At 37.3% G+C, this 72089-nt stretch overlaps 4 protein-coding genes, 1 long non-coding RNA gene and 1 pseudogene across 6 annotated transcripts; 4 read left to right on the top strand and 2 right to left on the bottom strand.

Moving 5' to 3' along the window:
• Window positions 1–33044: 33044 nt before the first annotated feature.
• Window positions 33045–36357, bottom strand: LOC145140808 (uncharacterized). 2 transcript variants are annotated; one of them, XR_013722292.1, is made up of 4 exons: window positions 36267–36357; window positions 34304–34394; window positions 33582–34210; window positions 33045–33506 (listed from the first exon to the last, which is right to left on the bottom strand). It is a non-coding gene; the product is annotated as an uncharacterized LOC145140808 (long non-coding RNA). The 2 variants fall into 2 exon arrangements; XR_013722293.1 differs by having other exon boundaries at window positions 33582–34195.
• Window positions 36358–36470: 113 nt separating this feature from the next.
• LOC145140807 (BTB/POZ domain-containing protein) lies at window positions 36471–41159 on the top strand. The gene is made up of 12 exons (XM_079074194.1): window positions 36471–36604; window positions 37213–38059; window positions 38146–38478; window positions 38549–38782; window positions 39143–39304; window positions 39471–39683; window positions 39754–39860; window positions 39950–40076; window positions 40198–40272; window positions 40369–40449; window positions 40572–40640; window positions 40746–41159. The coding sequence occupies exons 2-12, from the start codon at window positions 37259–37261 to the stop codon at window positions 40962–40964; spliced, it is 2421 nt and encodes an 806-aa protein (XP_078930320.1). The 5' UTR covers window positions 36471–36604; window positions 37213–37258; the 3' UTR covers window positions 40965–41159.
• A 3887-nt stretch (window positions 41160–45046) lies between these two features.
• DPMS1 (Nucleotide-diphospho-sugar transferases superfamily protein) lies at window positions 45047–47421 on the top strand. The gene is made up of 8 exons (XM_079074343.1): window positions 45047–45350; window positions 46037–46136; window positions 46217–46250; window positions 46331–46407; window positions 46513–46538; window positions 46619–46783; window positions 46881–46995; window positions 47075–47421. The coding sequence occupies exons 1-8, from the start codon at window positions 45247–45249 to the stop codon at window positions 47177–47179; spliced, it is 726 nt and encodes a 241-aa protein (XP_078930469.1). The 5' UTR covers window positions 45047–45246; the 3' UTR covers window positions 47180–47421.
• Window positions 47422–50095: 2674 nt separating this feature from the next.
• On the top strand, window positions 50096–51608 carry LOC145140975 (epi-neemfruitin B 7-O-acetyltransferse L7AT-like). Its single transcript, XM_079074342.1, has one exon. It carries the CDS (start codon window positions 50122–50124, stop codon window positions 51448–51450), a length of 1329 nt encoding a protein of 442 aa, XP_078930468.1. The 5' UTR covers window positions 50096–50121; the 3' UTR covers window positions 51451–51608.
• Window positions 51609–52198: 590 nt separating this feature from the next.
• Window positions 52199–53669, top strand: LOC145137780 (epi-neemfruitin B 7-O-acetyltransferse L7AT pseudogene; annotated as a pseudogene).
• A 48-nt stretch (window positions 53670–53717) lies between these two features.
• Window positions 53718–56526, bottom strand: LOC145137779 (uncharacterized). The gene is made up of 5 exons (XM_079071918.1): window positions 54687–56526; window positions 54457–54609; window positions 54308–54379; window positions 54037–54231; window positions 53718–53949 (listed from the first exon to the last, which is right to left on the bottom strand). Exons 1-4 carry the CDS (start codon window positions 56439–56441, stop codon window positions 54121–54123), a joined length of 2091 nt encoding a protein of 696 aa, XP_078928044.1. The 5' UTR covers window positions 56442–56526; the 3' UTR covers window positions 53718–53949; window positions 54037–54120.
• Between the last annotated feature and the right edge of the window lie 15563 nt (window positions 56527–72089).

The following is a 72089-nucleotide window of genomic DNA, read 5'->3' as shown; positions in this document are numbered from 1 at the left end:
ATGACGCGCTTTGGCCTATAGGTTTGGGAACTCTCGCCTTTGGTCCCCAGATAAGCAAACTGGTCCCTCGGTTGATTGGGATGTATACGAATGCTTACCTAGTCAGGACTTTCGGGCTACCGGCACCTCCCCCTTCCAGTTACTACGCGTCCATTACTATGATCCATCCAACTAGAGTGGATGACTTTGAATTTCCTATGAGCTCTAAGGAATACATATATGTATATACATTTTGTTAAACAACTTGAGTATGTGTGTGATTTTCAGAGAAAGTGGAGAATATTCACAAGTGTATGCATACATATAAGTGTCAGGGGTAATACGTATGCACATAAGGGAGCAATTAACACACAAAGGTATTCCTAGGATTTTCTAAGTGCGAATTGCATGCAGTTGTGTGTGCATTTTATAAACTAGCATACGAGAGGACCCTAGAGGCTATAGACTAGGTCAAGGCAATTAACCTAGTTCCCTATAGTCAAGGGCTCTGATACCAATCTGTCACACCCCGATCCTTGTCGGAATCGATCGAGGCGTGATATATTGTTCAAAGTCTCATGACAACTATGTTATAATATGATTAGATTCAATTAAGTACTAAGTATGCAAACAAGATCCACAACATACAAATACAAATCCAAATATGAACAACATTTATTACATCAAATTTAAATAGTCTTGTGGATTTCTAAGGCACAACCTATTTTTCATCATTCTTCATTCTTCAAATCTGCATCATGGGTAAAAACAGGTCAACTACGAGAGTTGGTGAGTAATCAAATTTTAGTAGAGAAAATTGTGAAGTTGAAACATTTATAATTTGAAATATGTTTTCTTTTGAAGTCGCCAAACAATTGTACTTGAGATAACGGTTTATAAATCAAAAATTGATTAACAATTGATAACAACAACAATAAGTCCTCACCCTATATATATACATATGTATATATATATATATATAAATATATATAGGATGGAGCATCTAATCATCATACACACTCAACCACGTGCAATCAATCACCTTAGCGTCCCAAGGCGGGGTGGTCAACCCAATAGCGCTATTATTATCCATAACGTACCTCAAGAATACGGGCATAGTCATGGAGATTAGACTAAAAATGGTAATGCACTACAAGTACATGTAGCGTAAACAAACAATAGTTATACAATTAATGACTCACGTATAAATGTCGCAACAATGTCTCAATTGTGATAAAACAATAAAATGAAGTTGGAATATATTAGAACCACATGATACACCCCAAAAGTATTGAAAATTATAAAGTATGGGGTAGATTACTCACATTAGTCCCAAAACGAAATGCGTGTGTCGTACGATAGACGATTCGGGTCAAAATGGCGTAGAACCTAATATAATTAATAGTTTTGGTTTAGGAACTGCTAAACGAGAATGGAGTATTAATACAAATAATTAGACACATATTCTTATATTAGATGAATTAACAATAATTCATTTTGATTATAATATTAAGATATTTATTTGTTAAATAAATTTAAAATTGAATTACTTACTTGCATAATTAATTTATATTTTCAATTTAGGCCAGATTTTAATAATTTCTTATTAAAATAATAACTTGCCCAATTATAATTATTTACAGATTTTAACAATTATTTATATGAAATAATCATTAAAATGCATTTTTACATGCTTAAATACTTAGGAAAATAGTTTTAAATAGTAAACAGTATTGAAAAATTATGAAATTTTTAGGAAATCATTATTTCATACAATATGAATTACTGTAAAATTTGTATATTTTTCTGAACTGTTTTAGTATTTATTTAATATTTTAATGATTAAACAACACAAAATTCGGGAAAAATAGTAAATGATTCTCAAAAAATCTGTAAAATTAACCATAGTTTTATAACATGATGTAGAGCTCAGTGTATAAGTTTCAGATATTTGTGACTATGGGAAGTATTTTTTATATATTTCATTATTAATTAATCAATAAAATCATAAATAATAGTAAAAAGTAATATAAATGCATGAAACTTCATATATCATGTTTAATCAGTATACAGGTCATCCCAGAATTTTCTCAGAATTTATTGAATGCAAAAAGTATTTTATGTGAATTATTGCCCTACTTTATTGCAATAATTATAGTAATTCAATAAAAATAAATTATTTTCTGAAAATTTCCAGAACTTCTTATTTTATTGATGAGATTCTGAGAAAAATCAGGTTTATGCATAAAATGAGTTTTAGATATTTTGGTGGATTTAATTTGTTTCTTGTATGAATATGAAACTTTTAACAACATACCTTGATGAATGTTTCAAGAGGGATGAAGATTTGAGTATAATAGATTGTTCTTGGATGGAATATGAGTATTCTTGGAGGAAATTTCGAGATTGAGAGTGAGAGAAAGAATAGAGAAGGTTTAAGTGGTGAAGAGAATAATGTGTTGGGAGAAAAATGAAAGGAAAGTGGATGGGAGGTGTGAGTGGGAGACCATGGGAATAATCTTTTTGCTTTTGGTGGTCTTCATAATTTCCCACTAACACAAGCATCTTTTACATAATTAATATAAGAGTTTTATAAAATTTAATGTAAAGTTTATAAAAATAGAGTTTTATAAAATTTAATGTAAAGTTTATAAAAATGAAGTTTTATAAAAGATGAGTTATTATTTGATTATAACAATCTACTTTGATTTGAAGTTTAATTATAGCATTCAAGTTTGATTCTTTTAAATTTAATTAGAGCATTATACTTTGATTTGATTTTAATATGGTATCATAATTTAATTTGATTATAGTTATAACGTTGTACTATACTATGTTGCTATTAACGTCAATTTATATCGTAGTGTATGAGTTTTGATCCTATTAGCGTCAAGTAATCTTGAGTAGGGTTTGAATGAGATTGCGAGAGGTTTCGTTTGTGATCTTTTTGAGTGTCCGGCTTCGCAACGCAAGGTCCATAGACCCCGTTAAGCCATGATTTAGTGTCCTACACAATCCCGATGATTGTGCAATAGTGTTTTATCGCTTTAGTTCATTGTTTAGCACTGTTAAGGCTAAGGAAAATCAAACACATGAACTTTCCAAATGATGTTTTCTCATTAAAATAGCGAATTGTACAGTGATTACATAACGTAAACCCTATCATACAAGGGTTAATGGAGTTGACCGGTTTGACTAGTTGACTTTGTTTGACTTTGACTTGACCGAAATTTGATGGTTGTCACAGTTTATGCTTTTGATCTGTATCGGAACATGACATCCCGAGGTTTTGATATATATATATGGGAAATATATACCTTCTTAAAGAAGGGTTTTGATAAACATTATCATGTTTTATATTGGGGACCTATTCCGTAATATCTTTTGAAAAGATTTCTCTGATTTTATTTTAAAAAGCATAAATTAAATCGGTCTTTTCTGGCCGAGAAATTAGGGGATGTCACAGTTGGTATCAGAGCATTAGGTTAAGCGAACTAAGAAATTGTAGAATTTCTAGACTTGAACTTAGAATGCTAAGTGATGATTGTGAGGTGAGTGTCTACCATATTTTAGACATGAGCACTAGTTTATTTTAGGAAAGGTGCCTAAAATGCCTTTATGTGCTAAATGCTATATGTTGCCATATATGCCATTATTTGTTCGGATCTATGGTCTGTTGCCGACCGGATCTGGAAACCTTATGTGTGTAGGATTCTAAGCGTATGATTACGAGATTAGAACTAACATGTAAACGTTTCAGAGTGATAAGGGAATTGACATGTCTAACAAGGATAAAGACCTAAATTCGCCTTATTCAGTATATAGATTGTAATGGCAAGAACTCGAAGTGGAACGAGAAATGCAAACAGAAACCAACAACCTCAACCTCAAGTGGTGGAACAGGTGCCTATAGTAGGAGCTGCACCCGAACCCATCACCATGGCTGGAGTATGAGATGTGATTCAGACCATGATGGCTGAACAGAGGGAGGAGTTGAGGCAAATGTTGTTGAACAACAGGGATGAACCTTCAGTTCCTGTTGAACAACGTGAACTAAATGACGATCGATCTGAAGAAGGGAACAACAGTAGATCGGTTGGTCATAGTGAACCACTTGTGGTTGGGAGGAATAACCACGAGGGTAGAGTGGAGAGAAATGGGTGCAAGTATAAGGACTTTATGACTTGCAAGCCATCGACCTTCACTGGAAAAGAAGATCCTGTCGGAGTTATGGACTGGATCTCGGAAATGGAGTTGGCTTTCATGACTTGTGATTGCCAAGGCAAGTTACAAACTACCTTTGCAGTACGTCAGTTCAGGGGTAGTGCTGCTCGTTGGTGGAACACATTGGGGAAAACCCTAAGCCCTAATGAGCCATTGCAAATGACTTGGGCAGAGTTCTTGGTGCACTTTAAGCGCAAGTTCTGCTCGGCCCAAAACGTACTTGAGTTAGAAAACCAATTTCTAACGTTGAAGAAGGAGAGTATGACCGTTGACGAGTATACGAATAACTTCACAAACAAAATGGAGTTTGCTTTGCGTATTGTCCTAGATGAGCTAGCGAAAATTGACAGGTACGCAAAGGGACTTCCATGGGAGTATGCGGTGCCAGTACGTTAGGCACTTACTTTGGAGGCAGCTCTATGGGCTGCCAAGTCTGTTGAAGATATGATCAAGGGGAGAGCCGCCAACAAGTTTGAAGTTGGCGAAAAGAGAAAGTTTGAAGGAACGTCAGGTTCCAACAAAAAAAAACAAATTCTCGAAGTTTGGTTCGAGAAAATTCGGAGGAGGAGCCGAAGCCAAGTGGTGTGACAGGTGCAAGAAGAAACATGCTGGGAAGTGCAGCGTGGGAGTCACTTGTTACAAGTGTGGAAAGCCAGGGCATTATGCCAATGAATGCACCTTCACTAATAACGTCTGTCATGGGTGCCATGAAGAAGGGCATATTTTGAGGGATTGCCCGAAGAAGAAAGACGCAGCAAAACCTAATCTTCCACCAAAGCCGAAGGCGAGAGCCTTTCAGATGACACTCGAAGCTGCGAAAGAAGAAGCCGATGTCGCTTCAGGTACCTTTCTCGTAAACGAATTGCCTGCCCAAATCTTGTTTGATTCTGGAGCCAATTACTCCTTTATATCGCATGAATTTGGTAGAAAACTAGCTTTGCCTGTTGATAGACTAGTTAATGCTTTATTAGTCGAAATTGCTAGTGGCAAGTTTGTACCTGTTAGCCATTGTATGAAAAACATCGTCATTGACTTGGATGGGAATAAGTTCCACGAGGAATTATTGCCTATCGAGTTAAATGGTTTCGACATAGTTTTAGGAATGGATTGGCTTAGCGCCAATGATGCCGAAATAATATGTAGAAAGAAGATAGTTAAAGTAAACCCGCCAGGGAAAGAGTCATTTATGGTGTACGGAGACAAACGCAGAGTAAACTCTGGAATCATTTCCCTAATGAAAGCCAGAAAGTGTTTGGCCAAGGGGTGTACATCATATCTAGCGTTCGTGATTGATGCTCAGAAGGAAAAGAAGGAGGTGCAGAATATTCCAGTGGTGTGTGATTATCCGGAAGTCTTTCCCGAAGATCTTTCCGGATTGCCCCCTGATCGACAAGGGGAGTTTTGTATCGACTTGTTACCAGGAACGACGCCAATAGCCAAAGCACCATATCGATTAGCACCAACCGAAATGAAAGAACTTATGACACAACTTCAGGAGTTATTGGACAAAGGTTTCATTCGACCTAGTTCATCACCCTGGGGAGCCCCTGTGTTATTTGAAAAGAAGAAAGTGTTGGGTTATTAGCATTCTAACACTCCTAAGTGTACATGCAACCCTAAATACCTTGGATCTATGTTTTCTCTATTATACATACAATTATGAACATCCAAGGTATTATCCTAATCTAGCATACAAAATAATAAATATAACAAGATAGAATACATACCTCTTTGATGTAGAATGTCTTCATGAAGCTTGAGTGCCAAGTGCCCCAAGTGTGACACCTCAAATGGTTCACACAACACCAAATACACTTGGAATAACTTGAGAGCAACTTGAACACTCCTTGAAATCGTCTAGCCCTCACACTCACACATTAGTGCACGATTTCTTGAGCCATGGGATTCTTTTATATGGTGGCTATTAGGGTTACACCATGTAACTCATAACTTTACCCATTCCTTATGCTCCATGGATTTTAACCTCCATGGAGTATCCATGGGTCACCCCATGGACTTAGTCCAACATAAGGAATCTTGGATCACAAGCCCACATATATAAGAATGAATGATTTACACAATCAACCCATATATTTAATTAGTCTCCTTTTGATCACTTAATTAATTCCAAATTAATTCTTGATCAATACTAATTAAATAACCTTATTAATATATTAGAACTTATAATATATTAACCAACCTTAAGTGTTATTTCTCTCATTATAGTCTATCCAAATGCATGATGCCATGCAACCCAAATGGACCATGTCGGGTCGGGTCAAGTCTTACCAATTATAGTTATGGACTTAGACATTAATCCAACAGTCTCCCACTTGGATAAGTCTAAAACTATTATTGCGTATGACTTCAGGAACCGATCAGCAATCGTAGCTCTCAAAAGCTTCTGTCGAACTCTGACCTTGTCGATGAACTCTGACCTTTGTCAATGACTTGTCCATTAGATAAGGGATCATATATTCCTCCATTCTAGATATCATATGGACTGAGACATGGATTATCAATCATTCTCTCTGTCCATTTGTTGTTTCCCAATTTCCGATTCATGATGACTGACTGATTGAACAAATCAAATCAGTCCTGGCTTGGCCAAGCACTCACATGTATCATCTTTAAATCATCGAGGGGCCCACAGATATCGCTTTTATCCCGAAGGTAAAAGGAATGGATAAACTTCGACTCATATGGCTTGTTCTACTACTTGTTGAATCATACACAAAGGCACGTTTTATAACATCGAGTTACCAATGCGTTTTCGTGCAATCAATGTATAACCAACTTATAGTAACAACTCATATCTCTAGGTTTTAAGAATATAAGATATTATCGTCTCATGTTCACTCGTGATAAAATCCATGAAGTGATTCAAATGAGCGCGGGTTGAATCCAATACTCAGAACTTATGAGCACTCATGAGTGTTGTAGCACCACTTTGTCCACCAACTTGGACCTCTACAAACCAACCCATGACAGTCTTGATTCATATCTACTTCCAACATATGACCGACTGTGGATGGTTTGAATAACTTAATCATTCAGGAAGAGCGACTTAGTTATTCTGGAAGTCAAAACATGCAAAGTGAAACACAAGAATAAATAAATCAAATATGGTATCAAACCCTATGAATATAAATAAACACTTTTATTTATCACCATACTGATTACTCATTATTCATTGTTTCGGTTTTATCAACTTTATACTTGAATTTAAAACAATAGTTGTCCCATGCTCCAAGCATGTACACTATGTTTTCTAAACACTAGTCATGCCATAGACCAAGTATGCATACTATGTTTGTCTATGATCTTTACTTTGTAAAATAGATCAATTGAACATCACTCCAATGATCCTCTTTTCACAGTCCCAAATCCTTACTGCAAATGCAAGAATTCCAAATTCATGCCATTTACTGAAATCTGTTAGATTATAAACTTATATGCATTGATCCTCTTAATGATTATGCGCGAAGTCAGAAAGACTTGACAACAATCATTACAGAGCATTCCAAAGGAGATCAGCTCCTTGGAAACATCCTTCTTTCATTAAGTTTCCTAATCTTACACAGATTGAATAATTTCTAACTTTGAAACATTTCCATATTCCATTTTGACTATCACTCCTGAACAAGAGTTGCCTCCTTACAGATTATGTCAATATGGTCCTTCCAGAATTAACATTATACTTCCAACTGTCCTTGAGTAACCAATCTTTGGTAAATCTTAGATTGTCCTCGACAATTGCTTAATCATTTTAGTCATATCCAATTCTAGACCTTTTCCCTTCATAATGCCCCAGGCATTTGGAAAATTTTAGAAAGGATGAATATAGCACATGTAATCGATCCTATATCCGAAGCATATGGGACACGATTCATGATGTCTCACATAAAGACTAAACCAGTCTTTTGCTATAATATTTCCATTTTAATTTGCCAAGTTCTCAAAATTCAGATTATGAAAAGGGATGTCGTAATCATAATCGAATTTTAGAACGCAAATAATGGACCCATATATAGAATTTCCTTATGTTGAGCCATTCCAACATGAAATTCATATATATATATATATATATATATATATATATATATCCTTGATTAAATACGATTAAAATCTCAATCTAAGCTTTTTGAATTGAAATGAAGTATAATTTCCTCTCCCTTAATTATAGCAAAACAACTTTTTCAACCCCTGCAACCTCACGAATTGAAACTTTTTTTTTTCTATAATTAACATTGCTAACTTGCAACCTTTGTCATAATTATCATGCTCCCACTAACATGATGATTATTAGCATAACACTTATGCTCCCACTAGCTTTGACATGTACTCAAAAATCAGCTGACTTTCTTACCAAAGTTCAGATTTCTGATACTAGATTGTTTTGATAAAACTTTATCAAAATCATACACCTCTCTTAGATAGCTCACATGTGTGTCTAAACAATTTTAGAACTATGAAAAGGGATGTCGTAATCATAGTCTCAATTGTTTAGACCTTTGCCACTTCTCACAAGTCCATGTTAGTGTGCCGGTAAACCACACACACTCCACTAACGACTTTGAGAATGCAAATATCACAATTGTATCTAGCTAAAATCTACTTAGTGAAAGTGTTTCCTCACCATCATTTTCATGAATCGGAGAGAAACCTTATGACACTTAGATTTAATAGTGTATGTGTTCTTATCCATGTGAATTTGTCAAAACCATAATCACAAGACAAGGTTAGTGACAAATCCAAACTCATATTGATTAAACTTGTGCAATCTTAAATTCTTGCCATTTGGCAGCTCAGGTGCCTGCCATTGCTTCCAAGTAGTTGTGCAACCAATTGAGAACTCTCAGAACTCCTATGCAAAGCCAACTTGAATAGGCACAAAAATTTCAACACGATAGGTTATAAACCTCAAGTCGTGTGCTAGTGAAGGACTTTAGGTTTTATTCTTGATTAAGTCTTGAAACTTTCAAGAGCTTTAAGACTCCCACTGTCCTCTTGACATATAAGACTCCCTTGTCAAATATTCAAGAGATAGTGCGGATTCTTTATCAAGACTAACACTTTACACAATTGGCCTAAGTTGGTCTCTGTTTTATCCAAAACATCACAACTTACCAATTTCAAATGTACAAGAGTAGATAACCTTTTACTCTTACATTTGACTAGTGTTAACAAACCCTCTTTAAGATATGTCACTCAAGTTACAATCTTGGAGTATGACTCTAAGAATTGTTTTGGAACGAAGTATGACTCATCTTTTTGATTTAACCATTTCAACAATTCATGACTCCTCTTCTTAGTCATAAGAATGCACTAAGATGACTTTAGAGGACCAATTGTGATATGGTATCTTAATCATTAAGATGATCATAAACATGATACTAAAGTACTCTCCCATCTTTTCAGATTTGAGAAACTTTTATCTTTCTGCCATACTTTGATTCTTCTTATTCGTTCTGTCTCACATTGAAACTTCTTCAATGCTACAGACTTATACTTAAACTTATAAGTATAACCATATTTACTGAACTTAAGTAAATCATGACGAATAGTCTTCTTGATCTTTTGTGGTGGACTTGACCAGTGCACAAGAATGTGTACTCGATCCCTTAGTCCTTTCCTTATTCACATAAGGAATTAGTCTTAATTTTCCAAGCTGAAAGTTCTCATTCATCATACTATACAACTTGCATGATTCCAAGTTTCGGTCCAATTGAACCTTGGGTGATGAGAATCTTTCCTTATTTGGTAATATTAGACACTACCACAACCGAAAGAATCAAATCCATTTTTCCAATATTGCTATCAATGGAATCTTATAAGCAACAACTTTTCACAAATGCCATTGTAAGGATACTTAAAATAAATAAAATCAAAACCTTTTTCTTTTATTTTAAAACTTTGCGGAAAAACTTATCCTTACAATCCATATGAAAACCTTGTTGTTATCTATTCCTAAGCAATATAAATATCATAACTCTTAAGTAATAGCCCAAAATTCTGATCACCGAACCATGCGATTGAAATCCATCTTCGCGATCAGAATCAGCATGTACTTAATAGAGTTAGACAATGGACTTTACCTGAAGTAGAGCCAAACTTATTGACTTTAACATCCTTAGGTAAATTTGGCAGCTTCGTAACCAATGCCCCTTCCTTTGGCAATAGTTACCTATGGACCCTTGATAATGGGACTATCTCAGACTTCGCCTCTCTCTTTACCATTGGGTCAACCGAGTTGACTATGGCCGATCCCTTTCCATTGGGAAGAGAGAGCTTTACTGGATATCCAATGTCATCATTGTCAATGTCCATAGCGTTTTAGGAAGTTGATCTTAGCAAATAGATAAGATTATTAAGGGTCTTGTCTTAGTCTGTTTCATAGGATTCCCAAAAGAACTCACTATGTGACTTAGAAAGTAGTTGAGCCACCAACTTTCTCAAGACTTTGACACCCAACTCTCCCGGCTTGTCAATAAGATGTGATCACACCTAGACCTTGCCTTGCCAATAGGGCTTGAGTGACCTTAAACTTTTTAGGAACTTGTGGGTTAGGGAGAATAATTGGAGGAGGTGAAAGAAGTATGATATCCATGGGACATCATCTTCATTTAGGAAAGCTTGTTTCAAGAGATTTGGGAAGATCATAAATGTCTAGACCAGACATCTTTTTGGGAGATATTCAAGATAGTTGATTTAAAGTCCTTAATATGACACCCAATATGAAATATTAAGGCTAGGACCCAACAAACTATTTTATAACTTAGAAGAGGGATGCCGTAATCCAAGCTATAAAATATTTGAAGGTAGGTGAATGACGATTCACCAATTTCCACCATGAAAAACGAAATAATTTATTAGGTTTTAATTGGATTTGAAAGTCCTAGATCTTTGAGATTCATTGAACTGTTCAAAGGCATGTTTCAATCTCGAGTGTGCCCTTTAGGTTTTGTGACTGGGATGCCGAGGATCACAAAACAAGGTGTGAATAACCATGCAAATATATTTGGTACCCTTAATATTTACCCCTTAATCAGTGTGTCGGTTAACCACACACGCTCCACCGATACTATGATAAATATTAAGTTACCCTTTGCCTACCTTGTTAAGTCCAGGTTAGTGTGCCGGTTAACCACACACGCTCCACTAACGACTTAAGCAAAGTGCAAAGTGTAATTTCATGGGTTAGCACCAAATTCACATTTTCCTAAGTAACTAAGATTGGGTATTAGTAAGAGTTTAGTTACTTAGTATTTATCATTAATACTTTTAATGAAAGGAGAATTATAGTCCTTGTCCTACCCGTTCGGCTAACGACCCTCCACCAGTCAAGGAAGCGGTGGGTGAGAGTGGACACCCATTAAACTGCCATTTTATAGGCAGTAAGTAACCTTATACCCCCCTTATAGACCGGCTTCGTGAATGAGGCCTACTAACGGTAAGACTGACTTTACTCTTATACATATATATATAAATATTATTAACTTATAATATTATAAAGTATAAGGGTTGAATTTTAACTTTTAAAATTCTAAGGGCTAACTTGGAATTAAAGTATTCATAAGTGAAAACTTTTCAAATACCAAAACTTGAGGGCAAGTTTTGAAACTATTCAAAACTAATTAATTCCATAACTTATGAGTTTAAAGTAGTTTTAATTAAAAAAAAAAAAAAAAAAAAAAAAAACTCTTCAAGTTCCATAACTTGAGGACAAGTTATGGAAGACTTTAAACTAATTAATAAAAAAAAAACCTTTTTTTATTGTAACTTATGAAACTAATTAACGTTACACTTTTTTTTAATTTAATGAAGAGACTCTTGAACCTCCATAACTTGAGGACAAGTTATGGAGTCATCAAACCATTTAATTAGAACTAGACTCTTCATTTTGTAACCTTTGCCAACTTTTATGAGTTTTATGATTCTTAAATGTGACTTTTCATATAACTTGAGGACAAGTTACAAAAACACACTTTGGAATCAACTCTTAGATTAAAATGGATTGAAAACAACTATTTCACACAACTTTTCTATTAATCTAAGAACCTCATAAGAACAAGATAATTCAAATCATCAATCTTCAAGAAATTAGCATGAACATACAAACTAATACAAATCTTGAAATTATGACAATTATCTTAGAAATTAGATTAGCATGAACATTACCACATCAAAAACAAGTTTATAAGTCCAAAAACATCTTAGGGTAATGTTCCTAGTCCAATTCCAGCCAAAACAATCGAATATATGCATCCAACTCGATTTTTCAGCTACTTTTGCAAGTATAACAAGAAAACGAACCTAGGCTCTGATACCACTGTTGGGTTATGAGCATTCCAACACTCCTAAGTGTACATGCAACCCTAAATACCTTGGATCTATGTTTTCTCTATTATACATACAATTATGAACATCCAAGGTATTATCCTAATCTAGCATACAAAATAATAAATATAACAAGATAGAATACATACCTCTTTGATGTAGAATGTCTTCATGAAGCTTGAGTGCCAAGTGCCCCAAGTGTGACACCTCAAATGGTTCACACAACACCAAATACACTTGGAATAACTTGAGAGAAACTTGAAGACTCCTTGAGATCGTCTAGCCCTCACACTCACACATTAGTGCACGATTTCTTGAGCCATGGGATTCTTTTATATGGTGGCTATTAGGGTTACACCATTTAACTCATAACTTTACCCATTCCTTATGCTCCATGGATTTTAACCTCCATGGAGTATCCATGGGTCACCCCATGGACTTAGTCCAACATAAGGAATCTTGGATCACAAGCCCACATATATAAGAATGAATGATTTACACAATCAACCCATATATTTAATTAGTCTCCTTTTGATCACTTAATTAATTCCAAATTAATTCTTGATCAATACTAATTAAATAACCTTATTAATATATTAGAACTTATAATATATTAACCAACCTTAAGTGTTATTTCTCTCATTATAGTCTATCCAAATGCATGATGCCATGCAACCCAAATGGACCATGCTGGGTCGGGTCAAGTCTTACCAATTATAGTTATGGACTTAGACATTAATCCAACAGAAAGACGGGAGCATGAGAATGTGCATCGATTACAGAGAGCTGAATAAAGCGACGATAAAGAACAAGTACCCGTTGCCGAGGATCGATGACTTGTTCGATCAGTTGCAAGGATCGAGCTATTTTTCGAAGATCGATCTTAGGTCGGGGTACCATCAACTAAAGGTGAGGGAGCAGGATATCGAGAAGACCGCGTTCAGAACAAGATATGGACACTATGAATTTTTGGTTATGTCGTTCGGATTAACCAATGCCCCAGCAGCTTTCATGGATTTGATGAACAGGGTTTGTAAACCATACCTTGATAAATCCGTGATAGTATTCATAGACGATATCTTGATCTATTCAAAAAGCAAGCAGGAGCATTAGAAGCATCTGCGTGAAGTGCTAGAAGTTCTGAAAAAGGAGAAGCTGTACGCAAAGTTCTCCAAATGTGAATTTTGGATTCAAGAAGTCCAATTTTTGGGTCATGTGGTTAACCAAGATGGAATAATGGTTGACCCAGCAAAGATTGAAGCTGTGATGAAGTGGGAACAACCAAAAAGTCCCACGGAGATTCGAAGCTTTTTAGGATTAGCCGGATATTATCGCCGATTCATCCAAGGCTTTTCTTCGATCGCTACTCCATTAACAGCTTTGACCCACAAAGGAGCTACTTATGCTTGGAATGAGAAGCGTAAGGAAGCCTTTGAGAAGTTAAAGAAGAGATTGTGTGAAGCACCGATTCTTTCGTTACCTGAAGGAGTTGATGACTTCGCAGTCTATAGTGATGCCTCTGGAGTTGGGTTAGGATGTGTTCTGACCCAAAGGGATAAAGTGATAGCGTATGCATCGAGGCAGTTGAAAGAACATGAAAAGAACTACCCCACTCATGATCTGGAGTTGGCAGCGGTAGTATTCTCCTTAAAGATATGGAGGCATTATCTTTATGGTACTAAGTGTAAACTTTTCACTGATCATAAGAGTCTTCAATATCTCTTTAATCAGAAGGAATTGAACATGAGGCAGCGGCGCTGGCTGGAACTACTCAAGGACTACGACTGTGAGATACTTTACCACCCTGGTAAAGCAAATGTTGTTGCTGATGCTCTCAGTCGAAAGGTAAATCTTGAAAAGAGAAGGCCAAGAGCGCTGAAGATTGAAGTTGTCTCTACAATTGTGGAAAGTATAAAGAAAGCTCAGGAGGAAGCTTTGGAGAAAAATGACCGGAAGGAGGAACGTTTGGGTAAAACGTTGGTGTTTGATACAAACGGTCAAGGATTGAAGGTATTCAAAGATAGGATTTGGGTACCTAAGACGGGAGGAGTAAGAGGTCTTCTGATGGAAGAATCTCACAAAACCATGTACTCGATTCATCCCAGCAGTACGAAAATGTATAGGGACCTAAAACCCTATTACTGGTGGCCGACGATGAAGCTCGATGTTGCTAAGTATGTGGCTGAGTGTGTAACTTGTGCTAGGGTTAAGGCACAACATCAGAAACTGTATGGGAGTTTAGAACCTTTACCAGTACCCATGGGTAAATGGGAGGACATTACCATGGATTTTGTGACTAAACTGCCCAGAACAAGGAACGGTCACGACATGATTTGGGTGGTCTACAAGAGGAATTGGGTACCAAGTTGTGTTTGAGTACAGCTTACCATCCACAAACCGATGGTCAGAGCGAACGAACGATTCAAACATTGGAGGATATGCTGAGAGCATGTAGCCTAGAATTCCAAGGTAACTGGGATGAACACTTACCTCTAGTAGAATTTTCCTATAATAATAGTTTCCACTCAAGCATTAAGATGGTACCTTATCACGCTTTGTATGGGGAAAAGTGTCGAACGCCATCATGTTGGCTGGAAGCTGGGGAAAAACAGTTTATGGGACCTGAAATAGTCCATCAGACTGCTGAAAAGTTGAAAGTGATAAGGGAGAGGATGTTAGCTGCTCAAGATCGACAAAAGAGCTATGCTGACAAGAAAAGACAACCGATATCCTTCGAAGTTGGAGATTCGGTTTTACTTAAAGTCTCACAGTGGAAGGGACTTATAAGATTTGGTAAAAGGGGAAAGTTGAGTCCAAGGTTTATTGGACCATTTAAAGTTCTTCAGAGGATCGGGAATCAAGCTTACAAGCTAGAATTACCGGAAGAACTGGAGGGTATTCATAACACATTTCATGTGTGTTATTTGAGGAAGTTCACGGGAGATGTGCCCGACATAATTCCGATTTCTGAGTTAAGGTTGGATGAAAACAAGAGGTTGATCGAAGAACCTGAGGCAATCATTGACCGTAAGACTATGAAGTTGCGACGCAAGATGGTTGATTTAGTGCTTGTGCGCTGGAAACATACAAATGGACCAAATCTCACCTGGGAAACGGAGAGTGACATGATGAGTCGCTACCCGCAGTTGTTTGGTGATGTGTGATTCCGGGGACGGAATCATCCTAAGGGGGAGAGAATTGTAACACTCGTGTTTCTAGCCTAGGCATTAATATTAAGGTGATAGTCTAGGTTAACCTTTGTAACTCATTTTGAAGAAATGAAAAAGGAATTATGTGAATTCTATGTGTTTTATGTGTTTTATGCTTAATTACTAGGAGTTAATTAATTAAGAATAAAAAAAAGCGTCAAAATTAAATTTTAGATAAAGCCGATATCTATTAAGAAAGTTGTAGTGGTCGTGACAAGGATTACGGATATATAAAGAATGTCGAAATCCGAGATATAACGAAGAAGTTATGACCTGTCGAAGTTTCACGACAAAACCGGCTCGGTGCTGAATGTCGTAAAAAGTGATTTTCGATAAACTACTTTTTAGCCTTAGTGATCTAAACGAAACTTGTAGTGTACATTAAACTGAGAAGTTCGATAAAAAGAACGCCCAAATCTGACTTCGTATGAGGAAGTTATGATTTTTCGAAGTTTCAGCTTAGCAGTAGACAGCTAAAAACTCGAATTTTAGATCGAGTGATTTTTAGCCGACACAACCTAAACGAGAATCGAAGGTCTCATCATTAGTAGCACAACGGTAAAAAGTCTGACGAAAACGGACGTCAGATGAAGAAGTTATGAATTTTTAACGGATTTCCTGTCCCGGTCTGTTAAAAATAATAATATAAAAATTAAGGTCAAAATTAGCCGACGAAGTCTAAACGGAAGTTGTAGAGCGTAATTTTACCTACGCGTGCATATAAAGAACGTCAAAAACGGAGCTCATATGCGAAAGTTATGGATTTTAGAAGTTTTTGCACAAAACCCGAGAAAATTCGCATAGTCACGATTTCCCACGTCATCCTCGCATGAACAGTACCCGTGGTCCACTAAGAATCCGACGCGTTCCCTTGGTGTGTGTCCGAACCCTCGCCTGCATGCCACGATCCCCCTACTTCGGACTAGACCTCGGTCCAATCAGGAGAGGACAGCGAGGCCTTCGCACGTGCAGCCACCTGCGCACCCTCGCCTGCGGACCCCACCACCAGAACCGACTTCGGACCGAGGCTTCGGTCCAATCACAAGAAGCCAGCAGCCACTTCGCACGTGCAACCCTCGTGCGAGCCATCACCTGCGAGCTTTGGATCTGCGACGCGTGGCTTCTTCTCAGCGGTTGGATCAGGAGGCTCGCCCCTATAAATAGAAGGGTGCGAGACCTCCCGGGGGTATTTTGAAAACTTGTCATTTTTAGCCCCTTTCTCCATATTTCTTTCATATTATCATCCCCCGAAGCCCCGGTATCAATTATAAGCCCCGGAATACGCCAAGAAGTGCCTGTGAAGCCCGGAAAATTTATCTTTTCGGTTTCGAAGCCCGACTTTTGCAGAGCCCGGTTTCTCAATAAAACTCCCGGTTTTATTAGAAACGAACGTTTTAGGAAACGAATTGCTGCCCGATTATCATCAAATCATGTGAGTGTGTAGTTACTTTCAATTTACACATAGATATGAAGTATTTACCTTAAAATACGTGTTATGTGTAAATATGTTAATTGTTTATTTGAGGTGACTGTTGAATTGATGTTTTATACAAGTTTTAAACTGTATATGTATTTTATCTACAAATATGTTGGGTAAAACATGGGTAGACAAAATAGTCGATGGGTGTTAAAAATGATGAGAGGCCTCAGTGTCGGTGTTGTTGTTGGTGTTATCGTTGTAGTCGTCTAGCGGAGTATAGATGACGATCACGGACCTTTCTAGACAGTCCAGTGGTACACTAGCAAGTTCGCAACTTGTAGGTGTTGATGAACTAAATGTTCATTGGTGTACTCCAATCCCCCTCATGGTTGCCTTTAGGACATGTATGGCTGAGGAGTCCCCTTAGCAGTAGTGTCCAACCCGATGATATTCCTTAGGTTAAGTCCCTTGTGTTAGGTGTTTAGGGACGTAAAGTGAGGACAACGGGAATGGGTAATCAGGGTTATTCTTGATTGGTGAACTTAATATGTTATTATTATTGTGGGTTGAAAACCCTATATACTCACCAGGCTCCCAAGCCTCACCCACTCAGTTTTTTTATGATTACAGGTAGTGGACCCCGAGCATAGTCGGAGGACGATGAGAGATTTTTTGATTATAGGCCAGTAGTTGTAAATAACTGTTGAAAGGCTTATAATGTCTTGTTTATGCTTTTGATCTGTATCGGAACATGACATCCCGAGGTTTTGATATATATATGGGAAATATATACCTTCTTAAAGAAGGGTTTTGATAAACATTATCATGTTTTATATTGGGGACCTATTCCGCAATATCTTTTGAAAAGATTTCTCTGATTTTATTTTAAAAAGCATAAATTAAATCGGTCTTTTCTGGCCAAGAAATTAGGGGATGTCACAACCTCCTAGTTGCTTTCCAAAATCCACCGAGACCCCCTGCCCCCAACTCGTCTGCCAATTATCTGAAATACCGGGTTCCTGCTCGGTTGATGAGCCAAAAGACCCCCAAACAGACTTCCGAAAGAAAGCCTCACAGACAATAACTACCCAAACCATCTCATCATCAACCCAAAACTAGGTTGGACGCTACAGACCAACTGTAGTCTTACCTCATACCCGGTCTCCCACGACCTACCATATCCTGACTCCAAACATGTTGTGGCCTTCCCACAGCCTTGCAACTGACCCACCCTGGCCTAAACCATCCGAAGAAAACCGCGAGCAAATCATAAATTTTCCACACCCTCACCGATATACAGGGTCCAGTGAATGATACAGGCCACCCTACAGTCTTACAACATTTCCACACCAACTGACCACTAGTGAATGCTACGAGCCACCCCGCAGTCTTACAACACTTCCACTTACCAAAATCGCAGCCCAATGCCTTACCGCCAATCTATTGATTTGAACACATACAAATTCGAGCACACACTCGACCCAACACCTGAGCTGAACTCGAGTCATGACTGGAACCCCAACCTGGGTCTCCCAAAACCTGCCATCAAATACCAAGAAGATGCGAACCCAATGTTGGGAAGTTTCCCGAACTCCCAACTCACACAATCCTCAATCCATACAACCATTTAGTTCTCCCCCACTTGGACTCGACGAATCTCTCTCTCACCTCATAAACCCTATGGATTCTGACCCATCTCCCTCAACTAGCATGATCCGCTTATACTGTCACAAACCGAAAATTTCTATCTTGTAAGGTCAAACACATCAACTTAAGGTCAAACTTATAGGTTTCGAGACCCAGTATACGTAAGGGTTGCGTGTTAGGAAGTGAACCACGTAAGAACCAAGACCCTAGAACAACATTTGAGCCATAAAACCTCAACAAGTGAGGTTCACGGCCAAGGACCATGTTCACGACCGTGAACCCTTCTTAGGCCGTGAACTCATGATATATATGAGTTTTAGCCACTTTTCCTTCACTTCTTCTTCTCTTGGCCGCAATCATCCCATTCTCTCTCAAGTATCATAGTTCAAGAACACCATCTTTCACTCTTAAAACACCCCTTTCCCTTGCTACTCCATAGAAGCTTACTAGGATCTTCAAACACTTGCCAAAACACCAAAATCTCCAAGATCTTCAAATGTTCTTCACCTTTGGGCCGTGAACCATTCAAGGGGGTCGTGAACCCTTCATCATTTGGGTCGTGAACCATCAAGCTTGAGCCGTGAACACCCCATAGGGCCGTGAACACCTCAAGCCCAGCCGTGAACACCCTTTTAGCCTCCTAACTTGCTTCTAGCAATCTTTTGGTGAGTTATTCTTGCATCCTAGGTTGTTTCCCAATCACCTTTATAGTTAGATTCACTAATTACATGCCAATATGTATCATTATATGTCATTTAGGACTCGTTTGTGCCTCGGGACTTCATTCGTGGAACTTATCATCCTTATTCGAATCTTCAATTGAATCACCCATATAAGGTGAGTTCATACCCCTATAATCTATCTTTTAAATATTTTTAAATGCTTTTAAGGGGGGGAATACAAGTTGAACACAATATTATTGTGTTAATATTTAGCTGTGATAACCATCACATTAAAGGATTTCTTATGCTTTTGTAAGTGATCAAATCAATTGAAAAACTCTTTTAAATGATGTTAGATTATTGTTTATAAAACTCCGTTTTTAAAGTACATGCTTAACTCAGTAGATAATTGAGTTTTTTTCTACAAGTCAGTAACAGTTCAAACAAACATACAAGTAAACTATAATAGGTATGGTTTAGGGGGTTACTACTTACTACTTCTAGATCAGTGAAACTTACATGAGTCAGTTCATACATACTATAACTAGAACAGAAAGGAACATACATACTATAACAGGAACAGAAAATAACATATATTCAATAACAAGAACAAGATAACAATAATGTGAGCCACTATTTCATGGCACAACAATATACTTGTTGCGTCACGTTTTGTAACCAGAGTCTCCTGGAGGGAGAGCGTGAGTTTGTGTATGGATCTATACGGGATTGACCGTCCTACACCTTGCTGCTAGCTACAGTGGGACCTGCAGGTCTATGGGTGACAAATGTCATACCATTTTCGACGCCTGAAGAACGTCGTGTGTTATACTAATCAATCAAGCATGGTTATAACCTCATCACATTTTACCTTAATTAAACAAATTGGTTTTAAAGGTAGTTAGTACTTCAGTAGTTATTTTATACAACACTACTGTACATCTTCCCATTACGTTCGTATAGTGATATTCTCACATCAAGAAATGCAAACTATTTTCTAGTAAAGATAGTCATAAACTTGGGAAAACATACATTCTTACGAGAGGACAAACAAACAAAACAGTCGGGTCTTGGTACATTCAGTTAGAAGGGGGCCTATAATGCTAACTTTATGATTCCTTGATGGATACATTAGGGATATATATTAATCGGATCCGACAGGCAGTAGGATGTGTGCTTTCCGCTTCATTTCCTGTTCCTTGTTTGGTTGTGGGCTTAGAACAGATTCACACAGTCTACTATCTATTCGATCTTAGTTATATATATATATATCATGTATACACCAAGTAATCATAAGGAGTAACAGGTATGGGTCAGGTCACATCATACAAATTCAGTATACCACTTTCTAGTACAAAAACATACTTTTCGGGTAGAACATCAAGTAGGTGAAACTAGAAACTTATCTGTAAAAGGTTTGATACGCATTATTAAACCAGTATAACTTAAAGGACCTTAAATGCTTAATTCTATAATACCTTAGTTTATACATCAGGGTTATATATAATTAATATCCGATAGGCAGTGGAATGTGTGCTTTCCGCCTTACTTCCTATTCCTTGTTTGGTTGTGGGCTTAGGGCAGATTCACACATTTAACTGTCCGTTCGATATTAGATTATAGATAACTAGTATAAATTGAGTGATTATAGAAGGAACTATTGTGGTTACCATTTTACTAAAGGAAATATATGATTTTCTTAAAGAGTGTTTTCTTCAAATATAATAGAGCTATTACAGTTAACTCCGTAAGTACCCAATGAATATGCCAGGGTTATATACAATGAAGATCTAACAAACAATGGGATGTGTGACTTCCGCCTCATTTCATGTTCCTTGTTTGTTTGTGGGCTTAGGGCAGATTCACACAATTGATTGTCTGTTTAATCTGGATTGTATATAACTTGTATTCATTTAGTACTCATAGAAGGAATTGTAGAGTCATTTTTACTTATCATTCATCACATCAGAAAATATAGGATTTTCTGGAGGAACAGGCGAACTTTTCTAAAGAACTTATAATATACTTTTTATCACTAAAATACTTATGAACTCACCAGCTTAAATGATGATCTACTCTTTCAAAATAACTTGTATTCTCAGGAAACTAGTATACAGGTACGCCCTCAGGGATTCAGAAGATGGAGCATAGTAGCTTCATGTCTTGTTTTGTTATTTACTTTGGAGTCAATCTTTTGTGAATCTAATACATTGTAAACACTTTAATATTAATGCAATGGTTGTTTGTTACTTTGATTACTATGATGCATGTGTTGTGATACTAAGCATGCCGTCCTCCGCCCCCGAACGTTTCTGCCGTTCCGGTTTGGGGGTGTGACATATACCCTGCGCTAAACAATACTAGCGTTCCATTGCTAGCCAACTCCATGATCAACCAACTCCTGAAGTCCCGGAGGATACTCTTGAAACCTTAACCAACTTGATAATCCAGATCACCTCCCATGACCACCATTCCTGAGTTCTTATGTTGGCGACTAAAACTATAACCCTTGCCCTGAATCTGGGAATCTTTACCCCGACTTTCATTCAAAGAATTATTGATATCTAACTGACTACTACCCATGCGAATACAAAACTCCCCTGACATTTCCGATGACCAAAACAACTCATGCACTGACACTACCATCATCCTGCTACCGCTCTCCTCCTAGCAACAACAGTTGTTGAACCCAATAGTTCTTCCTGTTGGATTAATGTCTAAGTCCATAACTATAATTGGTAAGACTTGACCCGACCCGGCATGGTCCATTTGGGTTGCATGGCATCATGCATTTGGATAGACTATAATGAGAGAAATAACACTTAAGGTTGGTTAATATATTATAAGTTCTAATATATTAATAAGGTTATTTAATTAGTATTGATCAAGAATTAATTTGGAATTAATTAAGTGATCAAAAGGAGACTAATTAAATATATGGGTTGATTGTGTAAATCATTCATTCTTATATATGTGGGCTTGTGATCCAAGATTCCTTATGTTGGACTAAGTCCATGGGGTGACCCATGGATACTCCATGGAGGTTAAAATCCATGGAGCATAAGGAATGGTAAAGTTATGAGTTACATGGTGTAACCCTAATAGCCACCATATAAAAGACTCCCATGGCTCAAGAAATCGTGCACTAATGTGTGAATATGAGGGCTAGACGATTTCAAGGAGTGTTCCATTTCTCTCAAGTCATTCCATGTGCATTTGGTGTTGTGTGAACCATTTGAGGTGTCACACTTGGGGCACTAGGCATTCAAGCTTCATGAAGACATTCTACATCAAAGAGGTATGTATTCTATCTTGTTATATTTATTATTTTGTATGCTAGATTAGGATAATACCTTGGATGTTCATAATTGTATGTATAATAGAGAAAACATAGATCCAAGGTATTTAGGGTTGCATGTACACTTAGGAGTGTTAGAATGCTCATAACCCAACAGTGGTATCAGAGCCTGGTTTGTTTTCTTGTTATACTTGCAAAATTAGCTGAAAAATCGAATTGTATTAGTTTAAAAGTTATGCTAATTACTTGAAAAAAATTTGATGTGAATTATCTTTGTTCATATGAGTTTATTAGATTAATAGAAAAGTTAATTGATTATGTGTTTTCAATCCATTTTAATCTAAGAGTTGATTCTAAAATGTGTTTTTGTAACTTGTCCTCAAGTTATATGAAAAGTCACATTTAAGTTTCATAAAACTCATAAAAAGTTGGCAATGGTTACAAAAATGAAGAGTCTTGTCCTCATTAAATGGTTTTATGACTCCATAACTTGTCCTCAAGTTATGGAGGTTCAAGAGTCACTTCATTAAATGATAAAATGTGTAACCTTAATTAGTTCCATAAGTTACAAAAATAAAGAAAAGTTACATTCTTTTATTAGTTTAAAGTCTTCCATAACTTGTTCTCAAGTTATGGAACTTGAAGAGTTTTTTTTTAATTAAAACTACTTTAAACACATAAGTTATGGAATTAATTAGTTTTGAATATTTTCAAAACTTGCCCTCAAGTTTTGGAATTTGTAAAGTTTTCCCCATGAATACTTTAATTCCAAGTTAGCCCTTAGAATTTTAAAAGTTAAAATTCAACCCTTATACTTTATAGTATTATAAGTTAATAATAAATATATGTATAAGAGCAAGTCAGTCTTACCGTTAGTAGGCCTCATTCACGAAGCCGGTCTATAAGGGGGGTATAAGGTTACTGCCTATAAAATGGCAGTTTAATGGGTGTCCACTCTCACCCACCGCTTCCTTGACTGTTGGAGGGTCGTTAGCCGAACGGGTAGGACAAGGACTATAATTCTCCCTTCATTAAAAGTATTAATGATAAATACTAAGTAACTAAACTTTTTATAAATTCCCAATCTTAGTTACTTAGGAAAATATGAATAAGGTGCTAATCCATGAAATTACACTTTGCACTTTGTTTAAACCGTTAGTGGAGCGTGTGTGGTTAACCGACACACTAACCTGGATTTAACAAAGTAGGCAAAGGGTAACTTAATATTTATCATAGTATCGGTGGAGCTCGTGTGGTTAACCGACACATCGATTGAGGGGTAAATATTAAGGGTACCAAGTTTATTTGCATGGTTACTTCACACCTTGTTTTGTGATCCTCGGCATCCCAGTCACAAAACCTGAAGGGCACACTCGAGATTGAAACATGCCTTTGAAAAGTTCAATGAATCTCAAAAGAATCTAGGAGTTTCAAAACCAATTAAAACCTAATAATACATTTCGTTTATCTTGGTGGAAATTGGTGAATCGTCATTCACCTACCTTCAAATATTTTATAGCTTGGATTACGACATCCCTCTTCCAAGTTATAAAATAGTTTGTTGGGTCCTAGCCTTAATATTTCATATTGGGTGTTATATTAAGGACTTTAGATCAACTATCTTGAATATCTCCCAAAAAGATGTCTGTTTCAGACATCTATGATCCTCCTAAATCTCTTGGAACTTCACTTCCTCCACCTCCTCCAATTATTCTCCCTAACCCACAAGTTCAAGGTCACTCAAGCCCTAATGGCAAGGCAAGGTCTAGGTGTGATCACATCTTGGAGATGTAGTCACATATTGACAAGCCGGGAGAGTTGGGTGTCAAAGTCTTGAGAAAGTTGGTGGCTCAACTACTTTCTAAGTCACATAGTGAGTTCTTTTGGGAATCCTATGAAACAGACTAAGACAAGACCCTTAATGATCTTATCTATTTGCTAAGATCAACTTCCTAAAACGCTATGGACATTGACAATGATGACATTGGATATCCAGTAAAGCTCTCTCTTCCCAATGGAAAGGGATCGGCCATAGTCAACTCGGTTGACCCAATGGTAAAGAGAGAGGCGAAGTCTGAGATAGTCCCATTATCAAGGGTCCATAGGTAACTATTGCCAAAGGAAGGGGCATTGGTTACGAAGCTGCCAAATTTACCTAAGGATGTTAAAGTCAATAAGTTTGGCTCTACTTCAGGTAAAGTCCATTGTCTAACTCTATTAAGTACATGCTGATTCTGATCGCGAAGATGGATTTCAATCGCATGGTTCGGTGATCAGAATTTTGGGCTATTACTTAAGAGTTATGATATTTATATTGCTTAGGAATAGATAACAACAAGGTTTTCATATGGATTGTAAGGATAAGTTTTTCCGCAAAGTTTTAAAATAAAAGAAAAAGGTTTTGATTTTATTTATTTTAAGTATCCTTACAATGGCATTTGTGAAAAGTTGTTGCTTATAAGATTCCACTGATAGCAATATTGGAAAAATGGATTTGATTCTTTCGGTTGTGGTAGTGTCTAATATTACCAAATAAGGAAAGATTCTCATCACCCAAGGTTCAATTGGACCGAAACTTGGAATCATGCAAGTTGTATAGTATGATGAATGAGAACTTTCAGCTTGGAAAATTAAGACTAATTCCTTATGTGAATAAGGAAAGGACTAAGGGATCGAGTACACATTCTTGTGCACTGGTCAAGTCCACCACAAAAGATCAAGAAGACTATTCGTCATGATTTACTTAAGTTCAGTAAATATGGTTATACTTATAAGTTTAAGTATAAGTCTGTAGCATTGGAGAAGTTTCAATGTGAGACAGAACGAATAAGAAGAATCAAAGTATGGCAGAAAGATAAGAGTTTCTCAAATCTGAAAAGATGGGAGAGTACTTTAGTATCATGTTTATGATCATCTTAATGATTAAGATACCATATCACAATTGGTCCTCTAAAGTCATCTCTTATGACTAAGAAGAGGAGTCATGAATTGTTGAAATGGTTAAATCAAAAAGATGAGTCATACTTCGTTCCAAAACAATTCTTAGAGTCATACTCCAAGATTGTAACTTGAGTGATATATCTTAAAGAGGGTTTGTTAACACTAGTCAAATGTAAGAGTAAAAGGTTATCTACTCTTGTACATTTGAAATTGGTAAGTTGTGATGTTTTGGATAAAACAGAGACCAACTAAGGCCAATTGTGTGAAGTGTTTGTCTTGATAAAGAATCTGCACTATCTCTTGAATATTTGGCAAGATAGTCTTATATGTCAAGAGGATAGTGGGAGTCTTAAAGATCCTAAAAAGAATTTCAAGAACTAATCAAGAATAAAACCTGAGGTTCTTCACTAGCACACGACTTGAGGTTTATAACCTATCGTGTTGACATATTCTGTGCCCATTCCAGTTAAAGTTGGCTTTGCATAGGAGTTCTGAAAGTTCTCAATTGGTTGCATAACAACTTGGAAGCAATGGCAGGCCCTGTACTGCCAGGTGGCAAGAAGTTAAGATTGCATAAGTTCAGTCCATATGAGTTTGGATTTTTCATTATCCTTGTCTTGTGACTATGGTTTTGACGATTCACATGGATAAGAACACATACACCATAAAATCTAAGGGTCATAAAGTTTCTCTCCGATTCATGAAAATGATGGTGAGGAAACACTTCCACCAAGTAGATTTGAAGCAGATGGCAAAAGGTCTAAACAATTGAGACTATGATTACGGCATCCCTTTTCATAGTTCTGAAATTGTTTAGACACACATGCATGCTATCTAAGGAAAGGTGTATGATTTTGATAAAGTTTTATCAAAGCATCTCGTATCAGAAATATGAACTTTGGTAAGAAATTCAATAAAGTATTGATTTCTAGAAGTCCAGTTGATTTCTGAGTACATGTCAAAGCTAAAGGGAGCATAAGTGTTATGCTAATAATCATCATGTTAGTGGGAGCATGATAATTATTGTTAGTGTTGCAAGTTAGCAATGTTAATTATAGAAAACAAAAGTTTCAATTCGTGAGGTTGCAGGGGTTGAAAAAGTTGTTTTGCTATAATTAAGGGAGAGGAAATTATACTTCATTTCAATTCTAAAAGTTTAGATTGAGATTTTAATCGTATTTAATCAAGGATATATATATGAATTTCATGTTGGAATGGCTCAACATAAGGAAATTCTATAATGTTAATTCTGGAAGGACCATATTGACATAATCTGTAAGGAGGCAACTCTTGTTCAGAAGTGATAGTCAAAATGGAATATGGAAATGTTTCAAAGTTAGAAATTATTCAATCTGTGTAAGATTAGGAAACTTAATGAAAGAAGGATGTTTCCAAGGAGCTGATCTCCTTTGGAATGCTCTGTAATGATTGTTGTCAAGTCTTTCTGACTTTGTGCATAATCATTAAGAGGATCAATGCATATAAGTTTAGAATCTAACAGATTTCAGTAAATGGCATGAATTTGGAATTCTTGCATTTGCAGTAAGGATTTGGGACTGTGAAAAGAGGATCATTGGAGTGATGTTCAATTGATCTATTTTACAAAGTAAAGATCATAGACAAACATAGTATGCATACTTGGTGTATGGCATGACTAGTGTTTAGAAAACATAGTGTACATGCTTGGAGCATGGGACAACTATTGTTTTAAATTCAAGTATAAAGTTGATAAAACCGAAACAATGAATAATGAGTAATCAGTATGGTGATAAATAAAAGTGTTTATTTATATTCATAGGGTTTGATACCATATTTGATTTATTTATTCTTGTGTTTCACTTTGCATGTTTTGACTTCCAGAATAACTAAGTCGCTCTTCCTGAATGATTAAGTTATTCAAACCATCTACAGTCGGTCATATGTTGGAAGTAGATATGAATCAAGACTGTCATGGGTTGGTTTGTAGAGGTCCAAGTTGGTGGACAAAGTGGTGCTACAACACTCATGAGTGCTCATAAGTTCTGAGTATTGGATTCAACCCGCGCTCATTTGAATCACTTCATGGATTTTATCACGAGTGATCATGAGACGATAATATCTTATATTCTTCAAACCTAGATATATGAGTTGTTACTATGAGTTGGTTATACATTGATTGCACGAAAACGCATTGGTAACTCGATGTTATAAAACGTGCCTTTGTGTATGATTCAACAAGTAGTAGAACAAGCCATATGAGTCGAAGTTTATCCATTCCTTTTACCTTCGAGATAAAAGCGATATTTGTGGGCCCCTCGATGATTTAAAGATGATACATGTGAGTGCTTGGCCAAGCCAGGACTGATTTGATTTGTTCAATCAGTCAGTCATCATGAATCGGAAATCGGGAAACAACAAATGGACAGAGAGAATGATTGATAATCCATGTCTCAGTCCATATGATATCTAGAATGGAGGAATATATGATCCCTTATCTAATGGACAAGTCATTGACAAAGGTCAGAGTTCATCGACAAGGTCAGAGTTTGACAGAAGCTTTTGAGAGCTACGATTGCTGATCGGTTCCTGAAGTCATACGCAATAATAGTTTTAGACTTATCCAAGTGGGAGACTGTTGGATTAATGTCTAAGTCCATAAATATAATTGGTAAGACTTGACCCGACCCGGCATGGTCCATTTGGGTTGCATGGCATTATGCATTTGGATAGACTATAATGAGAGAAATAACACTTAAGGTTGGTTAATATATTATAAGTTCTAATATATTAATAAGGTTATTTAATTAGTATTGATCAAGAATTAATTTGGAATTAATTAAGTGATCAAAAGGAGACTAATTAAATATATGGGTTGATTGTGTAAATCATTCATTCTTATATATGTGGGCTTGTGATCCAAGATTCCTTATGTTGGACTAAGTCCATGGGGTGACCCATGGATACTCCATGGAGGTTAAAATCCATGGAGCATAAGGAATGGGTAAAGTTATGAGTTACATGGTGTAACCCTAATAGCCACCATATAAAAGAATCCCATGGCTCAAGAAATCGTGCACTAATGTGTGAATATGAGGGCTAGACGATTTCAAGGAGTGTTCCATTTCTCTCAAGTCATTCCATGTGCATTTGGTGTTGTGTGAACCATTTGAGGTGTCACACTTAGGGCACTAGGCACTCAAGCTTCATGAAGACATTCTACATCAAAGAGGTATGTATTCTATCTTGTTATATTTATTATTTTGTATGCTAGATTAGGATAATACCTTGGATGTTCATAATTGTATGTATAATAGAGAAAACATAGATCCAAGGTATTTAGGGTTGCATGTACACTTAGGAGTGTTAGAATGCTCATAACCCAACACTTCCATAGGCAACCACTGCTCTTACCGAAACAAATATTAAAACCGATGAACCCTGACGATTACTGGAGAACCTTCTCGTGAAATCCCAACCACAAACTTACCACACAATACCCCTGAACCGATCTCAACCAAAACCAAAATAACACAGAACACTCCAAACCCGATATAAGAGAAACAACCCTACACTAAACCACTAATGATTCATGGCATGCAAATGGCATATAACATTTCTTGAAGATATAACCCAAACATAAGCAGATAAATAAACCAAAGATACGCTTACCCAAAACCAATGCTAGATTCCAAACAACAAAATTTAGATAAAACCGAAAAGAAAGCAAAAGATACATACCCGCAAAATCGCCTGTTGGAGTCCTGACCTCCCCCGTCTGACACTGCAATGACCGGCTCCTCTTACTTAGGGCTCCCACCCTACTCTCACGACTATCATAGATTCAAAAAATAGTCGGAGCATGTGCACTCACTGCTCCCCCCTTCTCCTCGGACAGACGACCCTCTTGTGGCCCACTTGGTCGCAGAGAAAACATAACGGGCTTGCCCCCTGAGGACAATCCATGCTGACATGATCAATCCAGCCACACTTGTAGCAACCCATACCCCTGGAACGACAAACTCCATCATGTAGTTTCCTGCACGTGCTGCACTGACCCCGGCCCTGCTGACCCCTCAATCACTGATCCGAAGTCTTGGGTCTCTTCCCGGGACCCTCCCCTGCCTGCAACTGATCTGGCCCTCTCTTCCCCAGGTGCTCCAGATCGATCTCTCGCTCACAAAGTGAAAGAGTGCGGGCTCCAACGATGGCCACAACCTCAACGTGGATCGCGCCGAAGCGTTCATCCAAGATCTCCGAAATACTGCGGGAAATCTCCGATGAGATGAGCTATTGCATCTGCTCGCTAATCGGCTCAACACCTGCACTTGAGCCAGAAACTGAACAAAAACCAGAACCTAAAACTAAACCACCTCCCTAAGTGCTCATCTCCAAACAGAAATACAACAAGTCAATAATCAAAACACGCCCAAGGATCCTCCTCCCATAAGCTTCTTAGATTCTTCAAGACTTTCACCGATTCGAGTATGGATCCTTTGCTTTCAGTAGTACGGGCCCAATACTACCTTCCACACCTATCCATACTTTCCTCGACAATCCTCCTGAATCCTCTAAGTCACTTCCTCAGCCCAATGTGCCAAAACTCACTGAACCACACCACTAACCCACTGAAGCATATCCTAGGCTTTCCTAGGTTCCAGACCTCACCCAACCCTCAACTGTTGAAGGACTCCCACCAATGTCAACTAACTTCCTCATAAATATAGTCACATGCAACAGAGATCAGATAATCCTTCGAGTAAAATACTCAACCCTAGAACGGTTGGACTCAGACAAGAGCTGCACAATAGGGTCAAATCCATCACTCTAAGATTATTTACCTATTCTGCATGTGACTTAGCATATTCACTTAGCAGTCATTTCACGTCACTAAGAGTCCCATAAAGCACAAAACAAGCAACATTTAGGCAACGAAAAATCTAACCAACATACACTAATCAAGCCATATTATCCACTTATCTGAAATCAATACTAGCATGTAATTCTAAAGCTCATACAATCAAACACATAAAAAGGCATCTCTCCTATCATGAAATACTGAGCAGATCCTTAACCCTATTCTAGCATGCAATTCTCATAATCATATCATATATAAAAAACACGTGTATTGGTATTCTGGGAACCACTTACTTGAGCTCGGTCGATTGCACGCATCACACCCCTTTATTGATTAGAAATTTCTTTTTATTTAAATGTTTATCTTATAAAATTTTTCACCAAATCCTCAGTTTGAGTCCAGGCACAGCCAAGAGTATGCCCGAATCCCTCAAACCAAGGCTCTAATACCAACTTGTAACATCCCGAAAATCGAGGGTAAAAATTTCATTTTTATTATCATTAAAACACCATTGTAACTTTATCCAAACATTTAAAAGTAATTCAAAATAAGACAATTATCAGAGTTCATTCCCAAAGATCACACATGACGGAAAACACAGGTGGATGCGCTGCAATCAAGCCTTTTCGAATCGGAAATACCTGAAACCATAAACAAAACTGTAACCACAAAGCTTAGTGAGTTCCCCAAATACCACATACCATGCATACAATAAACATATAGTAAACACATGGTGGGCCCCACCCTGTCATTGGGCCCCACCCGGCATCGGACCCCGCCCAACGTACGATAACATATATCAAATAAACACATACACGTGCGATAATCACATAGATACATAGCATACAAATATCCATCAGGCCCGGCCTGGCATCGAGCCTTAACCCGAAAAACATATAAACATTGGCACATGCAAGAGTCACAAACAAATCTAGCATACTAACAACATAACATAAACATGGGCCGACATTGGTGCCTTTGACTCGCTAAACCCGGTAAGGAAACTCACCTCGAATGCAAAAGCTCACTGAAAGAATTCCCTAGCTGCTACCCTGACGACACCTCCGAACTATCAGATCAAAATAACACCCAATTAGCAATTGGGTTCCATTCAAGGTCCACCAACCATACTTGGGGTAAATGACCATTTTACCCCTGACCCAACATGAACCACAACTGAGGCACAAATTCAAAAATCCAAAAGATCCACAAAGGCCCACTAATGGCCCAAATTTTCAAATTGGGCCCAATCCCATATGGGCCTTATCCTAAGCCCATATTTTCCTTAGATCCAACTCAGATTACCTCAAGCACCCACCTGGGACAAACTTGGTTAAAGACATAAACCAAAAGACAAGATCCATAATCCATATCGACCCAACTCGCCGTGTTGTCTAATCAACTCGCCGAGTTGAGCCTCATCAACTCAGAAATGGGGTAAACCAAAACAACTGGCCGAGTTGTCCCACAAACTCGCCGAGTTCGCCCAAGACCCAACAACTTAATGCATTAAGCTGCCTTCACCGAACAAGAGCTCCAAATCTCAGATCTCGACCAAAATGAGATCAAGAAGGGTAAAGTTTCCAACTTTACCCCTAGGAACCACCTAAATGGGTCCAAACCCAAAACCTAGACTTGAAAGAGTGAGGGCTTAACCATTAAGCACTTAATCATCAAGGACAATACCCCAAAATGCAAATCTGACCCCCTAAGGCTAGATGGTCGTGTAAAGTTTCCATCTTTACGCTTAAGCATGACTAGAAGGAGCTCAAAGCTCAAAAAGGGAAAAATGAAAGACTTAATGAATGCATGAAGCCCTTAAACCCATAAAGTTGGCACCTTTATGCCAAAAGAGCTCATAAAGATCATAGATCCGAAAGAATAAACACTTGGGACTTCTCCTTCCCCAACAACCACCTATCCATGGCTAAAAGCATATAATCTAACCCATGAAGACATCTAAGCGAATAATAAGCAAAGTTAGAACTTTATACCCGAAATATGCTAGAAATGGAGTAGAGAATCAAGATCTGAAAGCTCCTACTTGAACCACCACCTTGCACCAAGCTTCTCTTCCTTCAATGAGCTTCAAACACACCAAAACACACCCACAATGAATTCACAACACTCAAGGATGCTCTAGGGTTTTGAGATTAGGGTTAGGGACTATGGAGGCTGGGAAGGAGGCCAACACCTGGGACTTAAGGTGTTTAAATAGGATGCAAAACCCTAAAATTAGGGTTTTCTCAATCAGCGTCCAACTCGCCGAGTTCCCTTCACCAACTCGCCGAGTTGGTCCATAAAAACACGCGACCCAAAAGCCTCCAACTCGTCGAGTTTCCCACCATGAAATCGCCGAGTTGGTCCCTAGGAAAGGGGATTTATCTCCACAATTAATCTTCTAGATTCCGGGTGTTACAACTTGTTTGTTATTATTACTATGGTACTTGTAAATTGTGTTTTTTTCTATCTTTGTTATATGTAACAAATATTAGGGCAATAATAATATTTTCCATTAGACACTGCAAATCAATTACAAACATAACTAACTGCAAATACATTAGCAATAAAACAACCATCAAAGGGTCTGGTATTTCCCATTCTGATGGAGGGGGGAAGAGGGTGCACAATTTGTGTCTGGTAGGCAGTCTGAAACACATCAGCCCGATAATATATCTGAACCATATAAGGTAATCCATGGATGTTCGAATGACGTGATGCCGCAATTGCATGACCGCACGTTATACCCAGACTGCGCCATTTCCCATATGAACATGTATAACGATTCAGATCTACAACACAAGTTTTTTAAAATCAAAAACTTGATAAATATCGGACGGGAACAGAGACGGGATCTCTGGCAGGATCTTTGTTGCTTGCCACCGAACAGACTTTTGCATCCTTTTATGAAGCACCATTTCAATATACAGGGTGAGTATGGTACTCAACCTCCCTGAAAAGTAAATATGATCAAATAAGGTTCTTGTACAAGTAATTAAATAATTTAATATTGCACCCGATATTTTACCTGCCATTAAACTGCGTTCAACGAAAGTTCGTTGAATGTAGTCACAAATTGCCTCAGTAAGCGTTATAATCGGTACATTGTGTTGATTTACCGATAACACCAAAAAAATTGGGGAGCATCACTGTTGATTACATTCCAACAGATGTTAGGGAAATAGACTCTTGCCCATTTCACATGACCAATGTTGACAAACACTTCACAAGCATCAGGGGTTAGCCAACATAAGTTTTCTTCAAAATCAGACACAGTATATGAGTTGAATGTCATCCAGTTAAAAGGTTCTAATGTTCTGTCAGAGACGCCTCTTATACGCTTATACTTGAACACACTTTTAAAAGCATACCCATGATAAGAATCAAGGAATACATGATCTATGCAAGAACTAACTACATCTTCCATATTGGTTATGAACGATACTTCCCTCCCCTGTCTAAGAGCTTCTTTTAACCTCATCGGGAACCAGGTACAACGATAGATATTATTTTCCACGTCCAGACCAAATGCTATAGGGAGGGTCTAGTTGTTCCCGTCCATAGCAACTGCTACAAACATTGTTTTTAGGTACTCCCCTCTAAGACGGACACTCCATATGAAGATGACAGACAAGAAGCATCCTATGAATGCATGAACTTGTATTTTTTTGGGAACACAAACCAATTAGTTTATATGTAGAAACATTATCAATATTAAAGAAATAATAGAAAAATGGAAAACAAATATACCACCAATCCAATAGCCACAAAACAAACTTCGAAACGATCCATCAAATCAGTTTTGATGTGAGTGTAAGTATGCAGGTTGGTTCGCCTAAGCCTGTGAAGGTAAACAGACAAGTTGATAAAGCTATCTTCGTGCTCACTCTATGAGAAACTCATTTTGAAGCAGTTATAAGAGATAATTACGAATTACTTTGTTTGCCTAAGGTTGTGAAGGTAAGATTTCAAGCACATGCGGACACATATATATGTAGAGACGAAAATTGAGGTTTTAATCTGAAATGCAAGGTCTGAAATGTGTCTCCGGAATACGATCTCCGGAACGGATACAGTCACTCCAGAATGCTATGTTCCGGAGCATGTGGTTATTTTACCCAAAAAAAAAAATTATTGGTTGTTTTTATTAAAATTATAGTATATAAGGGTTAGATTACTCAATTTCCCTAAAAAAAACATTTTTAAAGCTAATAAAAAAAACTTTATACAAAGCTATATTTGAGATACTCAAAGACAAAAGTACTAGAGAAAAGCTTTTAAAATTCCAAAATATCATTTTACCGAATCGAGAAATGGTTGTATACTTTGTATGATTGAAAATTGGGATAATGACTTAAAAGAGTAACATATTATTCAATTTGTACACATTTGGTCACTGAGTTTTTTTTTCGTCCACATTTACCACTTAAACTTGTTAAACTGTACACATTTAGTCCTTATGACCTGTTACTCCAGGTTAACCGGGAAAAATGACTTGATAGGGTAATATATTTTTCATTTTGTACACATTTAGTCCTTAATATTTTTGTACATATTTAGTCATTAACATTTTTTTTTTGTTTCAAAATAAGTCCTTTTTTTGTACTCATTCAGTACTTATTAATGATTTTCTTTAGGTTTTTTTCACGACATCTTACGTGAGACAATCATTGATGAGGTGCTTGGGGTTGTTGATGCTTATGTCCAATGCGATCTCGACTGCTTGGTTGCGTAAGTCTTGTGGTTTGGCTTAGGTCTTGTATTTTGAACATCGTAACTTCTTCATACGATATCAGATTTTAAGGATCTTTATCCACGTGTTCATTTTTTGAGTCTACTACAACTTTCATTAAGATTACTCCCGTTAAAATGTAATATATTTTTACTAACGATTTTTTAAAAAACATACATACATGCATTCATAAAAAACGTATGGACAGGGGAAGACGCAGTAATACATAGTACGTGTTGCCGAGATGAAATATGTGTTGCCGATACATGGAAAATAGGTATAAACGTAAAAAAAAAGCGAAAAATTTTCCACTGCGAACAGAAAAAACAGGTGTTGTCGGTGCAACACCGGGACCATACTAAATCCGCCACCACGTATGGATATAAAAATCGTAAGTAAAAATATATTATTTTTTAATGGGAGTAATCTAAATGAAAGTTGTAGTAGACTAAAATACGAACACATGGATATAAAGATCGTTAAAATCTGAGATCATATGAAGAAGTTATGACATTCAGAATAAATGACCTAAGCAACCAAGTAGTCGAGATCGCGATGAATATAAGCATCAAAAGCCTCATACACCTCATTAATGAATGTCCCACGTAAGATTTCGTGAGAAAAAACTAAAAAATCATTCATAAGTACTGAATGAGTACAAAAAAATGACTTATTTTGCAAAAAAAAAAAGGACTAAATGTGTACAAAGTGAGAAATATATTACCCTATTAAGTCATTTTTACCGGGTAACCTGGAGTAGCCGGTCATAAGGACTGAATGTATACAGTTTAACAAGTTTAAGGGGTAAATGTGGACGAAAAAAAAACTCAATGACCAAATGTGTACAAATCGAAAAATATATTACCATTTTAAGTCATTATCCCTTGAAAATTTTAACAAAAATTAATGCATAAAAAATCTTATGTTCCGTGATAAAACTGAAAATTACAGAAGTTAAAGGACAAAAAAAGTCATTTTTACCTAATAGAGCAAAAAATATGATTTTCTACATTTGATTTTTCCAATCTTTTTGTTTGATGGAGAGACTTGTTGGGTGCCGACTTTATTGGTGGGGAGAGGAGAGCGACTGAGTTAAGAAGAGACAGATCTTATGAGAAAAAAGTCACACGTCAATCAATTATTGCCAGCTCTAAACGTATCTCCGCCGTGATTGCCACGTCTTCACCCAAATCTAATCAGAAAAAGATATCCGATCAAACATCTTTCTTGCTTTTCCGGTGCTCGCTTCAATTGGGGAAGATTCGTTAGGTATTATCCTTCTGGGTTTATCATATTCCGATGAAAGAGTACCGAATCAGGCAAGTTCTGATTTATTTTTCATTAGTTTGATCTTATTTCAAGATTCTCGATGTGGGTTTCTTCTCTGGATCTTTTTTATTCGGTTTTATTATTCGTATGTTGTTCCCACCATCATCGGTTGTCGTTTCTCGAGATCTTTTGAGCTCAACTTGAGGCTACTAATGATTCAGATATTTATTGTGATTGATGGTGAAAGTTGCCGAAATTGTGGTGTATGATGTAAAAGGGGAACAAGTTGATTCCTTTATGCATCATGCTGAATGGAGTATGACTTCGTTCTTAGTCAGATAAAATTGGCTTCTAGTGCTTTCTTTGATCATATCCTGTAGTATTCCCTTAAAAGAATCAAAGATATTTCAAAATTCAAACCCAATTATTTATTCATGTGGATAAGTGAGCATCTGATGCCATCATGATTCATACCAAACCTTGATTCTTGTAAAGTCTGTTGTCCTTTTCTCGATTCTTATATGTTTTAAAACGCATTGTTTATTTGAGTGGATAGGTAACCCCCATATTTTAATTCTTTCTGTCACTTGTTCTTCAATCTTGATCATCACTTACACATTTCTTCTAGTTTACCCACTCATACATATAAATTCAATAGGTATCGTAGCATAATCATCAAGTAATTCAAAGATTCGTCACAAGAAATGGAGAAGAAACAGAAGAAGTTTCTAACAGTTGCACCCTTCGAATGCGCATGGCGTGATGATTTGAGATTCAAAGAAGCTGGAAGAGGGTGTGTCGCATTTGAAGCATTTGCTCACAATGACGTCACTGTAGTTTTCCGAGAACAATTAGGTAGTCAACACTACCATTACAAAAGAGACATCAGTCCTCATTATACAGTAATCATAGGTAGTCATAGAAACCGAAGGCTAAAGATTGAAGTAGATGGAATCACCACAGTCGATGAAGCAGGTTTAGGTTTATGTTGTTCTTCAGCATTTCAAAGTTATTGGATAAGTATCTGTGATGGGTTGATTAGCATTGGAAAAGGAAGGTACCCTTTTCAAAATCTCGTGTTTCAATGGCTTGACACAAAACCCAATTGCAGTGTTCAGTATGTCGGACTTAGTAGTTGGGATAAACACGTTGGTTACAGAAATGTTAATGTGCTTCCATTAACACAAAACCATATTTCCCTTTGGAAGCATGTCGATTATGAAGAATACAAGGGAGAAGACGATATGGAAGAAGATTTGAGGGACGAATTCGGTAACTTCGATAATCATCAGGGGCTTGGAAGTTTTCTTGAAAATTGGGAATTATTCGATGTGTATTTCATCGTGGGTAACGAGGAAACACTTGTTCCTGCTCATAAAGTGATCCTTGCAGCAGTCGACAATCTTGATTCAAGCTTGTTAAATCAAGATTTTATCTCAATCAAAGATGTTACTTATCCAGTTCTTCATGCGTTTCTTCGGTTTATCTACACAGGCTTTACCCAGGTAAATTTGACGCATTTGTAACAGAAAGTCACTTACTTTCTCATAAATTTATAAAAAAACTTTAATGATTCTCATGTGTTTTATAGATTCCAGAATCGCTACTGAGCTCTCTGAGGGATCTAAGTGTTCGATTTGGAGCAACTTCATTGGTGAAACAATGTGAAGAAGTGATTGAGCGATTCAAATTGAATAAAAAGCTGTTTGATTCAGGAAAGAACATAGAGATATCATACCCTAGCTCTCAGCCTCATTGTGGTGTTGCGCCCTTTCCTTTGGGACTTCCTGTGAATGTGCAAAGACTTGAACAATTTCACACAACAGGCGAGTTTAGTGATGTCGATGTTAGCATTGAAGGCCATGGTCTTATTGCTCGATCTCATAAAGTCATTCTTGGTTTGTGGAGTCTCCCATTTATGAAGGTGAGCTAATCTTTTCATCTGCTGTTCATCTTTACATTGCTAGTATCTAAAAAAACAATTAAACTAGCAGATGTTCACAAATGGAATGAGTGAGAGTGTATCCTCGGAGATTTGCTTAAAAGAAGTCACATCACCAAAAGCATTCAAGATCATGATCGACTACTTCTACAATGGAGGATTGAACTTAGAAGACACAGTCGATACCAATATCTTGCTACTTGAGCTTCTTCTATTAGCAGATCAATTTGGGGTTTCTCTCCTTCATCAAGACTGCTGCAAAACGCTTTTAGAGCAGCTTTCAGAGGTAGTTTCGATAGAACCCTTTTCATTTCATGTTATATACAAATGTATTTTTATTTTTTAATGAGATATTGGTTTGGTTAATATATCGTTTGATCACCGTTGTTTTGAAGTGTTACTCTAAAAGTACAAGGAAGTGGAGATTCGGAGTAGTGAGAACAAAGAGATGGATTTTTAAAATAATGAATTATAAAATATTAATTAGTCTTGTCTATATATTATATGCAGGGATGGAATTTCATTTTCAACTAGTGGACGAAGGTCTTACAACAACAATTTTTGTATTATGCACAAGGAAGAAGACAAATTTTGGCCAAGTAATCGAGTTTTTATTTATATATCTAATCATAATACTTTATTGCAGGGTTCTGTATGCCTAATTCTTCAAGTTATTCCCTCAATCCCTTCATGTAAACTTATAGAAGAAACATGTGAAAGGATATTCACAATGCATTTTGATTATTGTACAACGGCTTGTAACGACTTCATCTTGCTAGATCAATCAACTTTCTATAACATTTTACAGGTGGGTTTTAAATCTTTTAACTTATTGTATATATATATATATTTTATATTCTGTTTTCATTTGTGTATAAAACAAGTTCATCTTATTGGTATACTTCTAAGACTGTGGGCTGCTTCTCTATATTTTGAGAAATGAACATGTCTTTATAGAGAACATGGTTTTGCAGCATCCGGATTTGACTGTGACTTCTGAAGAGAGAGTTCTTAATGGGATCTTGATGTGGGGCCTACAACCGAGTGAATTATGTAATTGGGAAGTTGTTGACAACATGCTTTCTACTATAACACCACAAGATCTTTTTGGGAAAAGGCTTCAATCTTTAAACATCTTGTTACCTCTCGTGCGCTTTTCATTGTTCCCTTTGTTCTTACTCAAAAAGGTAAATCTTGATTCTTGACTTTTTTTTTTTTTAAATGTTTTTGGGTTTTGATTTTGTAATGTTGTTTCAGATGGAATGTAGCAATCTAAGCATGAAAATCCCGAGTTTTCATGATTTGGTGAAAGAGGCAATTGGGTTCTTGGAAGTGGGATTGCCTACTTCAGGGAATAATCCAAAGTATGTGTACGTGAATATTTTAATATTAACTTTATCTTTATTTCCAAAAGTTGAGTAATTTTAAAATCTTTTTTTTTTCGATTGTTAAGGTTTCAACATAGGCAATCGAGTTTTAAGGAGCTCCAATACATACGTGATGGAGATAGCAATGGGGTTGTATATTATGTGGGGACATCATATGGGAAACACCAATGGGTTAATCCTGTTCTAGCTAAGGTAAAATTTTACATCTTTTGATCATTTTTTTTAAATATGAAAAAGGAAAAAAAAAAAAAAAAAAAAAAGGAATTGATTTTACATTATCTTTGAATAATTCAATTTTTTTTTTTGTATTCAGAAAATCAGCATTACAGCTAGCAATCCTATTTCAAGATACACAGATCCCAAGGTCTTGGCTTCACGAACCTACCAGGTACCACAATCAGTATAATCTTTTGATCATTTGACTAATTTACCCCCGGGTATAACCAAAATTATATGATGGAAACTAAGGGTAATTTTGGAACAGGGAACTTCTTTTGCTGGGCCCCGCATTGAGGATGGGAAGAACTGTTCATGGTGGATGATTGACCTTGGTCTCGATCACCAGGTTTACTTTAATACTTATCTCAAATGAAAATATACATAATATTATAATATTATAATGTACGTATATTATGTATATATATTTTGTATATTGCCAACCTTATTTTATTTTCTGATTTGAAACAGCTCATGTGCAACTATTACACTTTGAGACAAGATGGATCAAAGGCTTTTGTGAGATACTGGAATTTTCAGGTACACTTGTTTTGACTTTTGACTATAGAAATCAAATTGTGTAATGTCAATTTTGTATATGAAAAGTCAAGTGTTACACGTGTTGACTATATTTATAACACTTAGGGTTCATCGGATGCTAAAAATTGGACAAATTTGAGAGTACATGAGAATGACCAAACAATAAGCAAGCCTGGGCAGTTTGCTTCATGGGCAGTTACGGGGCCCAATGCATTGCTCCCATTTAGATACTTCAGGGTTGCTCTAGTGGGTCCCACAACAGACGATATCAACCCATGGACACTTTGCATTTGCTTCTTGGAACTCTATGGTTACTTCCATTAAATTCTCAAAAGAGTCTTGTTGTTGTAGATATTCTTTTTTGCAGTGTTGTTAGTTTATTTGTAACCGAGATTAGGCCTCCATGTAACGTTTGCTCTCCCATTTTGATCTTGTGTTGTTGTATCAATTCGTGTTCTTGTTTGTTGTGAATCTTTGAAGAATAATATATAATATGCTTATGTTGTTGGATTCCTTCAAGAGCTTTGCATGCTTTGAGTGAAGGAAACAAAGTTCTTGTTTCTTGAGAAAATGCTAGAAAAATGGAATTTGTGTTCATATAAATATGCGACCTTGATCAATACGGTTCCTAATTTTTGGGTTCAACTAGTTTAGTTTTCACCATGTAACTGGCCATAATTTTTTAACAAAATAAAAAGTTTTAAAACCAAAGAACACCCGGGAGATAGAACTATAGATGAAGATCATAATCTGAATCGGTTTGACCAAAACTGATTCTTGAAAATTATAGAAAATGTTGTGATTGTACGTTTCTTCAAATTGTTGTTAATACGAGGCTCGGGGTTTGAGGGTTGAATGATAAAACTTTATTAAAACAAGACTAGCAAGGAGTTAATATGCAACAATTACAAATACGGAATAGAAAGAGATAGATTATACAACCAACCGAACCCTATTCAATTTTACATTTAGAGCTCCTGTTAACAATCCAAATATAAGAATGAGTAATACTCTTATAAAAAATCTGAGACTTCTTTGGTTTTCTTATCCTAAAAGTTGTATTGTTCTGAAATGTCCAAATAACCCAAATGACCGTGATAACAATACATCAAAACACCTGAGCTGGTTCGTATTGAAATTAGTTGAGTCTGTACATTTGATCATTTCTTCCACCAAATTATGCCTCGGAATAGAGATGTCCCACCAAGTACTACAAATGTGACCAAATAGACGCAACCTCTTTGTTGGAATGGGTCATTTGGAGGGATTGATGTTGACTCGGTCTTTGTCATTTTTTGTAACTCACACAAACTTAACATTTGAAGGGATTGATGTTAACTCGATGCTTTGTCCTTTCTTCCACCCGACTTGAGAAGAAGTTGATCAAGACTCTCCAAGTCAACATCAACACCTTCACCAACTTGACTTTTGTTAGGCATTCCATTTATAATCATCCTCCAAGCCATAAGATTGAGCTTGATGGAATAAATTTGTTCCAGGTGATTGAGTTACTACTCATAGGTAGACTTGCAATCCGTGTCTGTGTGCCTTCTTACACGACACGAATTTGACGAACACAAACACGACACGAATTGTAGAACGTGTCTTGGGTATCAAACACTAACACGACACGTAATTAATCCATATGACACATGACACAACACAAATAAACACGTTTTTGATTGAGTTACAAATACACAGATAAACACAAATTTAATTCATGTATATACATGTTTGTACGTGTATATATGCTTTTATACGTGTTAATACGTGTCATGTGTAGCATTTTTATACGTGTAGCCGCATGTCAACACATATTTAATTCGTGTTTAAACAGATAGCGCAAGACACAAAATACAAATTTTAAATTTATGTCGACACGAAACATGAATTTCTAAAACACATACACGGAAAACTCATTTCGTGTATCAAATTGTTAGGTCTACCCCATAGGCAAAATTGTGTTATATACAAAGCCTCACACAAAAGACACCAAAGGAATCCAAACTCCAAATCCACATGTCTCTTTGATCCGAGATGAAAAACATGAAACGACTATAACATAGCTTACATATCTTTCTTCTTCTTAGCATAAGTTTCTCAAGCTAATTTTAAAACAAATACAACGGACAAAATTTATCGGTGTTTCACCAAAAAATAAAAATAAAAAATAGAGAAAATTACAAATATAACCAAAACCGATAATTACTTTGTAGAAAATAGCAAAAAAAAACTCAATTACAAAAATAGCCTACAAAATCGCAGATGGACTTAGTCCATCTGCGATTTGACAAAGCCATCTGCGAACGTACAAGTCGCTAAAGCACATCCATGCTTTAGCGACTTGTACGTTCGCAGATGGACTAGTCCATCTGCTATTTCACATTCAATTTGCGATTTCACCTTTTTCGTATGTATAAAAACGTAATTTTTTTTGTTTGTTTCATTTTTTACACTTTTCGTTGAAGAACTCTCTCTCTGGTAGCACTATGGACAATTTGACAAAACAAATATTAATTCATTTTATTAAAAAGATTTTAAACAAAATTTTCAAAGAAATTACAACAAAAGTGATAATTTTTGGCAATAATTTATATATAATATGGTTGTTTCATAGTCAAATCCTATTAATTTCAGAGTTAAAAATTAAAAAAAAAAAAGAACGAAATCGTAGATGAACTGAGAGGAAATCGCAGATGAACTTAGTTCATCTGCGATTTTAGTCACTTGTACCCCCTATTTATACCATAAAAAAATAATAAATAAAAATAAAAAAATCATCTGCGAACGTACAAGTCGCTAAAGCACGAATGTGCTTTAGCGACTTGTACGTTCGCAGATGGCTTAGTAAAATCGTAGATGGGCTTAGGGCCTGTTTGTTTGCATCTTAATACCTCTTAATAAGGGGTAGGTCTGAATCTTTAAGATTCAGGCCGTTTGTTTAGCTCTTAAATTTTGGTTTGAATATGAATTTTAGCACTTACCGAATCAGATTTGAAACTCCATTTGAAAAAATAAAAGACGCGTTATGCCCTTAACCCCAAAACACGTTCTCTCTTTCTCGCCCCCTTCTCCTCCTTCTCACCCGCTTCTTCTCCTTCACCGATCTCCAATAATCGTCCGCTTCCTCCGATCTACAACACCGCCTCCGACATCGTCGCCGTCTCCGACATCGTCGCTGGCAGCCAAGCCCTTCGGCTCCCTCATCGACGCCGATTCTCTTCCACCCCTTTCTCCTCCTCCTCTGATTCTGTCTGCATCCATTCGGTCGGCAACGTCGCCGCCGCCGCCCCTGCCGACTTCGCATCCGCCTCCGATTGCTTCACAAGTGCCGCCTTCACCTCCGGTATCTTCTGCAGGTAACATTTTCTTTTTCTCTTGTTATGTAATTCGAGTTTAATGCTTAAAAATCTAGTGTGTTTCCCTGTAATTCGAATGTGTTTCTGTTAAGTGGAGTTTATTTACGATTTAATTACAAGTAAAAGGTGGTCTAAATGAAGACTGTAAATAGAATCTTTATGATATCTATTGGTTTCATTCCTGTGGCCTATGTAAACTGAAATATGTAGGTTTCATTCCTTAATTGAATCCCTGTGGCCTATGTAAACTGAAATATGCAGGTTTCATTCCTTAATTGTGAAAACCAACAAGGTTCAAATTAATGGATAATATGTAAACTCCAAAAACAAATATTGAAATTCCTCTCAATCATCAATTCTTTCTTTCAAGTTTTGAATAACAAACAACATATTGCTAGCACTGGTTATGGTCATCTGCATCCTTAAGAGGAATTGATCATATTCAAAAATACAATATCTTAATAGAATTTGATCATATTCAAATATAAAAATACTTCATAAGCCTCATAGATTGCGCTGCTTGTTTATGTAGATAGAAAGAAAGAAAGATCCATGATAGTGTTATGTTTGATTTGGATTTATGTTTAATCTGGATTTTATATGGTGTTTGTAAATTTTTTATAATTATTCAATAAGTTGATTCAGTTATTTTATAAAAAAAACGTTAAATTTAGCAAAAATAACATAGAAGGGTAAAATGGTAATTTTTATAATTCAACACTGCAATTCAGAGGTTCCAACCAAACAGCATTTGAAAATTCAGATCTTAAAAATTCAGACCCTCTTAGAAATTCAGACCTCTTAAAAATTCAGCTCTTATAAAATCAGATCCTGCCAAACAGCCCCTTAATCCCTCTGCAATTTTGATGGCTATTTTTGTAATTTGAATTTTTTTTTGGTTATTTTTACAAAGTAATTAACTATTTTGGTTATATTTGTAATTTTCACTTAAAAAAAAATACTAACATACAGTAGTTTTTTTATGGAATTTGATATTTAAAAAATAAAATTTTAATCGTCCATTTCTACAACTTGATTTGGTTTTTCAACTTCATTGGGGTTTTCGGGGTTTTTTCTATACCCTATTGACAGGACGTCAAAACCGACGGCAACTGCTAACACCAAACGGGTCTTGTCGGGTTACGCTTCGGGTCTTCCTGATTATCATTAGCAAGCAAACCTCTTTCCGTATTTCAAACTGCAAATCCAGAATTGGAGATTTAGGGCTTTTGAATTTTGATCTGAAAATGTCGCAACCGCGGAATACGAACTTGTATAGTATAATAGTGCCAACTTACAACGAACGACTCAATATCGCTCTCATCGTCTACCTCGTCTTCAAGCATATCCCGTAAGTTACATCCCTCTCTATATGTATCATGTTTTGATCTGTGTGATGGATTGATTTGGGATTCTGCAAGTTAACTGCAAATCCATGGCTTGGAAAATTGGGGGAACATCTGCATAGAAAATTTCGAACTAAATTAACCTAGATTTTAATTCTAAACCTTAGAGATCATTCCTTTGAACTCTACATAAATACTATTTCGTTGCTTGCTAAACTTAAATTGGGATGCTTGTCTAATTTTCTGTAAGATCTATGTATGTAGTTTCCACATGCCATATGAACGCGATTCTACCAATTTATTCATTTCTTGATCAAAAGCATACCAAAACAAGCAATACACTAGATTAATTTCAGTAATTTCTCAAAATCACAACTTTTCAACAAGGGAAACATTAACTCAACTTTGGAGAAATACTAGCAATGACTTTAGCTTCCTTACCAGTTACCAATGTTTTCTCCTTGTCTTTTTTTTATGGAAACTGAATTCCAGTTTGCATGAATGCCTGCTTAGTGCTTAAGAGATCTTTCCTTCAGTTTTGTAGCTATCTTCTATTAAACTCTCCTCAAAATTAAGTGTCTGCTACATGGCCATTATCATTAGCTCAAACTGTGAATTTTGTTAACAGATTTTACACCCAATCCTCACTTCATTGTTGTTTTCAAATCATGACATATTGTTATACTTTCAGGGACATTAACTTTGAATTAATCATTGTGGATGATGGTAGTCCTGATGGAACTCAAGATATTGTCAAGCAACTACAGCAAGTCTATGGTGAAGATCGCATTGTATGTACACTACTTTTTTTATTTTTTTATCTCTCATTTACATGCTAATAAGTCCTAATTTTGTTATCTTCTCAATGCAGCTATTAAGATCTAGGCCCAGAAAGCTCGGATTAGGTATCTCCTTATTTGTTTAAGTAAAACTTCAGATTATAAATTTATAAGCATGAATTAACCTAATTTTCTTTGTTAACCAGGGACTGCTTACATTCATGGTCTGAAACATGCTTCTGGGAATTTTGTCATAATAATGGATGCTGATCTGTCACACCATGTAAGTAATTTGTTTAAGCCTTAAAGTCATTATAGTAAATTCCACTTTCTGCCCACTAATCAATCTGTTTTGTGGTTTCTTTCTTATGTAAATCTATCTACACAGCCAAAGTATCTTCCACAGTTTATAAAGTAAGAAACTTTCACAAATCTTGATGTTGAAATTCGTTTCCATTTCCTAAAATTTACAACAAGGGGCATAATAAATTCAGGAAACAAATGGAGACAGGGGCGAGTATTGTTACTGGGACCCGCTATGTGACAGGTGGCGGTGTGCATGGTTGGACACTTATGCGCAAATTGACAAGTAGAGGGGCGAATGTTCTTGCACATACGCTTCTTTGGCCTGGTGTATCTGACTTGACAGGGTCGTTTCGGTAAATAATCTTGAAACATCAAATTTATCTACTTTTACAGTTTTTACCATTTAACATTTTAAATTATATATATATATTTTTTACTTGTATGGTGTAGTCTTTATAAAAAATCTGTGCTTGAAGACATTATAAGCTCTTGTGTGAGCAAAGGGTATGTTTTCCAAATGGAGATGATTGTTCGAGCATCAAGAAAAGGATACCATATTGAAGAGGTTCTTTTTCTTTATTTCTTTTTTCCTTATTAAAGTTGGATAGGAATTTACTAATTTGGATCCTGTTTGGATGTTTTAGGTTCCGATTACTTTTGTTGACAGAGTTTATGGAAGTTCAAAGCTTGGTGGATCAGAAATAGTGGAGTACTTGAAGGGTCTTGTGTATCTTCTGTTTACAACATAAAGAAAGTAGGCTTAATACTATATTCTATATGATTGATAATCACACAGGAATTGCTTCTTGATTCTTATATCTAGTTGACAAGTACATTTGACTCATATCCCTTGCTTTCCTTAACCAATTGAATACCCATTTTGTAGCATTTTTATGAGAGAAATTTCCATATACTACTTGATTTTGATTTTGGGTTATTTTACTGTGAAACACATTTGTTTTAAAGATCTTTTGAAAGTTCATGGTGCTAATTACTCCTGATTTAGTCGGCTATATTTGATTTTACGTTTTTTGGTGAAATATATTAAACATGTGGTGTCCACATGGCAACTAATTATGTGGACAAGTCATTTATTACATCCCAAATTAAATTAAGGATTTAAGGTTCATTTGGTGAGCCTCAGCCCTCCATTACGCCACATTATTCCCAATCTTTCTTAATTGCAATCGATCATGGCAGAAGAGGCAATTTCGATCATGGATGTTCGCTATATTGACATGTTCACAACTACCCCATTGATGTATTTTGACCCAACCAGAGCATTTGTACAAGATATTGATGTGAACAAGATGAACTTCTTTGATTTCATCATATTTCTTGTCTCTGATTTCATCATATTTCTTGAAATAATTATCAACTGCTTTTGCAAAAATGTGTATTACTGTGTGTCTTAAGTAAGTTTGGCTGAGCGGTTTCATGTCATACATAATGAGTACAACTTTAATAAGTTTCTTTGAAGTTGCTAATGAAAATAAGAGGTTGAATGTGTATGTGGACCACCTACATAAACCTTTGTTTGATTGGATTCAGGAGGAAGAACCAGACCCTAAAGATGATACGATTTCTATAGAAGATGTTGACTCTATTTTAGCAGATTGTGTGAAAGGTGAACATGAAAATGATGTGAAAGTTATATCTGTGTGTATGTGTGCGTGTATTTTATTAGGTTTTAAATTTATCAAATCCTAATTTATTGCACCTAAACTAATACACATTATAGACAACGAACATTATTGTATAGCAGTATAGTTTTATAAACAAGGGTGTCAACCTCAAGATATGAATTATTTATTTATTTATTTATTATTATAGGTCATTTTAAATCTACAAAAGCAAATGAAAAATGGGTTATAATAATAAAACTCAATCAATAACTAAACCAAGAGATAAACTGATCGTAAATAAATAACTTCATGGACTTTGACTTAGACTCGATTATACCTCAAAATCATGATTAAATATTAAAGTGCAACGGTTATTTATTCATTATTCATCAATTTCTATTGTAATTAGTTATCTTGGTTGGATTAACACATTGATCATGCAATTAATCATCCAAACAATTATAATTATATTATGAATTGTGAGAGGTTTGATCGGAGATTTAACTTCAATAGTCATGAAAGTTAATAAATAGAATAAGTTGGCCAACAAACGCTCTCTTACACAATGAAATTACAATTATATCACCTAATCTAGGTTTTGGTCAGAACACTAGTCATAATTACTTTATGATCATAAAATAACTATGATTCAAGTTAATAATACCATATTAGTTGTCTAAATTCTACTAACTCAAGAATAGGTAATAAAAATATTGGTTTATCCTTTTATGTAATTATAGGACTTATTTTTTCCTTTTAGAAATGACTTTGTTTAAAGTAAATATTTTGGGCATATAAGACTCTTTGTTTGAGTTGGGTTAATAAATCCAAGTGCTTTATGTATTTTGATTGTTTTCTTGGAGAATTGATTCGAGTAAGTTGAATTATCATCATTTGTTTTAACGAATTGACCATCTGATAACTCATTAGAAAAATCTATTGTCTAATTTATTTTGATGTGTGTTCAGATTGAAAACTCTTTCAATATTTGATCGAATGTATGGTGAGTTTGAACCCTGTGGTATTTTATTGTTTACAACTCACTAGTTTTCAATCTTAATTAAGTTTACTTTATTGGGACAAAATTATTTTTCCGCAAACATAAACTTTGAACTTTTAGGAACTACAAATGTTTTTCTTAAGTATGTTTTCAAATTAGCCCTATCGAGAGATGTTACACGAGTTATCCTCACTATTTTGTTGACTTGTTGCGTCTAATCTCTAACATACATTACCAATACATTCATTGACTAAAACTAATTAAACGTACCATGTAATTATCAATCGAGAGAATCATTTACAAGAAGATAAAATATGTGTTAACTCGTATGCATTTTTTATTATATAATTATGATAAGATAGGCATAAAGATGACCATTGATTATTACGCCACATATATAAAATTAACGAGCTTATGCAGCCAAAAGTTGAACCACTGAATGAAACAAGGGAGGAGGCTGTCACGCAACCTTCCAACGGAACATCCAATGTGTTGCATAAAGATTTTCTTGTTTGAGTGTTTCCAAATTCCCATAAAAACAAGATTCGCGGATGTAGCGATCCAAGCGGCAGTCTAGACAATAAAGGTGGCTGTTGGCATCTATCTAATCATCAACAAAAATGATACTCAAAACGATAGCGACTGTTGATATTTTTTCATATAAACTTTGGCCCATATATGCATGGTGCTCGTAGTGGTGGCGCATCGGCTGTGCTGCTGTCATGGTGTTTGAGCAGCATGCTAGTGGTATACGCCATCAATCGCATGCTTCTTGCATTTGCCACCACCACGTTCGTCGTAACAGTTGAATAATCATTATAATTTATAAATCAGTACTTAATTGCCATTGATGCTGACAACAGAAGAAGTTTGTAATAAACTAATTCGTCAAAGACTTAATTTTTAAATCTAGTGATTAATTAAGAAACAGACATTTCAGCCGGCCCCAATGGACGTTTCGCTTGATCTATCTTCACTTATTTAACAACTCTTCACTTAATCACTCCTCTTTATAAAAATCCAATTTGGTGTCAGTGTGTTCTATAATTCTACCAAGCCAAAAAGAATGACGAGAGTCGAGATCATTTCTAGAGAGAACATAAAACCATCTTCCCCAACACCACTACACCTGAAATCATACAATCTTTCCATCTTAGATCAGCTCATTCCTGCCCCTTATGCACCCATCATACTATACTATCCAAATCAAGATCAAGCCAGTGATCTTGAAGTCCAAGAACGATTGAAATCTTTAAAGATTTCATTATCCAAAACATTAACACGCTTCTATCCTTTAGCGGGGACTATAAAGGACGACCTTTCTATTGATTGTACAGACGTTGGTGCTTACTTTGCAGTGGCTCATGTTGATGCTTATCTTGATGAGTTCCTGAATCATCCAGATTTCGATCTGATCAACCGGTTTCTTCCATGTGAACCTAGTTTCAATGGGAGTAACGAAGGAAGTCATGTGAGTAACATTCAAGTTAACATTTTTGAATGTGGTGGGATCGCTATCAGTTTGTGTATTTCACACAAGATTCTTGATGGTGCTGCGTTGAATACTTTCCTAAGAGGGTGGGCCGGGACTTGTTGTGGGTCGAAAGAAGTTGTGTACCCAAACATGAACACGAGCTCTTTGTTTCCCGCAAAAGATTTATGGCTCAAAGATTCATCAATGGTGATGTGGGGTTCATTGTTCAAGATGGGTAAATGTAGCACAAAAAGATTCGTTTTCAGTTCATCAAAACTTGATGCTCTCAAGGCGGAGGCAGTGGGAAACAGGGTGAAACATGCTACACGTGTTGAGGTGGTGTCAGCTTTGCTATGGAAGTGTATGATAGCTGCATCTGAAGAAAAGGCCGGCTTTTGGAAGCCATCTTTGTTAAGCCATGTTGTGAACCTTCGCAAAAGGATATTATCATCACTTTCATTAGAAAATTCCATCGGGAACTTGATTTGGATAGCGGATGCGGAATGTAAAACCGAGTCTGAAATCGGATTAGGAAATCTGGTTGGAAAAGTACGTGATGGGGTGTCGAGAATTGATGGTGAGTTTGTGAAGAACATGCAAGGTGACAAAGGTATAGAAGTGATGGAAGATTCATTGAAAAGGTTGAAAGATTGTGGGGATTATGTTGGGTTTACGAGTTGGTGTAAGATGGGGTTTTATCAAGTGGATTTTGGTTGGGGAAAGCCGATGTGGGTGTGTGGGAGTGTTTCTGATGGTAGTCCGGTTTTTATGAATTTTATTGTTTTGATGGACACGAGATGTGGTGAAGGGATAGAAGCTTGGGTGAGTATGGATGAACAAGAAATGCATATTTTAAAACAAAACTCCGAGCTCTTGGAGTTTGCATCACTTGATCCGAGTCCTCTAGACATGAACAAGTGATCAAAGCTGCTATATATGAACCACCGAGCGATTTAGTTGTGGGTCTGCAGGGTCCATATAAACTAGTCATATTTTCTACTTTTTTGTGTTTAGATGCATCGATAGATGTTTTCTAAGTCTTGATCACTTGTAAATAGGTAATTTTCTAACCTTTTAGTTTCGAATTTTGTAAGTTGGCTAAATCTCTAAAATGTCCAACCATTGCTTTGAATACAATGATGCAATGAAAATATCGATAAATATATGTTATTAATAATAAATATATCATTATCATTTAACATGGATAGAACGTTTATGAGATCTTTAAGTAAAGGTGCTGAAAGTTGGAGGACTGGGTTTGGCAAGTTAGAAAGCTGAGGACTTGAAGTAAAGCTACAAAAATGGAGGGCTAGCAGTGGAAGCCTGTCAAAGTTGGAAAAGTAGAGTGTTACCTGATCCGGATTAAGTATAAACAAAGTAGAGTATTGACATTTATGTCTCTCATTATGGTCAAGGACTAGATATTTTGTTGAGCATTTGAGAGAATTCGTCTTCCATTAAAGATACCCACCTAAGTTTTTTTCTTTGTAATCTTATAGTTCTAGTCTTGTAATCAATAAGGTTCACTTCTGTGTATTTGTTTGGTGATAAAAGTTCGGTCGTGTTCTTTGTATACAAAATAAAAGTGTTCTACAAGTTTTTTTGTTAATCAAAACTATTTTGATTAAATTTGTTGAAGGCTTACGTTTCTAAACACTACAAAGCCAATATGACAAGGGTCGAGATCATTCTGAGAGAGCATATAAAACCATCTTCCCCAACACCACCACACCTTAAATCATTCAATCTTTCCATCTTGGATCAACTCATTCCTGCCCCTTACGCACCCCTCATACTATACTCTACCCAAATGATCAAGATCACACCAGTGATCTTGAAGTCCAAGAAAAGTTGAAATCTTTAAAGAATTCGCTATCCAATACATTAACACGATTCTACCCTTTAGCTGGGACAATAAAGGATGACCTTTCTATCGATTGCACAGACATTGGTGCTTACTTTGCAGTGGCTCGTGTGGATGCTTCTCTCGAAGAGTTCTTGAAACATCCTGATTTCGATCTGATCAATCGGTTTCTTCCATGTGAGCCTAGTTTCAATGGGAGCAATGAAGGAAGTCATGTGAGTAACATTCAAGTTAACATTTTTGAGTGTGGTGGAATCGCTATTGGTTTGTGTATTTCACACAAGATTCTTGATGGTGCTGCCTTGAGTACTTTCCTAAGAGGGTGGGCCGGGACTTGTTGTGGGTTGAAAGAAGTTGTGCAACCAAACATGAACACGAGCTCTTTATTTCCCGCAAAAGATTTATGGCTCAAAGATTCATCAATGGTGATGTGGAAATCGTTGTTCAAGATGGGTAAATGTAGTACGAAAAGATTCGTTTTCAGTTCATCAAAACTCGATGCTCTCAAGGAAAAGACAATGGCAAATGGGGTGAGAGTGAAAGATCCTACACGTGTTGAGGTCGTTTCGGGTTTGCTATGGAAATGTGTGATGGCTGCATCAGAAGAAAAGACCGGTTCTTGGAAACCATCTTTGTTAAGCCATGTCGTGAACCTTCGCAAAAGGGTATTATCGTCATTTCCATTAGAAAATTCCATCGGGAACTTGATTTGGATAGCGGATGCGGAATGTAAAACCGAGTCTGAAATCGAATTAGGAAACCTGGTTGGAAAAGTACACGATGGGGTGTCGAGAATCGATAGTGAGTTTGTGAAGGAACTACAAGGTGACAAAGGGAGAGAAATGATGGAAGATTGTTTAAAAAGGTTGAAAGATTGTGGGGATCATGTTGGGTTTACGAGTTGGTGTAAGATGGGGTTTTATGAGGTGGATTTTGGTTGGGGGAAGCCGATGTGGGTGTGTGGGAGTGTTTCTGATGGTAGTCCGGTTTTTATGAATCTTATCATTTTGATTGACACGAGATGTGGTGAAGGGATAGAAGCTTGGGTGTCTATGGATGAACATGAAATCAATATCTTGAAACATAATTTCGAGCTTTTGGAGTTTGCATCACTTGATCCGAGTCCTCTAGAGATGAACAACTGAAGCTAAACTCTATGTGTATGTCATCTTTATTTATATACCTATTATTCTTGTTTCGTGCTTCTCTTTAATTGGATGTGTTATTCTGTATTTTAGTTTTACCAATCCTCATTAAAATATGCTAATTAGAAAAAGTGTCTTTCTTTGTTTTTTGCTCATTCATTTAGTCAACACAATCAATATCGCCAATATCTTATAATCATTGTTAACTAGTAAAACGTTATATCTTGTAACTAGTGTACATTTACATGATTACACTAAAACCTTGGTATGTGCAAATATAACACAAAAGTACACAAACCTCGTATGCATCATGGTGTTCAATACAAAGTACCCAAATTTTTGTATAATTCACTCCTTCACATCATTTTAAACGACCCATGAGCTCACATCCTTAAAAGTCGATATATATACCTGTCCAACACAAAGTACGAAAATTTTAAACATGTAAAAAGCCGTGTTTTAATTTAATTTAACAAGCGAAGATTCTGTGAAACTAACCTCGTGTCACATGTGATTAAGTCTGAGGTTTTTCTGTTAGCTGACCTAGTACTTTTGACCCGTTTAAGGTTTCTACTATATGATTCAAGACTCAAGAGTCTTTCTCATGTACCTCAAAGCAGACCTTAGTGTAGCCCTAGCTTTCCCATCTGGAGTGCACCCATATGATACCATTTCCTCATATACACGTGGAACCTGAAAAAAAAAATTATGTCATACACTTTTTTTTAGTAAAATAACGTTTTTTTTAGCTACATTACAATTTACATACCTCACTAAATTTCTCCACGCGAATTAAAGCTTTCATTAGAGTAGTGTATGTGACAACATCCGGTTTCACACTCTGTAATTGGAAACAATAAAACGGTTATAAGTTTTAAAAAAACATATGATTCTTGGAGTTACAAATTTTTCACTTACATTTTCTTTCATGTATTGTAAAACTGCAAAGGCTTCAACATCTCTTCTATCTTCACCAAATGCATTGATTAATGCATTTAGAGCTAAATTACTCGGCTTCAAACCATCACTTGTCATGATCCTAAACGTATTAGCTGCTTGATTTGATAAACCCTGTTTCATAACATCAATTACATCAACTTAAAATTTTCAAGAAACTTGCTATTTAAGTGAGGAAGATGAGAGCATACCCTTTGTGCATAGGCATTAATCAAGGCGTTATACATGGTCAATGATGGCTTCAAACCAGCAGACTTCATCACCTCTAAGCACTCAATTGCATCTGTATATCTCCCTGATTTTCCATATACATCAATCAGTGTAGTATAAGTAACAACATTTGGCAACAAACCTTCACTCTGCATCTTTCCCAACAAGTGTTTAACATCAACCCATTTCTCCTGTTGCCCAAATGAATTGATCATTATGTTATAAGTGGTTGTACAAGGTAAACACCCTCTTTGCTGCATTTCATCGAACAGGTTCTCTGCTTTCTTGTGATCCCCTGATTTACAGTAACAATCTATGAGTGTGTTCATTGTTACAGTATCTGGCTCAATCCCATCAACTTTCATTCGTTCCACTGTTGCCATTACATGATCAAGGATATTGTATTTTCCAAATGTATCGATCATAACGTTATAGAATTGTCTATCTGGCTTTACTCCACATTTCTGCATCTCTTTTAATACTTTAAATGTTTTTTGCCACTCACCTCTGTCACGATAACTTGCTAAAATCCTACTGAAAACTAATGAGTTTGGCTTTACATTGTTGGATTCCATCTCTTTCAACACGATTCTTGCACTTTCCCATCTACCCACGTTCCCATATGCATCAATCAAAAGGCTATATGTATGATCATCAGGTGAAACCCCATTTTTCTCCATTTCACTTACTATTGACTCTGCATCTTTCAAGCTACCATTTTTAACATACCCTTTTAACACAGCATTGTAAGCTCTGGTTCTGGGTATCACTCCACCTTCTTTAATTTCTTCAAAAATGGCTTCCGCCTCCTCGGCTCTACCCAAATTCCCCAACTGCAAAATCAAAGAGACGACAGTGGAGGTTCTTGGGTTCATCCCTTTCCCTTGAATCACACCTAAGAAGTACATAGCTCTATCGACATCACCTGATTTAGCAAACCCTAAAACTATATCATTCAACAATTGCCCATCTAGCTCGATAGCATCTGATATCATTTCAGCGTACAATTTCTCCAACAACACTGAATCAATTTTATTACTACGAACTAAAGACTGAATAATTAAGCTGTAATTCACAAAATCTGATTGGTAACCTTCCCGCCGCATCCTGTTCATCAAATTGATGGCTTTCTCCAACTCATCGTTACGCGCGCATGCACCAATCAGTGCATTATACGTAATGGGAGTCATCGTTTGTTTCTGAGATAACAAAAAAGCTTCGTATAGCTTCTTGGAGCGTCCGAGGGCATGGATTAAAATTGAGTAGAGCAGTTCATATGAGAAACAGAGATTATGCTTCTGGAGCCAAGTAACGAGGGCGTATGCGATTTCGAAAGAGGATGTTGAAGAAGATGTCAGGAATTTGAGAAGGGAGTGCCATAGTGGACCTGGGACTACTCGGTATGACTCAGCGAGCCGTAGCTCGGTCTGGTCGAGTGACGTGGGTGAGTTGGAATCGGATGTTTCGGAGTCCGAATTGTAGGTGGAGAGGAACTGGAGGAGGGGAGAGAAGTCGTACCTGCGGTGGGGGTAGAGGGAAACGACGGCATCTTGTGTAATCGTGTCATCTTCGGATAAGAAGGGGGAAGAGGAAAAGGAGGGTGATGCACGGAGATGTGAGTGGCTTATGTGAAAGGTAGAGGAGGAGAGCGATTGTGGCAGTGGTTGGTAGAGGTTCCGGTGGCGGAGGAAGCGGTTGGTGGTGGATAAGGGTGGAGGGAGGAGGAGAGCGTTCATTTTGCGCAGGTTCTTGAGAACTGTTGGGTGGTGGGAAAAACAGGATGGGCATTATAAAGCAGAGGGCACCAGAATGATTATGTAATTTCACACCCTTCAATACATGAGGTACATGGGGAATTTATACAAGTAGAGTACAGCTGAAACCTACATATACGGATACACTACTAAGGTAACTTGACTAGACTAGGTCTACAATTGAAAACATGAATACACATGTGATAAATGATTTTTGACCGTTATTACCCCCGGCAAGCTCATGTGAGGGACGAACTTGGAGCTTGGTACATAATGAACGGAACTGGTCTTTGTGAAGAGTTTTGGTAAATATATCTGCATGTTGGTCAACTGATAAGACATGACTAATGTGGAGTTCTTTTGCTTCAACCTGTTCTTTGACAAAATGAAAGTCAAGGGCAATATGCTTGGATCTGGTGCGAATAATTGGATTTTAAGTCATGAAGATCGTGCCAACATTGTCACATAGGATTAGAGGAGCACAAGTAATTGGCGCATGAAGTTCAAAGAGTAGTTGCTTGAGCCAAATTAATTCAGCAGCTGTGTATGCCAATGCTCTGTATTCAGCCTCAGTACTTGAGCGAGCAACTACCTTTTGTTTGCGGGATGTCCAACTTATGAGATTGATATATAGCAAATCCATATTGTGATCGACTATCATCAGCATCAGATATCCATCCAGTATCAGAAAAAGCTAGAAGAGAAGTCTTGGTAGTTGGAGAGAAGTGTAAGCAATGAGTGATAGTGCCTTGTAGATAACGCAAGATCCTTTTTACTGCTTGCCAATGAAGGGTAGTGGGGGCATGCATATATTGGCAAACCCGATTGACCGCAAAAGTAATGTCTGGACGAGTGATGGTGGCGTATTGAAGCGAGCCAACAACCTGTCTGTAAAGTTTTGGATCAGCAAATGGGTCACCATAACGAGTAAGTTTGGAATTTGCATCAGCGGGAGTGGAGATGGGAGTGGCAGAGGACATGTGACTCCGATCAAGAATATCACGAAGATATCCTTCTTGACTGAGTGTAAGGCCAGATGTAGTGCGGGTGATTGTAATCCCCAAGAAATAATGAAGATCTCCCAAATCTTTGAGTGCAAATGTAGAATGTAGTTGCTGAATGAATCGCTGTATGAGATGCACATCTGTTCCTGTGATGATGAGGTCGTCAACATACACAAGTATGTAAATGACAACCAATCATGATTTGTGCACGAAGAGGGAGGTGTCTGAGTGGCACGTGCGAAAGCCATGCTCGGTTAGATACGACTTGAGTTTGGTAAACCAGGATCTTGGCGCTTGTTTAAGGCCATAAAGAGCTTTAGTGAGGGGGCATACATGTGTTGGTTTTGTATGATCTTCAAAGCCTCTTGGTTGTCGCATGTAAACAACTTCATGTAAATCACCATTGAGAAACACATTATTGATATCCAGTTGACGAATACACCAGCCCTTAGAAATAGCAAGAGATAAAACCAAACGAATGGTTGTAGGTTTGATAACCGGACTGAAGGTATCAAAGTAATCAACACCCGCTTCTTGACTAAACCCTTGAGCAACCAATCGGGCCTTGTATCTTTCAATTGTGCCATCCCAGTGTTTCTTTATCCTGTAAAGCCATTTGCAACCTACAATATTGACATTAGGAGGACATGGGACAAGGTACCATGTCTTATTTCTCATTAGGGCATCATATTCAATTTGCATAGCCTCTTGCCAACATTTGTGTTTTATGGCTTGACTAAAGTTATGGGGTTCGTGAATCAAGGTTGTGGAGACAGAAGTGAAAGCCTTAGGTTTTAACGAATTTGTTTGAGCTCTTGTAACCATGTGATGTTGATTGTTTTCGGCTTGGCGAAAATGGGAAGGGATAGAAGAAGATTGACGAGCACGAGAGCTTATTGTTGAGTGTCGATAACTAGGGCCTGTAGAGGGGGATGATGGAGCCGGAGATGGAGGGGACGAATTAGGGAGAGAAATAGTTGATAGGTTTTATACAAACAATCCTATGTGTGCATGCAACCCTAATTGGATCTATGTTTTCACTATAAGACATACAACTATATGAACACAAAATAAACCCTAGCATGCTTCTATAATTTTCGAAAATCATATAGAAGTGTAGAAGACATACCTTTGTTGTTATATTGCAATAACAACTAGTTTCCTTGATCTCTTGAACTTTTGAAAGCAAGCACCACAATTGTAGTGCCTCTAATGGCTCACAAACACCTTGAAGCAAGAAGGCAATTAAGAGAGAGAGGGGAAGGATGTTAATTTCGGCCCTAGGGTTTCCCTTGGAATCAAGTGGCCTAAAATTGAAGCATAGGGCATCTATTTATACTGTAGGGTGCTAGGGTTTCAGTCTAAACCCTAATGGATAGCTTAGCCACCAAGCAGCCCAAGGAACCTTCTGGAATGAGGCCCTTGGACGAAAATATGATGATCCCTCATCATAATTTCGTTCCCCCTTAGTCCATAAGGTTTCCCAGCCCAAAACTCAACTATCACACATTTGACAGTTTATACCCCTTTATTTAATTAATCTCTTTTAGTCACCAAATTAATTCCTAATTAATTTATGACTAATACTAATTAAATAAATATGATTTCTCCTTTAATATATTATTCTTATAATATATTAATAAACCATAATATCTTCTCTCTCATATCAAATTACCTTGTCAAGTTGCTTTGGTGAAGGCAACCCAAAAGGACCATGCACACTCGGGTCAAGTACATACCAAATATAGTTACGGACTTAGACACTAATCCAACAGTCTCCCACTTGGATAAGTCTAGTAACCACATCTCACATATGACTTCCGTATCCGATTAGCAATCGTAGCTTTCAATAATCGCTGTCAACTCTGACCAATAATCTGTCCTTCAGATAAGGGATCGTATAATCCTCTGTTCTAGATATCATGCTAATAATACTTATTGTTTAGCATTTTATTTCTTGATCTCTAATTTGTTCGACATAGAACTCAGTTGAACACATCAACTTCATCCTGACCGGGCCCGGCACATAAGTCAAACCAAATCATCAAGTGGCCAAGATATCGCTTTTATTCTCATAGAATAAAAGGAACAGAAAAACGTCGACTAATATGCCTTTATCATTTACTAGTTAAACCACACACAATAATGCGTTTTATAACATCAAGTTACTGATGCGTTTTCGCATTATCAATGTATAATCAACCAGCAAACAATAACCATATCTCTAGGTTTAAAGATTATATGATATTATCATCTTGCGATCACTTGTGATAACATTCATGAAGTGATACCAGCAAGTGTGGGTCTATTCCAATGCTCAATACAAATTTCATAAGCACTCATAAACTTTGCAGCAAACCTTTGCTATGTCTAAAACTTTTCAGACAATCTACAAACAAATTTATGACAATCTTCCTTCATATCTACTTCCAACATATGAACGATTGTGGACTGTTCGAATAATCTTATTATTCAGGAAGTCAAAACATGCAAAATTGAAACAATAGATAAATAATCAACACAAGATAGAAGCTTTCTTATAAATAACACACCTTTATTTAATCATCAAATGTTGAATACATGATCATCCATTACAAGTTTCCTACCTATCTAATCTAAACTAATATCGTCCTTCAGCCCTACGCTCCTAGCGTGCTGCAAATGTTTAACCCTACTCAGTCCCTTCGTGAGGGGATCTGCTGGGTTATCTTCTGACGATACCCTCTTCACAACGAGGAGTCCCTCTTCTACCCGATGTCTAATAAAATGGTATTTCCTGTCGATATGTCGAGATCTGCCATGATCCCTTGGTTCCTTGGTTAAGGCAACCGCTCCTTCATTATCACAGAAAATTTCCATGGGCTCCTTTATGGATGGCACAACTCCAAGGTCTCCAATGAAGTTCTTCAACCATATAGCCTCCTTTGACGCCTCGCTCGCCGCAATGTACTCTGATTCGCACGTTGAATCAGCTACAGTTTCTTGCTTGGAACTTTTCCAAGTCACTGCTCCTCCATTTAGGATAAAGACCCAGCCCGACTGTGATCGGTAATTATCCCGATCTGTCTGGAAACTAGCGTCACTGTACCCTCGCACCCTTAAGTCATCACTCCCACCGAAGACTAGAAACCATTCCTTGGTCCTTCGTAGGTACTTAAGAATATTCTTGACAGCAATCCAATGTGCCCTACCAGGGTTCCCTTGATATCTGCTGACCATGCTCAAAGCGAAAGCCACATCAGGGCGAGTACAAGTCATAGCGTACATAATCGAGCCAACTGCGGAAGCGTAAGGTACTCGGCTCATATCAGCTATCTATGCCTCTGTACTCGGGCTCTGAGTCTTACTCAGTTTGGTATTGCATTGGATTGGTAACTCCCCTTTCTTGGAATTTTCCATACTAAAACGTTTTAGTACCTTCTCCAAGTATGTATCCTGACTAAGTCCTATCAGTCTCTTGCTTCTGTCTCTCACTATCCTTATTCCCAGAATATATGCAGCCTCTCCGAGGTCCTTCATAGCGAAACACTTCCCAAGCCAGGACTTGACCTCCTGCAATGTTGGGATGTCGTTTCCTATGAGTAGTATGTCATCGACATACAATACGAGGAAGCTCACTATACTCCCACTGGCCTTGACATATACACATGACTCATCTTCATTTCGCAGAAAACCAAACTCTTTGACCTTCTCGTCAAAACAAAGATTCCACCTGCGAGATGCTTGTTTTAATCCATAAATGGATTTCTCAAGCTTGCACACTCTATTTGGATGCTTCGCATTGACAAAACCCTCTGGCTGATTCATGTAAACATCCTCAGCCAGCTTCCCATTTAGGAAAGCGGTTTTTACGTCCATCTGCCAGATTTCATAATCATGAAACGCAGCTATTGCAAGCATTACCCTAATAGACTTTATTTTCGCAACTGGTGAGAAGGTCTCATCATAGTCAACTCCAGGAGTTTGAGTAAAGCCCTTCGCGACCAATCGCGCTTTATAAGTGTGCACTTTCCCATCCATGTCTGTCTTCTTCTTGAAGATCCACTTGCACCCGACTGTCTTACGACCTGGTACATTATCAACCAAATTCCAAACTTGGTTGTCATACATGGACTGAATCTCGCTGTCCATTGCCTCTTTCCATTTAGCAGACTCTGGGCCTGCCATGGATTCCTTGTAGCTGTTAGGTTCGTCCAGATTCACTAGTGTACTATCACTAATAAACGTATCCCCGTCAGTAGTAATATGGAAACCATAAAACTGGGGTGGAACAATAACTCTACTTGAACGTCTAAGAGGTAAGGACTGGTCAATAGGTTCAACAGGAGTTTCCTCCTCAGGTTGCATGCCAGTGTCAGAGGTTCCTTCTTCTCCTGACTCTTGAAGCTCTTCAAGGTCAATTTGACTCCCACTGTCTTCTTGGCTTATGAGTTCTCTTTCTCTGAAAACCCCTCTCCTAGCAACAAAGACAACATTCTCATTTGGTCTATAGAAGAGATAACCAAAAGACTTCTGTGGATAGCCGATGAAATAACACTTCTCACTACGAGGTTCTAGCTTGTCGTGAGTCTCTCGTCTTACGAAAGCTTCACAACCCCAAACCTTGATATGTGCTAACGAGGGAGCTTTCCCTGTCCACATCTCGTGAGGTGTTTTGGTAACCTTCTTGGTGGGAACTAAGTTAAGGATATGGGCGGCAGTCTCCAAGGCATACCCCCAGAATGAGATTGGTAACGAAGCACGACTCATCATAGAGCGAACCATGTCCAACAAGGTTCGATTACGTCTCTCAGCCACACCATTCAATTGTGGCGTTCTAGGAGGCGTCAATTGTGAAACTATTACACACTCTTTCAGATAGTCGTGAAACTCAAGACTTAGGTACTCTCCCCCTCGATCAGATCGAAGCATCTTGATTTTCCTGCCCAACTGATTCTCTACTTCATTATTGAACTCTTTGAATTTTTCAAAGGTTTCTGACTTCTGCTTGATTAAGTAGATATATCCATATCTGCTATAATCATCTGTAAAAGTCACGTAGAAGCGACAAGCGTCCCTTGTGGTGGATCTAAAGGGTCCACATACATCTGTGTGTATGAGATCCAATACACCCTCACCCCTTTCACATGTGCCAGTAAAGGGTGACTTAGTCATCTTCCCAAGTAAACAAGACTCACACACGTCATCGTCCCTAAGGTCGAAAGACTCCAAGACTCCATCCTTTTGGAGTTGGGCTATGCGTTTCTTGTTCACATGGCCAAGGCGACAATGCCACAAGCATGCTTTGTCCAAACTTGTGGACGAATCAATATTCAAAACATCATTTCCTAAATTGTCAATAACTAACACAGATTCATAAATCCCATTACAAGGTAATGCATTGAAATAAAAGACACCATTCAAATAAGCATTAATAGAACCATTACTATTATCAAATGAATATCTGAAACCTTGTCTAAACAAACCATGAAAAGAAATGATGTTCCTTGCCATATCTGGCGAATAGCAACAATTATTTAAATCTAGTCCTAACCCATTACTCAACACTAAGGAATAAACTCCGATCTTGGTTACTGGTGAAGACTTCTTGTTTCCTATGATCAAGCTTATCCTTCCATGCTCCACTTCCCTACTTCTTTTTAGGCCCTGCATATCAGAACAAATGTGGTAACCACACCCTGTATCAAGAACCCATGAAGTAGCAAATGATGAGTTATTAGATTTAATTAAATACATACCTGCAAAGGTGGGCTTTATCTTCCCATCCTTAATATCTTGCAGATATTTAGGGCAGCTTCGTTTCCAGTGGCCCTTCTGGTGGCAGTAGAAGCACTCTGCTTCCTTGGGGTCAGAAGAGGGCTTAATAGAACCTGCTTTGGTCCCACTAGAAGAGGAACCATCTTGGGTCTTACCCTTATGGTGGCTCTTGTAAGGAGCCTTCCTCTTCTTTCCCTTTCCTTGGCCAATTGCCAACACAGGAGCAGCTACAGTAGAGGATGATGCAACAGATTTGTCCTTGAGGTTGCTCTCAGCTGTCCTCAGGAGCCCTTGAAGCTTACTTAGGGTGACCTCTTCCTTATTCATGTGGTAGGTCATTCTGAACTGGCTGTAGCAGGAAGGCAAGGAGTGGAGGATGATGTCGATAGCCAAATCCTCATCAAACTTAACATTAAGTTTGAGAAGACGATCAACATATCTTTGCATTCTTTGCAAATGAGCAGTTAGGGATTCTCCACTCCCCATCTTAGCGGTGATCATGTTGGTGATGATCTCATAGCGCTCTTGCCTCGCGCTCTGGTGGTACCTGTCCAGCAAATCTTGATGCATCTCATATGGATACATGTCCTCATAGGACTTTTGGAGTTCGAGGTTCATGGTGGCCAACATGATGCAATGAACTTTCGTTGCATCACGCTCGTGGGCCTCAAAGGCGGCCATCTCTTCAGGAGTAGCTTCTTCTGGGTTGATCCTTTCAAGCTTCTCGTCTAGGACATATTCTTTGTCCTCATAACGAGTTATCATGAGAATGTATCTCATCCACTCGTTGAAGTTCGAGCCATCAAATGTCACTTTTTGACACAGGTTCATCAACGAGAATGACCCAGAAGTGTTGTTGTTTGCGTTTGCGTTTGACATCTGAAATAGAAAGGAACAAAGTTTGATTAGAATGAATCCCTAATTAAACACCCACATGAGAAATTAGGGCTAGGATCCAACAACATTATTTACAACTTAGAAAAGGGATGCCGTAATCTAAAAGTAAATAATTTGAAGGTAAGTGAATGACGATTCACTAATTTTCACCATGAAAAACGAAAGAGGTTAAGTTTTAAATGTATTTGAAAATTCCTAGATTTCTTTTGAGATTCATTGAACATTTCAATGGCATGTTTAAATCTCGATATGCACTTCAAATTTGCGACTGGGATGCCGAGGATCGCAAACAAGTTTGTGAATAACCATGCGAATCATCATGGTACACTCAATGTCTTCATCACCTAATCAATGTGCTGGTTAGCCACGCACGCTCCATTGATCTATGATAAGACATCGAGCCACCCTTTGTCACCAATGTCAATCCCAAATTAGTGTGCTGGTTAACCACGCACGCTCCACTAACGTTTGACAGGGGTACAAAGTGTAATTCCATGGAATAGCATCATTTTCACATTTTACCCTAAAGTAACTAAGAGTGGGAATTTGTAAAACAATGTAGTTACTTTAATATTTCCATTATACTTATAATGAGGAATTAAGTGCCCTATCCTATCCGTTCGGCTAACGACCCTCCACCAGTCAAGCAAGCGGTAGATGTGAGTGTACATCCATTAAGCGCCATTTTATAGGCAGCAACCTTATACCCACCTTATAGACTGGCTTCGTGAATGAGGCCTACTAGCGATAAGACTAGCTTATTCTTATACATATATATATAATAATTAATCTTATAATATCATAATTGTATAAGGGTGTATTTTAAAACATTTTAAAATACTAGTGTCTTTGTTGCATTTAAAATTTTCGAAAATTAGACAATTTAATTTAAAATTTTAAACACCAAAAATCTTTGATTTAATAATTATCAAAATTAAACAATTAATTTAAATTATTAAATCATGAAGGATTATCATAAAATTAAACAATTAATTTATCCTAATCCTTTTTATCCCCTAGATTTCGAAATTTATGGAAAGGATAATTCAAGATCTTCAATTATCTAGTTTAAACAATTAAGTTGATAATCACAAAGATGGCATTATCCAAATCCCTAAAATTTTGGGATCTTGTCTTGGGGGGGCAAGGGATTTTCGAAATCCCTAGGGTTTCATAACCCTAATTTCGAAATTTGGAGGCTAGGCAAAAAAGTTTAAGAACCCTACAAAAAATCGCCAACTAGGGTTTCATAACCCTATTTTCGAAAACCACCAAGCCTTAGGGTTTACTTGCCATAAACCCTAATTTGTCAAATTCATAATATGTATCAAATCAAATTGAAAACAAAAACCAAAGGCTCTGATACCACTGATAGGTTTTATACAAACAATCCTATGTGTGCATGCAACCCTAATTGGATCTATGTTTTCACTATAAGACATACAACTATATGAACACAAAATAAACCCTAGCATGCTTCTATAATTTTCGAAAATCATATAGAAGTGTAGAAGACATACCTTTGTTGTTATATTGCAATAACAACTAGTTTCCTTGATCTCTTGAACTTTTGAAAGCAAGCACCACAATTGTAGTGCCTCTAATGGCTCACAAACACCTTGAAGCAAGAAGGCAATTAAGAGAGAGAGGGGAAGGATGTTAATTTCGGCCCTAGGGTTTCCCTTGGAATCAAGTGGCCTAAAATTGAAGCATAGGGCATCTATTTATACTGTAGGGTGCTAGGGTTTCAGTCTAAACCCTAATGGATAGCTTAGCCACCAAGCAGCCCAAGGAACCTTCTGGAATGAGGCCCTTGGACGAAAATATGATGATCCCTCATCATAATTTCGTTCCCCCTTAGTCCATAAGGTTTCCCAGCCCAAAACTCAACTATCACACATTTGACAGTTTATACCCCTTTATTTAATTAATCTCTTTTAGTCACCAAATTAATTCCTAATTAATTTATGACTAATACTAATTAAATAAATATGATTTCTCCTTTAATATATTATTCTTATAATATATTAATAAACCATAATATCTTCTCTCTCATATCAAATTACCTTGTCAAGTTGCTTTGGTGAAGGCAACCCAAAAGGACCATGCACACTCGGGTCAAGTACATACCAAATATAGTTACGGACTTAGACACTAATCCAACAATAGTGGGGGTGTATTGGTGGGAGTTGGGCCAGAGGGTATTGGTGGGATTTGGGCTACAAGGGTTGGGCCAATGTCAACAGACTTGGACTGGGCGGAAGAGACAGTAGAAGTTGATAGGTTGGAAGGCTGGGAATAAGGAAATATTTCTTCATTGAAGATCACATGACGGGCAATGTACAGTCTTTTGGATGAGGGATGATAGCACATGTAGCCTTTATGAGTGGGGCTGTAGCCAATGAAAACACAAGGAAGTGAGCGGAAGTCGATTTTATGGTGATTATAGGGACGTAAGAATGGATAGCATAAGCACCCAAAAGTTTTAAGAGATGTATAATCAGGAATCTTAGAATAAAGTTTTTGGTATGGGGACAGGTAATTTAAAACAGGTGTAATGGTCCGATTGTGCAGATATGTAGCCGTTTTAAAGGCATGTTCCCAAAATTCATGTGGGAGGGATGATTGAGCTAAAAGAGTAAGACCTTTTTCAATGATGATGCGATTTCGACATTCAACCGCACCATTTTGCTCATGTGTGTGAGGGCATGAGACACGATGGAGGATTCCATGAGTGGTCAAGAAATTTGAAACATTTCGATATTCACCACCCCAATCGGTTTGTAAGCTTTTGATGGGACGGTTGAATTGAGTTTGAATCATAGTTCGAAATTGAATAAAGGTATCAAAAACTTGAGATTTATGGGACAAAAAGTATATCCATATAAATTTGGTACAATCATCCACAAATAACACAAAATATCGGTTGCCATTTATTGAAAAATGTGGGGATGGTCCCCAAACATCTGAGTACATTAATTCAAAAGGTTGCAAAGATGAAACATGCTTGTGAGTAAAAGGACACCGATGACTCTTGCCTAACTGACAAGGTTCACAAACATTAGGGAAGTGCTGTGAAGAAATAGGAAGTTTATGGCGAGACAAAAGTTGTCTAAGTAACGGAGCATGAGGGTGAGTTAGCCGTTTGTGCCATCCATGGAGAGTGGTGCGAACTCCAGAAAGGGCCATGGTACATTTGGATTTATTGGTGAAGTGAGGGATGCGATAAAGACCCTGATCAACGTCCCCTTGAAGGAGTGTGTGTCCCTGCAAAGACTTGATAGTATAGTGAGAAGGCCAGAACTCCATATACACATTATTATCAGATGTGAGTTTTGAGACACTAATGAGATTTTTAGTAAGCCGAGGGACCACAAGGACAGATGGCAAGTTAAGTTTATGCAAAGATGATGAACCAAGATGAGAAATAGGAAGATCATTACCATTCCCAACTTGTAGCTTGTCGGTCCCATTGTATGGCTCAGTGATTTGAAGCTTCTGAATGTCGGGTGTAGCATGATTTGTGGCACCTGTGTCAAAGTACCAGGCTGGATCAACAACTGAAGATGGACTGTGGTGTTGAATGAAATTTGCTTGATGAGAGTTGAACCGAGGATTGGGCCTTCGGGAAGGATAGTCTGTTTGGTTGTTGCGTTGCCAACAGTCAATTGCTTCGTGTCCCGGTTTGTTACATAACTGGCACTGAGGACGTGAGCGTTTGCGATTGTCATTGGATCGATTTCCAGAAGTCGATGAAGTGGAGAAATTAGAGCTGGAAGTAGACCTCTGTGATCGATTGACATTGAGTGCAATCGTATTGGTGACAGTAGGTGATGGTGCTGAGTTTTGGGCAGCCTGACGTGTGATTTCCTGTTCCAAGCGGGACTCTTCTTGAAGCAGCATACCCACTAGGTCATCGACAGAGTCATCATTGTTATGGATCATGTAAGCAAAAATAAAAGGGCCATAAGATGAATCAAGACCCGAAAGGATGTGTCCAATTAGGTCTTCATTTGATATTGGGTATGAATTTTCAGCAAGAGAGTCAGCTATGGCCCGTTTACGCTCGACATACTCAAGCATCGAAGAGGAACCCTTTGAAATTGACTGAAGATCGGCCTTCATAGTCATGCGACGAGCCCGAGTTTGGGCCTGAAATGTCTTGTCAATGGCTGACCAGGCTTGTTGAGAGGATGAGCACCTGGCGACGATTGCAAGAGCCTTCTCCGAGAGGGTAGACTTGATCTAGAGAAGTACAAAACTATCACGCTTCTTCCATAGAGTATACTCAGGATTGGGATTGGAAGTGGTAATTCCTTCACCATTGGTGGTAGAAATAGTTGCAGCAGGTGGAGTGGGAGAAAGAACGAAGTCAGCTAGGTCAAAGGTGGTTAGGGCAAAGAGGATTGTGGAACGCCATAACGAGTAATTTTCCCTTTCGAGTTTGATGCTGATTGAAGGGATCTGGAAATTGAGGGGTGCTGAGTTGGTAGCGAGGCCAAGAAGAAGAGAGTTGTTAGCCATGGAGGATTGATTCAAGAGATTTTGGTGGGCTCTGATACCATATAAAGCAGAGGGCACCAGAATAATTATGTAATTTCACACCCTTTAATACATGAGGTACATGGGGAATTTAGACAAGTAGAGTACAACTAAAACCTACATATACGGATACACTACTAACGTAACTTGACTAGACTAGGTCTACAATTGAAAACATGAATACACATGTGATAAATGATTTTTGACCGTTATTAGGCATTCATCTATTTGAGAATTTATACATTTAGTCCCTAAACTATTAGGAAAATATGTATTTTGCTAGGGATGAGCCCGGCTGGAACCGGACCCGGCTCGGGAACCAAAGTCGGCCAAAATTAAGAACCGAACCGGACCGTCGGTTCTACCGGTTCTCGGTTCTTGTCGTATCTTCAATGTTGGAACCGGTCCTCGAGAAATAGCAATATACAATTCCGGTTTTTTCCGGTTCTACCGATTCCGGTTCCTACCGATTCCCGGTTCAAAAAATCCACACGAATATCGTCCTGGTCCCGGCCCGACCAGTTCCAGTACCAGTTCCGGTTCCGGTTCCAACCGGTTCCCCGGGCCATATGCTCATCCCTATATTTTGCCACCAAACAGCTCACGTTTTATCAAATTTGGTATGGTTACCTATAAGTTATTAACACAAAAGTCCTTATGTTTATCATTAATAAAAAGAAAAAAAAGTTTGATCCGATAATCACTTTTATATACATTAAAACCAGAAGTTTTCCAAAGGCCCACTGGGGTATAAATGCGGCATAATACCAGTACGCTCGACGTACTTCAATCCCAAGCAGTACGCGCGATGTACATCTTAGTACGCCCAACGTACTGAGTTGTTATGCAATTTCAACCATTAAGTGCCTAATCCATCCAGTCACTTCGCCAACTTCCAGATCTTGGTCATTTAAGGGGTCCTAGGGCATAAAGTTGGCAACTTTATGCCTTTGCATGTCTTATAGGAGCCCAACATCCAATTTTTTTTCCATTAAGACTCACTTTAAGGACCTATATCCATGAATGGTGTCATAACAATCATCAAGATATCATTTTTATGCTTTTAACACACCAAAGGGAGTAAGATCTAGCCTTACAAACTTCTGGAGTTGCCTAAACTCACAAAAGAGAATCCATGGACCTAAAAGAACTCATAAGCAAACCCTAAATCTAACTATCAAAGGCAAAAACAAGGTATGAGATTTTTACCTTTAAAATCTCCCTAAGATGATGTAGTTTCAGGATCTTGAAGCTCAACCACATCTAAGGCTTGCTCACCAACTTCTTCTTCTTGCAACACACCAAAAAGACCACCAAAGTTACTTTCAAGCTCAAAGATCACTCTCAATAGTAAACTAGGGTTTTAGGGATGTTAATAAGCAGTGGAGGATGATAAGGCGGAGGGTCCAAGAATCATAAGTGAGCTTAAATAGGGATCATGCACTAAAACTAGGGTTTTAGCATTGGCCACGTACGCCCCGTGTATGTGGCTCAGGTTCCCGATTCCAAACACGCCCATGTACGCTAAGCATACATAAATGTACGCCCAACGTACGTGGGGACTCCTTCAGAAAAATAATTTTGTTTCAAGGGTTAAAAAGGAAAATACATGGGTCCAAGTGTTACAGAAAGCCACCACCACTGATCCCCGTCCAAACCAGTCTTATGCCGCTTAGATAGCTAATGATGCACACATATGTATGCTTCTGATATGTACTATCTCTGAAGCTCCCTATCCCCATGCACAAGGTACAACATCCAGGGATCTATGACTTTCCTTACAACGAGTCTATGCCTCCTTAATCATCCTCTCGAAAGTATACTCTCAAAACACAACTTCTTAAACTCGAGATGAAACCTGATGAAACAGCCTCCGTTTATCTTTTACGTGCTCAAGAGTACTCTGATGCACTTGCTAACATTGGTGAACCGATTAAAGAAAAAGATTGTGTTATGCTTGTGATTTCAGGTCTTCGTGAAGAATACAATGGACTTAAGTCCAACCTTCTTGATAGACAAACCCCTACCTCCTTCCAAGACCTTAACCGCCTCCTTACTTCCATCATCACCAATCGGTCCACCTCCACCTCAACTACCTTACCAACTGATCAATTGCAAGCTCTTAAAAAGCTTCTTAACCAGCTTGGTTTACAACCAAACTTAGCCCCTTTCTCAATCCCTTAGGCGTTCTACATTGTGCGCCTTCAATCCCCCAGGCGTTCTACTATACTTGAACCCGACCCTCTAGCCCAACCTTACCCCAGGCCGAGCCTTTTAACACATATGAATGTCGGTGACGACGCGTTCCTATTCACACCGGTGCATCAACAATCACAAATGAGGCCACATCCGCCTCCCCCACAACCCAAACAGCCCCTACCGAGGCCCAACTAGCTCCTACTGTAGCCTCATCTGTTGTTCGGTCTCACCCATCAAATTTGCGTCCAAACCCAAAACATATGCAACACTTTAGACCTTCGGCCTTCCATGCATTCACTACTTACTCGTTAAGATTCACAAACATCTTACGTCCATTCTTAATGGTTATCACATTTAATCAAGTTATATATGTATATATATAAACTATAATCATTTTATGTAATTTTATGTAACAAAGTGACATAAAACGATATAAGTATATATATATATATATATATATATATATATATATATATATATATGTGTGTGTGTGTGTGTGTGTGTGTATATATATATACTTATATCGTTTTATGTCACTTTGTTACATAAAATTACATAAAATGATTATAGTTTATATATAAACATGTTTTATACATAAAATGACATATGTAATAAAGGAGATATACAAAAATAATTGCATAGTTTATCGCCCATACGATAATTGCATAGTATATGTCATTTTACATTAAAATGATCAACACATACTCACATATATACATAGTTTATCGCCCATACGATAATAAAATATGTAAATATATTTTGATATGTAAAAATGTTATATATATATATATATATATATATATATATATATATATATATATATATATATATATATTAAAAGAACGTAAAAGGAAATGTTATATGCATTCGTTAAAATGTTTGATTTGTATATGTACACGTTTAAATTGCTTTATTTTTCGCACGCATTTTACTACTATAGTTGTACATATTATTAAGGTTTTGATTGGTTTCACTTAGGTTGAAATCTAGTTATAGTCGAAAAGCAGTCGTTATGTTGCCCAATTTGGGTATGAAAACCTTTGTAGCCTTACATTTAAGGTTCATTAAGCTTTACAACCAAAAGTTTCCGAACATAAACAATTGGGAATTGTAACTAAAACTTGAGATTGATGTGGAAGTTTTTCATTCATCAAACTAAGAATACCAACTTAGTGAAGTCTGATGGGATTTAGGTTAACAAACAAAATTAAAACCCTTAAGTTTGCATGCA

Source organism: Lactuca virosa, chromosome 9 (genome assembly GCF_052849685.1).
Source record: "Lactuca virosa cultivar CGN04683 chromosome 9, Lactuca_virosa_CGN04683_v6, whole genome shotgun sequence".
NCBI classification, from domain to species: Eukaryota; Viridiplantae; Streptophyta; class Magnoliopsida; order Asterales; family Asteraceae; genus Lactuca; species Lactuca virosa.
Note: the sequence above shows the minus strand (reverse complement) of the source record. Positions and strands in the feature narration are given on the sequence as shown.

What these genes read in the sequence shown, in the direction of transcription:
- LOC145140807 (XM_079074194.1), top strand. Translation starts at nt 37,259, where the DNA reads ATGGAGAAGAAACAGAAGAAGTTTCTAACAGTTGCACCCTTCGAATGC. An exon ending in TCTACACAGGCTTTACCCAG is followed by an intron (nt 38,060 to 38,145) that starts GTAAATTTGACG and finishes TGTGTTTTATAG; the next exon opens with ATTCCAGAATCGCTACTGAG. An exon ending in ACCTTGGTCTCGATCACCAG is followed by an intron (nt 40,450 to 40,571) that starts GTTTACTTTAAT and finishes GATTTGAAACAG; the next exon opens with CTCATGTGCAACTATTACAC.
- DPMS1 (XM_079074343.1), top strand. Translation starts at nt 45,247, where the DNA reads ATGTCGCAACCGCGGAATACGAACTTGTATAGTATAATAGTGCCAACT. An exon ending in GCCCAGAAAGCTCGGATTAG is followed by an intron (nt 46,251 to 46,330) that starts GTATCTCCTTAT and finishes TTTGTTAACCAG; the next exon opens with GGACTGCTTACATTCATGGT. An exon ending in ATGCTGATCTGTCACACCAT is followed by an intron (nt 46,408 to 46,512) that starts GTAAGTAATTTG and finishes CTATCTACACAG; the next exon opens with CCAAAGTATCTTCCACAGTT.
- LOC145140975 (XM_079074342.1), top strand. Translation starts at nt 50,122, where the DNA reads ATGACGAGAGTCGAGATCATTTCTAGAGAGAACATAAAACCATCTTCC.
- LOC145137779 (XM_079071918.1), bottom strand. Translation starts at nt 56,441, where the DNA reads ATGAACGCTCTCCTCCTCCCTCCACCCTTATCCACCACCAACCGCTTC. An exon ending in TACAATACATGAAAGAAAAT is followed by an intron (nt 54,380 to 54,456) that starts GTAAGTGAAAAA and finishes TTCCAATTACAG; the next exon opens with AGTGTGAAACCGGATGTTGT. An exon ending in GCGTGGAGAAATTTAGTGAG is followed by an intron (nt 54,232 to 54,307) that starts GTATGTAAATTG and finishes TTTTTTTTTCAG; the next exon opens with GTTCCACGTGTATATGAGGA.